This window comes from Phasianus colchicus, chromosome 26, assembly GCF_987193195.1.
Source record: "Phasianus colchicus chromosome 26, bPhaCol1.hap1.1, whole genome shotgun sequence".
In the NCBI taxonomy this organism is placed as follows: Eukaryota; Metazoa; Chordata; class Aves; order Galliformes; family Phasianidae; genus Phasianus; species Phasianus colchicus.
The window spans coordinates 1,167,502-1,237,291 of NC_143461.1; the positions used below are offsets into that span (position 1 = coordinate 1,167,502).

General features: G+C 48.9%; 4 protein-coding genes and 9 pseudogenes across 4 annotated transcripts; 8 read left to right on the plus strand and 5 right to left on the minus strand.

Annotated features, from left to right (window-relative positions):
- Window positions 1-3,109: 3,109 nt before the first annotated feature.
- Window positions 3,110-3,430, plus strand: LOC149914899 (feather keratin Cos1-1/Cos1-3/Cos2-1-like). The gene has a single exon (XM_090124841.1). The coding sequence runs from the start codon at window positions 3,125-3,127 to the stop codon at window positions 3,428-3,430; it is 306 nt and encodes a 101-aa protein (XP_089980967.1). The 5' UTR covers window positions 3,110-3,124.
- Window positions 3,431-4,428: 998 nt separating this feature from the next.
- Window positions 4,429-5,020, minus strand: LOC149914900 (T cell receptor alpha variable 4 pseudogene; annotated as a pseudogene).
- A 3,026-nt stretch (window positions 5,021-8,046) lies between these two features.
- On the plus strand, window positions 8,047-8,911 carry LOC149914901 (feather keratin Cos1-1/Cos1-3/Cos2-1 pseudogene; annotated as a pseudogene).
- Window positions 8,912-16,906: 7,995 nt separating this feature from the next.
- Window positions 16,907-17,227, plus strand: LOC149914902 (feather keratin Cos1-1/Cos1-3/Cos2-1-like). The gene has a single exon (XM_090124806.1). It carries the CDS (start codon window positions 16,922-16,924, stop codon window positions 17,225-17,227), a length of 306 nt encoding a protein of 101 aa, XP_089980932.1. The 5' UTR covers window positions 16,907-16,921.
- Window positions 17,228-18,147: 920 nt separating this feature from the next.
- On the minus strand, window positions 18,148-19,045 carry LOC116241509 (T cell receptor alpha variable 4 pseudogene; annotated as a pseudogene).
- A 2,797-nt stretch (window positions 19,046-21,842) lies between these two features.
- Window positions 21,843-22,707, plus strand: LOC149914903 (feather keratin Cos1-1/Cos1-3/Cos2-1 pseudogene; annotated as a pseudogene).
- Window positions 22,708-30,185: 7,478 nt separating this feature from the next.
- Window positions 30,186-31,023, plus strand: LOC149914904 (feather keratin Cos1-1/Cos1-3/Cos2-1-like). Its single transcript, XM_090124807.1, has 2 exons — window positions 30,186-30,371; window positions 30,697-31,023. The coding sequence occupies exon 2, from the start codon at window positions 30,718-30,720 to the stop codon at window positions 31,021-31,023; it is 306 nt and encodes a 101-aa protein (XP_089980933.1). The 5' UTR covers window positions 30,186-30,371; window positions 30,697-30,717.
- Window positions 31,024-31,943: 920 nt separating this feature from the next.
- LOC149914905 (T cell receptor alpha variable 4 pseudogene) lies at window positions 31,944-32,841 on the minus strand (annotated as a pseudogene).
- Window positions 32,842-35,638: 2,797 nt separating this feature from the next.
- Window positions 35,639-36,503, plus strand: LOC116238946 (feather keratin Cos1-1/Cos1-3/Cos2-1 pseudogene; annotated as a pseudogene).
- A 7,479-nt stretch (window positions 36,504-43,982) lies between these two features.
- LOC149914906 (feather keratin Cos1-1/Cos1-3/Cos2-1-like) lies at window positions 43,983-44,820 on the plus strand. Its single transcript, XM_090125048.1, has 2 exons — window positions 43,983-44,168; window positions 44,494-44,820. The coding sequence occupies exon 2, from the start codon at window positions 44,515-44,517 to the stop codon at window positions 44,818-44,820; it is 306 nt and encodes a 101-aa protein (XP_089981174.1). The 5' UTR covers window positions 43,983-44,168; window positions 44,494-44,514.
- A 915-nt stretch (window positions 44,821-45,735) lies between these two features.
- Window positions 45,736-46,463, minus strand: LOC149914907 (T cell receptor alpha variable 4 pseudogene; annotated as a pseudogene).
- Window positions 46,464-49,474: 3,011 nt separating this feature from the next.
- LOC116241159 (feather keratin Cos1-1/Cos1-3/Cos2-1 pseudogene) lies at window positions 49,475-50,256 on the plus strand (annotated as a pseudogene).
- Window positions 50,257-56,535: 6,279 nt separating this feature from the next.
- Window positions 56,536-57,385, minus strand: LOC116241156 (feather keratin Cos1-2 pseudogene; annotated as a pseudogene).
- Window positions 57,386-69,790: the final 12,405 nt, after the last annotated feature.

A 69,790-nucleotide genomic window follows, 5' to 3' on the forward strand; every position in this document is an offset into this window, starting at 1 on the left:
CCTGGCCACTCCTGGGTCCTTTTATTTGTTAAAAAAATTCACAACGTCCACTGATCATCTGTGGTCATCTGTGAAATGCAGGCAATAATGGAATCATAGCATAGCCTGGGGTAGAACAGAGTCGCAGACAAAAGTCAGTGACTCCGTCACCTTTCTCCGCACAGGCTTGAGGAAATACTTCACCACAAGCCTCTTGTGTCCTTCCTCAATTGCAATACATTGTTTTGTGTCTACTGCAAGAAAGCTCCTGAGAAAGCATGATGAGATGGAAGCACAAGTGGAGAATGCCATCTGCTGAGTGAAAGGAGTGAAAGGAGAGGGGCAGGGAGAACTTTGAAGATGATGCCAGTGTCAGAAACTGTGATGAAAAGCAGAGCATTTTGGAAAATGAGGATCAGAACCATCAAACATTGTTGTGGCCAAAGTGCAGGACTCAGCATTGGCCTTGTTGAAACCCATCCCATTGGCTTCAGCCCAGCTATCCAGCCTGTCCAGATCCCTCTGTAGGGCCTCACTACCCGCAGGCAGATTGACACTTCCAGTCAACTTGGTGTTATCTGCAAACTTACTGAGGGTGCACTCAGTGCCCTCATCCAGGTCATCAATAAAGATACTGAAGAGGACAGGCCCCAGCTTAGATAGAGACTGGGATCCTCAGGTGACTTTCACTTCCTACAGTGACAAAGGAGAGGCCATTCCCATCAAAATTAGCAGTGGCATGGGAAAAATAATGACAAACAGGGTAAGGTACATCCTGGAGTGGTCTGTTTTAGCCCAGAAAGAATGAATTTGGCCATCGATGTCCTGCTATCCTTTTCCATGGCTCTAAGTTTTCCAGGGTCACTGCTGTTTGGTTGAAGCCATTACCCTCAGACGCAGTGTCATCACATCCCGCCTACTGGTCTCTCTAGTTATTCCCTTCTCTCTCAGTTGCTGCATCCTCTGACAAACAGCCCTCTGAAAATGAAGGCTACATAAATGCACTCACAAGAGCACAGACACACATGGAAACAAAAGCTCATGCACCCTTCAGGTACCTGCATGCACTCATCCCTCATGCTCATGCATGGACACAGCTGGAGAGGCAGGGGCTGAGGCCATGTGGAGCTGACTGAGGGGACGCTGAGGGACTTTTCTGGCAGGGCAAGGCTGCAGTGTTCTGTGCAGGAAAAGGCTCCAGATGAGCTGACAGCACAGTTTGCACATGTGCAGATACAGCCTAGTGGCAGGAGCCCAAGGAGGTCATGTAACTTCACCACAAGGCAGTGGGATGAGGAAGAGAACTGAAATCCAGCAGTCCAGCCCACCTGCCTGGACATACGACCACATGAGACCATTGGAGCGAGTTGGGATGGAGAAAAAGAGGAATGTTCATGCAGGGTAGCCCCAGGCCAGCAGCATTTGTCTGAGATGGATCCATCGCAGCACCTGAACTGAGTCCTCTGCCATCACTAAATCATTCCTAGCCCAGAAGTCCTCGGGCCTCTCAATCCCAGCACTCAGCAGAAGCCGGCATTAGGGAATGGGTGTGGCATAAGCCAGGAAATGAACAAGCAGCATGAAGGGAAGCAGCCACACAGCTCATGCCACTGGCTGTTTTCCATTCATCACAAGCACCACAGAAAATTGTCACTTCCATGAAGGCTATGCCTGGGCCTGGGGCAGTGCAGGGTCTCCATTAAAGGCAGCCCAATTCCTTCACCCTCTAATCAACATCTCTCACCTATAACTTCCTGGCAACCATGTGTGTCTGAACCCCTTCTCCCACGTCCTTTTCTGATCATGCCTGAGTGGGGCTTGGCTGAGATGGATTTTCCACTGAGAGAGAGACAGCAGCCTTGTTGCATCTGGCCAGCCTTTTCACATCACACCTGCATAAAGAGAAGACAATCTTTTACCCCCTTCTTCATTTTTGTACGGCCATAACCATCTTCCCTTGGATTAAAGGCTGAGATTCCTGGGGTTGCTTATCTTGGAGGAGTCAAAGAGGGGATCATATCAGTGCTCATAAATATTGAAAGGGAAGGCGTCATGAGGATGGGACCAAGATCTTAGTAGTAGTGCCCAGTGTGGGAACAGGCACCATCTTGTACACAGGAATCTCCATCTGAACATGGCAAAGAACTTCTTTACTTTGAGTGTGAAAGAACAGAGCACTGGAACAGCCAGCCCAGACAGAATTTGGAATCTCCTTCTCAGCAGATACTGAAAACTCACCTGGATGCTTCCCTGCTTAGCCTGATCTAGGGAACGTGCTTAAGCATGGCAGTTGGACTGGGTGATGTCCAGATGTCCCTTTCAATTGCTACAGTTAAGTGATCCTGTGATTCTACCAGCCACCCAAAATGGCTCACTGGAGTGCTCCTGGGAGTTTCATGGACTCCACATACATCCCTGCGCTCTGCTCACTGTCTCTGCCTCCACCTGATCCTTCATTTACTACCTCCAGACTTGATCACCACTCCAGCTGATCCATCGGCCTCAACCATGCAATTCTGCCCTATAAATCTTTGAGCCTTTCATCACAGCACTTCCAAGAATCCTTTATTAATGAATGGGCACATCATAAATCTGGAAATGAACAGGTAGCACTGCAGGAAACAAAAACCAGCCCACAAAATGAGAAGGGATAGCTTGCAATCAAGCGTAGCTAGTCAGAAAATTATGGCCTGTGTCAACGGTGCCTGTGGACCTGCAGCGATGAAGACCAATATAAAAGGAAGCCCAGTTCCCGTCTCTGCCATCAGCTTCTCTTGCCTTCTCCTTGTTGGGAACCAGGTAAGTGTGAAGCCCTCTCTCCTCCTCTTACCTGAATCGAAATGCTATCAGATAGTGGACCTCCATGCTATGGGAGACCATGGATGAGATAATGTCTGCTCAGAGAGTGCTTGGGACACAGCTTACGTGGCTTTAGATTGATGCACTCAAAGAGAGTCTCTCTGAGGCAACTCACAGTAGGGTCCTGGCATTATGAAAGGATCTGACCTCGTTTCTCAGCCTTCACCTCCATCCTTAGTTGTTGCCTTGTCTCCTTTGTGAGAGGCTATCCAGGCTGCCCCTCACATATCCTTGTTCTCTTCTTCATTCTATCCGTCTTTCCCAGGTGTACCTCCATTCCTGAGACATGTCCTGCTACTCCCAGTGTGTGCCATGCCGGCCCTGCGGCCCGACCCCTCTGGCCAGCAGCTGCAATGAGCCCTGTGTCAGGCAGTGCCAGAACTCCAACGTTGTCATCGAGCCCTCTCCCGTGGTGGTGACCCTGCCCGGACCCATCCTCAGCTCCTTCCCGCAGAACACCGTCGTGGGCTCCTCCACCTCCGCTGCTGTTGGCAGCATCCTCAGCTCTGAGGGCGTGCCCATCACGTCGGGGGGCTTGGACTTGTCCGGCTTGGGCAGCCGCTACTGTGGCAGAAGGTACCCGCCCTGCTAAAGCCGCTGGCCGTGGTCCTGCAGAAATTCTTCCAGAAAACATGAACACGTTGCTGGATCAAGAAGGAATCTTTAAGCCACTGCTTTCAGAATTCCTGACCCTACTCAGGTACTCTAGGAAATGCTGAAAGCGAGTGGCAACCCCATGTTTTCTGAAAACATGGCTCATGTCTGTTTTTGTTTCCTCTTCCTAAGCTTTTCTCTCCATTTTCATTTTTTTTCCTTTTATTTTATTTTATTTTATTTTCTTTCCTCCCTCCATCTTCTATGGGCTATGAGGCTCCTCAGAAACATCCTGTTCCCTTCCAAAAACACAGGCACAAGCCTTGCATGAGCTCAGACTTGGGGTTGGATGAATTTTGTACGGTGGAGCATCTGCTCAGTGAGACTTCATTCTCCTCTATAAACATTCATTAAAGATTTTTGCATCTCATTTGAGCTTTTGATTTTTCTTTCTACCTTGTATGGCCTCCAGAAGTGCCCAGGGAGAATGGCTTTGCTCATGGTGGGTAGGAGATGAATGTACGTGGAGACCCTTCTCCATTGCCAGAAGAATGGGAGGTTGGGACACACTGTAGAGGCTGCTCTCTCGGGCACTGTCCCTTGCAGCAGCAGATCTCTCTGCCTATGGCAGAACAGGGGACTATCAGCCTTTGCCTTGCAATGTTTCTGCCCAAAGCTAAGCCCAGTGGTTAACTAAAGGGAGAACACAACCTCTGCTCAGCTTATGGAAGAAGATACAATTGTGTGGGAGGGCATGGGTATAAGCCACCTTGCAGGCTCTTAGGAACAGGGCTCCTCCAGTTCTCATCAGTGTGGCACCGGGGAAGCAAGGGAGGATAGCAGACGTAGTAGAATTGTGAGGAGCTCTCCGTGGTGTACAGTAGAGCTTGTATTGTCTTTTATGCCATTTTTGTCATCTCAGACATAGATGCGTCTGATTGACATTGGCCGCAGTGAATCACCGCTGCGTGTGCCGTGCTCATTTCTGTAGAGAACTCAGGGAGGTGCACCGTGGTCGGGATGGAGTTTGGCGGCCGTACAGGCAGCGCCCCCTGCGGGCCCGGACGGCACTGTGTCCCCGCCCCGCCCAAAGCGGTTCGTGCCCGGCCGCAGCCCCGGCTTCGCTTCCCGTGTGCCCACGGCGCAGTAATAAACCGCCGCGTCGCCGAGCCGGGGCCGGGCGAGCCACAGGGCGCTTGAGCGGCGGTCTGCCGACACCGACAGCCGCCCCTCCGGGTCCGGCACCTCCTTGGAGCCTTTAACGGCGCTGACGAGGAATGCGGGTCCTCGGCCCGGGAGCTGACGGTACCAGTGCATGACTTCGTTGAACTGTGTGTTGGGGTGTGAGCAGGTGATGTTGATGCCGGAGTCCTCGCTGGTCTCTGCCGACGGCTCCTGCTGCACCTGGGCTCTGCTCACAGCCACTGCCGAGAAGAAAAGAAGCAGCAAACTCACAGAATCCATTTTTTCCCACAGAAATTTCATGCAGGAGCAGAGGAAGCTGCACGAGTTGGGAAAGAAGCCAAGAGTCAAGAGGCGGGCGCGGCTCCGGCCCCCCACAGCTCCCGCAGTCCTGGCCCCGCCGGCGGCAGCCCCGCGCACCCAGCGGCCAGCCCCGCCAGCCCCGCGGCCCGGCACTGCCGCATCCCGCCGCTCCGCCGCCCGCGCCGCGCCGCGCCGCGCCGCCCCCGCCAGCCCCGGCTCTGCTCCGCCCGCGGCACCTCCTCCCCGCCGCCGCCGCCAGCTCCGCCCCGGGGCTGCTCCAAACCACCAGGCTCACGTAGTGGCATCTTCATTTATCTGCTCCAAAACACATCGTGGAGGAAGGAGTGAATGGAGTACAGTTGGTCAGTCGTTCCCTGAGTTCCTTCTCTCAGTCCCTCTACATGTTTTTGATGCCTGTTGTTCCTTCAAAGCTACAACCGCAATCTCTCAACTGTCACGATCCCTGAAGGATGTCAGAGAGCTGCATCACAACGACACCACCCGGTCAATCACCCTTGGATGCATCCCACTCCATTTCAAGGGCACAAGTATGTCCAGCCTGATTAAGTTCTCCGATAGGTTTTCTTCCTTTATAGGGACTGCTTCTTCACTCCCATGAATTCTGTGAATGAAGCTCAGGGGCCTTGTAGGTCTGTCTAAAAGAATTATCATGAAAGTGGGTGAAAAAGAAGCATTCATTATATTACACATTCACTTCAACCTATTTCTGACATCTTGTGGTCTAGTGGACATACAATTTCTTTAGCTTCCTTTTTGCTGCCTCAGGAGAGTTAAGGATGCTTTTCTACCTGTTCTTCGCAGCAAGTTTTCATCTCAGGCTGACCTGTGGTGCTTCTGACTGCATCTCTGCATGGGCAGCAATGTCTCTGGGTTGCTCACACTTAGACTGCCTCTTTCTGAATTCAGAAATTTCCAGAATTCCTGATGTCCAGCCATACTGTTCATCCAGCATTTATTGCAATGGCTAAAGTCACCAGTGTCTGGAAGCAGAATTGTGTGGAAGAGTTGTAAAGGAACGCACGTACACTGATATGCAGACAAACGTTTGGAGTCCTTCTGCAGCACTGGAGTTGCCATTCCTTGCCAAGGAAATCAAACAGCCAGGACTTCAGCAAACTGAAGAATCTGCTATCAAAGGGAGGAGTCTCCTTTAAGTCTCTCTCACAGCACTTTTCTCCTGCCTCCACTCCTAAGGCTTGAGTTCCGCCACTTCTGATGAGCCCTCACAATGGATCTGGTCTCCCCAGTGTCCAGAGGGCTGTGCCTCTTCTGAAGCTGCGAGTCTGTGACTAAAGCAAGAGTGTTTTTCTTCTTCCAGGATATCACTATCTTCCAGCCGCAACCTGACCGCCTCGTTCCATGGCCTGTTTGCCATGGCCACCACATGCTGTTCCTTTCTTTCTTTGTACTGTTGAGGCTCTAGTCTTAGAGTGGGGACACCCTTGAAGTACAGTTGAGCACCCGAGAAGCACAGACATCCTGAAGGGATCTGGGTGTGCTGGCTTGCCCTGGCACCCGAGAGGTCCAACTGAAGTGTAGAATGCATTACACACTCCATAAACACCTGGTTGAAAAAGGATTATTCTCCCAGTACAGTTAGCCTTGGTGTATTTTCTCCTGGAATCTATTTGGCTGTTCTGGGTTCAACAAAGTAAGAAGGATGTTCAAGGTGCTTTGAAGCGTGCAGAGGAAGGCAGCAGAGCTGATGGAGGGTCTGGAATGCATATCCTGTGAGGAGAGCGTGAGGACACGTGGGTTGTCCAGCTTGGAGAACACAAAGCTAAGAGGCAGTCTCACTGCTCTCTCCAACTTCCTAGGACGGAAAGCAGAGAGGGAGGTGCTGGTCTTTTCACTCTGGTAACTGATGAGCGGGCATGTGGGGGGATGGCACAAAACTGCACCAGGAGACGTTCAGGCCAGATAGAAGTGATACTGTAAATCAGTCGGTCGTGAAACACTCTAGACTCAACTTGGAGTGTTAGAAAGCAGGCAGTCCTTATTTTCGGTGCTGGATGCATGGGGGATGAACTCCATTTCTCATGCATATGTTAAACTGAGGATCCTCAGCTTATGTTCATTACTAATGTTACATACGCAAACGTTTTCCCGTAGAGAACATAGATATTCCGTACTTCCCCACAAAATCATTAGCATAGGGTTCCGCCTCGTCACACATGTTCAGCATTTTTGTGATGTGGCCCCACAACTATGTGGATGTAGTCAGTACTCTTCCTGACTGTGTTCACTCCATGAACCCCGTCTTCACCAATGCCCAATTAGCTCATTGCCTTGATCACACAGTTTTTGATTCCACAATATTAGCTGAATCAAAGTAGAACTTCCCATCTCTACTCAATTCAAGATTTAGGTATATGATTGTAATCTACTTCGTACAAGGACAGATTCTTCCTATTATCTCAACAAACTCCAGAGTATCCATCAGGGAGCACTGGCAAGCTGAACAATATGGCCACAACTTGTATAACAAGGAAAAAAAATAGATGTAAGTGAAGGTGGTCAAACACTGGATCAGGCTTTGTGAAGATGTGGATGATAACCCACGCCTGTCCGTGTTGACAGACATTTTGATAACGCTTTCATTAATGTGCTTTTCCTTGTGGTTAGAGCTATTGGGGTCAGACAATTGCACCTAATGATATTTGAAGGTGCCTTCCACTTCCTCTCCTCTCCATTAGCTCTGTTAGCAGGAAGAAAGAGACTAACAGAATCTATTGGTATCCTGAAGTGCCCCTGATGTGACCAGAACACGTGTTGTTACGCGGGACACACAAGTCACACAAACATTCACCTGCTCATGCACACATGCATGGAATCATGCAAACCTCTATACCCACAGGCACTTGCATAAATCCAGCACACAGGCTCTAGTTATTTCACACCAATGCCCTACTCAGCATGCTGATATCTTTTGCCTTTGCTGGATTCTTCCAGCACATGAACAGAGTGTTCTGCCCACGCTGATGTGTGTTGACCAGAAACACTTGGGTTTTTCTTCCTGCCGCTCAAAAGATGCCATTCGTGAGCAATGGGAGTGACATAAATCAGGATGTGACAAGTAGCAGCTCAGTAAACCAAAATACAACCCATAACATTAGCTGAGATGTTTTGCATTCAAGAAGTCCTTGTCACAAAGTAATCACTGCTTCTAGGATCGCCTCTAGAAATGAGGCAGCTTGGGTCCATTATAAAAGCCAGCCCAGCCCCTTGCAGCCTCATCCACTTCTCTCACCTCCTTGTTCTTGGGAATCAAGTGAGTGTGGAGCCCCTTCCTCTTCTCTTCCTTCTCCAAACAGAGTTCTGAGCTCAGCAGAACTCTCAGCTGCTATTAGTTTTGTTCCATGTCTGTCTCTGCTTGTCATGAGAGAGGGAAGTGGGGAGAATGATTGTCATGGGAGAAGGCTGGGAATGTAAGGAGGTAACTTTTGGGCTAGGGTCTGGGCAGTACTTGGATAGGTCTCAGGGACTTTCACTGGGCTCTGTCAGGATGAGACCAAGAATCCCTTGGACATCCCTGAACTGTTTTCAACTGCCAGCACTCTATGTGCATTGATTCCCTTGTAGCGTGATGATAGGCTGCTCCTCATGCATCCCCATGTCTTGCTTCCTTCCTGCTCTCCCCAAACAGGTGCACCTCCATTCCTGAGACATGTCCTGCTGTGACCAGTGCGTGCCATGCCAGCCCTGCGGCCCGACCCCTCTGGCCAGCAGCTGCAATGAGCCCTGTGTCAGGCAGTGCCAGAACTCCACCATTGTCATCCAGCCCTCTCCCGTGGTGGTGACCCTGCCCGGACCCATCCTCAGCTCCTTCCCGCAGAACACCGCTGTGGGCTCCTCCACCTCCGCTGCTGTTGGCAGCATCCTCAGCTCTGAGGGCGTGCCCATCACGTCGGGGGGCTTGGACCTCTCCTGCATTTCCAACCGCTACTGTGGCAGAAGGTACCCGCCCTGCTAAGTGTGCTGGATGGTGCCCCAGACAAGGATCCCCGGGAATGCTGAACATGGCATTGGACAGAAGAACAAGTATTTTGTTTCTGTTTTTGCCCTGCAAGACACAGTGGCCAGTATGGCATCTCTGTTAACATGGAGAATGTCAACTGATAATCTCTTTCACTCACTCTTCCTACCTGTTATCATTCTTGCCTTTTCCCTTTAGAGATCTCTATTAGTACCCCCAAAATGCACCCTGAGTGACCTGCTCATCTCCCAAAACCTCTGGGCTGGGAGATAGAGCTCTGTGGCCATGCTTCCATGGAGAACAGATATTTGTTTGCTCCTGTTGCGCACCACACACAGAGCTCATCTTTCAGTGACATTTCTCTCCTCAGATACATTAAACACTTCTGCATCCCTTAGTTTTCCTTCTGTGTTGCTGTATTTTTTTTCCCCGTAAATGTAGAGATTGCCAAAGGAGAAGGGGATGTCTGTCGTGAGAACAAACCCTAGGGAGACTCCATCACTCGTCAAGTTACTGGAGGTCTGTGCACAAGAGGCGAAGGCACTCCTAAGTGTTCCTTCACCACCAGTGACCATCAGTCTCTGCCTCGCTCTGTTTCTCTTTACACAGGTCTCCTTGAACCTTGAGCATGTCAAGTGAATGGAGATCTCCAGAAATGACATCCCCATCCACAGAGGATCTCTGTGCACTGAGGAGGCCCAGCAAAGTCAGTAGAGCCACAAACTCTGGGGAAATCTATTCCTCTGGCTTTGTGAGGAGCAGAGTAGGGGAAGGAGACTCACAAAAAGGTGTCCTCAAAGGCCATCAAGAACTGGGAAGGCATACTCCCCTAGGGGTTGACCCTCTGTCTCTATTCCACTTTCCCATCCCTTCCTCCCACCCATCACTGAGGGTACAGCTTCCCTGCGTGGTCCTAGCAGCCCAGCGGAGCTACTGGCTCTGCCATACTTTTTCCAACCTGCCTGTGTTTGAGGGCATTCACTATGAATTATTACCAGCAGCTACAGAAGGCCACACACTGGAGCCCCCAATCCCCCTGAGCCCAGCATAGCCCAGTGTAACCATAAAGAATGGCTCTGGCCTGGTCCCTGGCCAGGGATCTCTACACAGTAGCACAGTCCTCCCTTTGCTGTGTTGAAGGTGTACGTCTCTACAGCCCAACCTCCTGCTCTCATCCTGCTCTGCCAGGCTCCTTGAAGGTCCAGTGCATTCCAGGGGTGGAGCTTCCTGGTAGGCTGTTGTTGGATCTGAGCTTGGTCTCTGATAGAAAGGAAAGCATGCTGAGATAGGAGGGACAGGTGAAGACTGCCTTCTGGTGAGTGAAATTAGAAGGAATAGAGAGGACTCTGGAGGTGATACAGATGTAGGAAACTATAATGAAAGCACAGCGTGAGGATGATGATGACAATAGGAACCATAATGCCCAGGATAAAGCCTGACGGTATCCCTGCAGGCCAGCCCCAGAAGAGGCCCATCCTCCTGGTAGTAACTGACAGTGATATTCCTGGTACCCAGCCTGTCCCAGGCAACAAAGACCATGTTGAGATCCACAGGTACTGATCACTCCCTGCTGTCAGAAAGGTAGGGCCAGAATTAGGAGAGACGTGGAGTAGATAATGACAAACAGGAGCATGTGACACCTGGGATGGTCTGTTTAGCCCAGGAGAATGCATTCAATCCAAAAAGTCCTGTTCTCCTTTGCCATGGCCCTGTGCTTTCAGACAGAGACGATGTCAGAGTGAGGTTTTATAGCTCAATAAGAGCAGCAGCAGACTTCAAACAGGATGTCTTCTCCTGGCTTACATGGTGTTCTCATGGCCTCTGCTGATCACTGCTGGTATCAATCTCTCTCCATCTCCTCTCTCTCCCATTTCTTCCACAGACACAGATATGCAAAAATGTGTCCGTCCTTCCCCAGGCATCCATTCATCCATTCTTCATGATCCTTCCTGGAAGTGAGTTACAAATTACAGTCTCTGAAGAACAGATTATTTCTTGTTCCCTACGTTTTCTCCCTGTCTCACACCTGGCCTAGAAATCCTAGGGCTTCTCAATCCTAACACTCAACAGAAATTTCTGTGAGGGAATGGGTGTAATAGAGCCCAGATAATGAAAAGGCATTGGGAATGGAAACAGCCACACAGCCCGTATCATTAGCCGGGATGTTTTCCATTCATCGCATGAGCTACAGAGAATGGCCACTCCTGTGAACGCTCACCCCAGGCCAAGAGCAGCGCAGAGCCAACATCTTAACAAAAAAGTGCCCTTTCTGGATGAAGCCAAGAAACCCTCTTACCTCTGAGACATGCCCTGCTAAGAACAATGCCTGTCATACCCATCCTGTGGTACAGCCTCACCAGTCAACAGCTGCAAGTAATCCTGTGTAAGGCATGGTATAAACCATACAGTCACCGTAAAAACCCTGCACGTGACAGTGGCCCTCATCCTCAGCTCTTACCTAGTGGAACAGCAGGTAACCACTGCAGACTGTGACAGCACCAGGAACACCACTGTGGGATCCTCCTCCTCTGCAGCTATTGATATTATCCTCAGCTGTGATGGAGTCCCCATCACCTCTGGGTGCTTTGATCTCTACTGTGGGAATGGAACGTTGTTTCTGCGTTTGATATTAAAAAGTAGCAGTTGGTTTGAAGAAGTAGAACATATTGCATTTGTATTCTGTAAGTTATCCTTAGAAATAGTTGATCTAAGAAGTAAAATACTGTATATGTTAGCGGCATGTTTTAGAAACATTATTACTGAATTATGTGATTAATTCTTTCTTGCAAAACTGTAATAGTTGTTATATGTTACAAACAACGTGAGTATAGTGTGCTAAGGATTAGAAAACATATTTTAGAGCTGTTCTGTTAGGATAAGAAACTTTCAGCAAAAGAAAGACAGATTTAGCAAGCATCAAAGAAGTTAGGGCCTCTACACAGGGCCGGACTGTCTCACTCCATGGAAAGGTTGGGGTGTGAAAGCAGGCACCAGGATACTCCCCTGCCTCTCTCCCAAGCTTATCTGTGTAGAAAGAAGGACAAGCAGATATCTGCAAAATAGTGATCAGATGTGGAATAAGTTAATTAATTAACTACAGATTTACGCTTATGCAGCAAAAGTTTATGTCCAGTGTTGCCATGTTTAGTGAAGCATTTAGTACTCAGCCAATGAGGAACTAGGGGAGTAAGAGATAAGCATCGGGGAATAGGGAATAAAAGATGTAACTCTGTTTTCTGTGGGCTCTGCCATTTGCAGGAGGCCCGCCATTGCAATTGCGAATGAAATCTGCTTTATCAGAGATACCATCCTAGGAAATTATCTGGATATTTTCTACGCTACTGAATTTCCAGACACTACTATGGTAGAAAGTGCCCACCATGCTCAATGCTATGTTCCTCATCTTCTACTCTTTCCTCTCTTTCCTTTGTATTCCCTTCTTTTGAGCGTATAACTCCCCAGAGCCACCCTGGGTAATATGGGAATGACAGATGGATCTCCTTTGGTATCTTCACCATGGGAGATGGACGCAGATTTTTGGCAGCTCGTGTGCAAAGTCCCTGTGGAAGAAAACTCATTTCCCTCTTCAGTCACTAATGTTACTCGCATCCCAGTCTCCATGTGATCCTTTTCTTGGTGGTCTCAAGTTGCTAGGAATGAAGGGCAGCTCTGGACTGCCGATGATAATGTGGGGACTCATGGCAGTCTTTCATCATGTGGAAAGCATTCATGGGGAGGAATTACGACTAGAAAACCATGCATCATCTCCATTGCTGCTCCCAACTCGGAGATTTCCACATGGAGCTTAGGGAAGGAAGTTCTTACTCCAGCAGTGTAACAGCATCATTGCTATCTCCAAAAAGGGGGCTGCTATGAGAAGGTCCACACAGCAGGGTCTTTGGACAAGTGTCAGAGAACAAAGAAGCAATGTGGATGGGACTGCAAAGCTCAGGGGAGTTTCAGACCACCTGCTTAATGCCCTCAGAGCACAGCAGAGCACACAAATTGTCACAACGCAGCATGTGTCCCCTGCACAGCCCATGCAAAAACTGGGTTGTCCAGGAGTGCACATGGAGAGGAGTTCCAGGTCAGGCTCTCCTTCATCACTTTTCATTCCTCCCAAGCCACAGACATCGGTCTCTTCTGGAAGAGGATGCTGACCTGCAGATCTCTGTGCACACAGGGGAAGCAGCGCTGCCAGGGGAGAGCTGAGGGCCCCTTCCCCAGAGCTCCGCCTCCAACAGACACAGCCCCTCCCTCATTGGGGCTGTTGCACGGCCGAGGAAGCTCCCTGCACCAGGGTGTCCCGCACAGCACAGAGGTACAAGGCGCTGTCAGACAGCTGGACTTCTGCCAGCCGCAGGAGGCTGTATTTCCCGGTGCTGTTCAGCCCCGTGGTGAAACGGCCGTTGTGCTTGGAGCCTGCTGCTGCCTGATCTGTGACCAGCTGGGGGGCTTGGCCTTTCTTCTGCTGGTACCAAATCAAGCCATTAAACTTAGCTGCCTGGTATGTGCAGGTGGTCTGGAATCACAAAATCAGAGAATCACAGGAACACCATATACCATGTAACATACCAACACTGGAATTCCCCTGCATTCCTCAGGCTGGGTGCACATGCAGTCAGATCTCCTGCACTTCAGCCAAGCCTGAACATTGCAGAAGGGCTGCTGCTGGGAGGTCTCTAGTGAGGTTGCATTTGGGGGATGATGCACGGCTAAATTTGGACAGTGCGGTAGGTGGGGGTGTTCCAGACACAGCACTCTTCAGCAGAGTGTCTTGCTTGGTCCAGTTGTACCCAAGAGGACAGAATTCACAAGGTCCCTGTACCTTGTATTTCATTTTCTGCTGTTTTCCACCTAGAGACCTGCAGTCACACCTTCAGCCTGGCCACTCCTGGGTCCTTTTATTTGTTAAAAAAATTCACAACGTCCACTGATCATCTGTGGTCATCTGTGAAATGCAGGCAATAATGGAATCATAGCATAGCCTGGGGTAGAACAGAGTCGCAGACAAAAGTCAGTGACTCCGTCACCTTTCTCCGCACAGGCTTGAGGAAATACTTCACCACAAGCCTCTTGTGTCCTTCCTCAATTGCAATACATTGTTTTGTGTCTACTGCAAGAAAGCTCCTGAGAAAGCATGATGAGATGGAAGCACAAGTGGAGAATGCCATCTGCTGAGTGAAAGGAGTGAAAGGAGAGGGGCAGGGAGAACTTTGAAGATGATGCCAGTGTCAGAAACTGTGATGAAAAGCAGAGCATTTTGGAAAATGAGGATCAGAACCATCAAACATTGTTGTGGCCAAAGTGCAGGACTCAGCATTGGCCTTGTTGAAACCCATCCCATTGGCTTCAGCCCAGCTATCCAGCCTGTCCAGATCCCTCTGTAGGGCCTCACTACCCGCAGGCAGATTGACACTTCCAGTCAACTTGGTGTTATCTGCAAACTTACTGAGGGTGCACTCAGTGCCCTCATCCAGGTCATCAATAAAGATACTGAAGAGGACAGGCCCCAGCTTAGATAGAGACTGGGATCCTCAGGTGACTTTCACTTCCTACAGTGACAAAGGAGAGGCCATTCCCATCAAAATTAGCAGTGGCATGGGAAAAATAATGACAAACAGGGTAAGGTACATCCTGGAGTGGTCTGTTTTAGCCCAGAAAGAATGAATTTGGCCATCGATGTCCTGCTATCCTTTTCCATGGCTCTAAGTTTTCCAGGGTCACTGCTGTTTGGTTGAAGCCATTACCCTCAGACGCAGTGTCATCACATCCCGCCTACTGGTCTCTCTAGTTATTCCCTTCTCTCTCAGTTGCTGCATCCTCTGACAAACAGCCCTCTGAAAATGAAGGCTACATAAATGCACTCACAAGAGCACAGACACACATGGAAACAAAAGCTCATGCACCCTTCAGGTACCTGCATGCACTCATCCCTCATGCTCATGCATGGACACAGCTGGAGAGGCAGGGGCTGAGGCCATGTGGAGCTGACTGAGGGGACGCTGAGGGACTTTTCTGGCAGGGCAAGGCTGCAGTGTTCTGTGCAGGAAAAGGCTCCAGATGAGCTGACAGCACAGTTTGCACATGTGCAGATACAGCCTAGTGGCAGGAGCCCAAGGAGGTCATGTAACTTCACCACAAGGCAGTGGGATGAGGAAGAGAACTGAAATCCAGCAGTCCAGCCCACCTGCCTGGACATACGACCACATGAGACCATTGGAGCGAGTTGGGATGGAGAAAAAGAGGAATGTTCATGCAGGGTAGCCCCAGGCCAGCAGCATTTGTCTGAGATGGATCCATCGCAGCACCTGAACTGAGTCCTCTGCCATCACTAAATCATTCCTAGCCCAGAAGTCCTCGGGCCTCTCAATCCCAGCACTCAGCAGAAGCCGGCATTAGGGAATGGGTGTGGCATAAGCCAGGAAATGAACAAGCAGCATGAAGGGAAGCAGCCACACAGCTCATGCCACTGGCTGTTTTCCATTCATCACAAGCACCACAGAAAATTGTCACTTCCATGAAGGCTATGCCTGGGCCTGGGGCAGTGCAGGGTCTCCATTAAAGGCAGCCCAATTCCTTCACCCTCTAATCAACATCTCTCACCTATAACTTCCTGGCAACCATGTGTGTCTGAACCCCTTCTCCCACGTCCTTTTCTGATCATGCCTGAGTGGGGCTTGGCTGAGATGGATTTTCCACTGAGAGAGAGACAGCAGCCTTGTTGCATCTGGCCAGCCTTTTCACATCACACCTGCATAAAGAGAAGACAATCTTTTACCCCCTTCTTCATTTTTGTACGGCCATAACCATCTTCCCTTGGATTAAAGGCTGAGATTCCTGGGGTTGCTTATCTTGGAGGAGTCAAAGAGGGGATCATATCAGTGCTCATAAATATTGAAAGGGAAGGCGTCATGAGGATGGGACCAAGATCTTAGTAGTAGTGCCCAGTGTGGGAACAGGCACCATCTTGTACACAGGAATCTCCATCTGAACATGGCAAAGAACTTCTTTACTTTGAGTGTGAAAGAACAGAGCACTGGAACAGCCAGCCCAGACAGAATTTGGAATCTCCTTCTCAGCAGATACTGAAAACTCACCTGGATGCTTCCCTGCTTAGCCTGATCTAGGGAACGTGCTTAAGCATGGCAGTTGGACTGGGTGATGTCCAGATGTCCCTTTCAATTGCTACAGTTAAGTGATCCTGTGATTCTACCAGCCACCCAAAATGGCTCACTGGAGTGCTCCTGGGAGTTTCATGGACTCCACATACATCCCTGCGCTCTGCTCACTGTCTCTGCCTCCACCTGATCCTTCATTTACTACCTCCAGACTTGATCACCACTCCAGCTGATCCATCGGCCTCAACCATGCAATTCTGCCCTATAAATCTTTGAGCCTTTCATCACAGCACTTCCAAGAATCCTTTATTAATGAATGGGCACATCATAAATCTGGAAATGAACAGGTAGCACTGCAGGAAACAAAAACCAGCCCACAAAATGAGAAGGGATAGCTTGCAATCAAGCGTAGCTAGTCAGAAAATTATGGCCTGTGTCAACGGTGCCTGTGGACCTGCAGCGATGAAGACCAATATAAAAGGAAGCCCAGTTCCCGTCTCTGCCATCAGCTTCTCTTGCCTTCTCCTTGTTGGGAACCAGGTAAGTGTGAAGCCCTCTCTCCTCCTCTTACCTGAATCGAAATGCTATCAGATAGTGGACCTCCATGCTATGGGAGACCATGGATGAGATAATGTCTGCTCAGAGAGTGCTTGGGACACAGCTTACGTGGCTTTAGATTGATGCACTCAAAGAGAGTCTCTCTGAGGCAACTCACAGTAGGGTCCTGGCATTATGAAAGGATCTGACCTCGTTTCTCAGCCTTCACCTCCATCCTTAGTTGTTGCCTTGTCTCCTTTGTGAGAGGCTATCCAGGCTGCCCCTCACATATCCTTGTTCTCTTCTTCATTCTATCCGTCTTTCCCAGGTGTACCTCCATTCCTGAGACATGTCCTGCTACTCCCAGTGTGTGCCATGCCGGCCCTGCGGCCCGACCCCTCTGGCCAGCAGCTGCAATGAGCCCTGTGTCAGGCAGTGCCAGAACTCCAACGTTGTCATCGAGCCCTCTCCCGTGGTGGTGACCCTGCCCGGACCCATCCTCAGCTCCTTCCCGCAGAACACCGTCGTGGGCTCCTCCACCTCCGCTGCTGTTGGCAGCATCCTCAGCTCTGAGGGCGTGCCCATCACGTCGGGGGGCTTGGACTTGTCCGGCTTGGGCAGCCGCTACTGTGGCAGAAGGTGCCCGCCCTGCTAAAGCCGCTGGCCGTGGTCCTGCAGAAATTCTTCCAGAAAACATGAACACGTTGCTGGATCAAGAAGGAATCTTTAAGCCACTGCTTTCAGAATTCCTGACCCTACTCAGGTACTCTAGGAAATGCTGAAAGCGAGTGGCAACCCCATGTTTTCTGAAAACATGGCTCATGTCTGTTTTTGTTTCCTCTTCCTAAGCTTTTCTCTCCATTTTCATTTTTTTTCCTTTCCTTTTATTTTATTTTAATTTCTTTCCTCCCTTCATCTTCTATGGGCTATGAGGCTCCTCAGAAACATCCTGTTCCCTTCCAAAAACACAGGCACAAGCCTTGCATGAGCTCAGACTTGGGGTTGGATGAATCCTGTACGGTGGAGCGTCTGCTCAGTGTGACTTCATTCTCCTCTATAAACATTCATTAAAGATTTTTGCATCTCATTTGAGCTTTTGATTTTTCTTTCTACCTTGTATGGCCTCCAGAAGTGCCCAGGGAGAATGGCTTTGCTCATGGTGGGTAGGAGATGAATGTATGTGGAGACCCTTCTCCATTGCCAGAAGAATGGGAGGTTGGGACACACTGTAGAGGCTGCTCTCTCGGGCACTGTCCCTTGCAGCAGCAGATCTCTCTGCCTATGGCAGAACAGGGGACTATCAGCCTTTGCCTTGCAATGTTTCTGCCCAAAGCTAAGCCCAGTGGTTAACTAAAGGGAGAACACAACCTCTGCTCAGCTTATGGAAGAAGATACAATTGTGTGGGAGGGCATGGGTATAAGCCACCTTGCAGGCTCTTAGGAACAGGGCTCCTCCAGTTCTCATCAGTGTGGCACCGGGGAAGCAAGGGAGGATAGCAGACGTAGTAGAATTGTGAGGAGCTCTCCGTGGTGTACAGTAGAGCTTGTATTGTCATTTACGTCATTTTTATCACCTCAGACATAGATGCGTCTGATTGACATTGGCCGCAGTGAATCACGGCTTTGGTTGCAGTGCTCATTTCTGTGCAGAACTCCGGGAGGTGCACCGTGGTCGGGATGGAGTCTGGCGGCCGTGCAGGCATCGCCCCCTGCGGGCCCGGACGGCACTGTGCCCCCGCCCCGCCCAAAGCGGTTCGTGCCCGGCCGCAGCCCCGGCTTCGCTTCCCGTGTGCCCACGGCGCAGTAATAAACCGCCGCGTCGCCGAGCCGGGGCCGGGCGAGCCACAGGGCGCTTGAGCGGCGGTCTGCCGACACCGACAGCCGCCCCTCCGGGTCCGGCACTTCCTTGGAGCCTTTAACGGCGCTGACGAGGAATGCGGGTCCTCGGCCCGGGAGCTGACGGTACCAGTGCATGACTTCGTTGAACTGTGTGTTGGGGTGTGAGCAGGTGATGTTGATGCCGGAGTCCTCGCTGGTCTCTGCCGACGGCTCCTGCTGCACCTGGGCTCTGCTCACAGCCACTGCCGAGAAGAAAAGAAGCAGCAAACTCACAAAATCCATTTTTTCCCACTGAAATTTCATGCAGGAGCAGAGGAAGCTGCACGAGTTGGGAAAGAAGCCAAGAGTCAAGAGGCGGGCGCGGCTCCGGCGCCCCACAGCTCCCGCAGTCCTGGCCCCGCCGGCGGCAGCCCCGCGCACCCAGCGGCCAGCCCCGCCAGCCCCGCGGCCCGGCACTGCCGCATCCCGCCGCTCCGCCGCCCGCGCCGCGCCGCGCCGCGCTGCCCCCGCCAGCCCCGGCTCTGCTCCGCCCGCGGCACCTCCTCCCCGCCGCCGCCGCCAGCTCCGCCCCGGGGCTGCTCCAAACCACCAGGCTCACGTAGTGGCATCTTCATTTATCTGCTCCAAAACACATCGTGGAGGAAGGAGTGAATGGAGTACAGTTGGTCAGTCGTTCCCTGAGTTCCTTCTCTCAGTCCCTCTACATGTTTTTGATGCCTGTTGTTCCTTCAAAGCTACAACCGCAATCTCTCAACTGTCACGATCCCTGAAGGATGTCAGAGAGCTGCATCACAACGACACCACCCGGTCAATCACCCTTGGATGCATCCCACTCCATTTCAAGGGCACAAGTATGTCCAGCCTGATTAAGTTCTCCGATAGGTTTTCTTCCTTTATAGGGACTGCTTCTTCACTCCCATGAATTCTGTGAATGAAGCTCAGGGGCCTTGTAGGTCCGTCTAAAAGAATTATCATGAAAGTGGGTGAAAAAGAAGCGTTCATTATATTACACATTCACTTCATCCTATTTCTGACATCTTGTGGTCTAGTGGACATGCAATTTCCTTAGCTTCCTTTTTGCTGCCTCAGGAGAGTTAAGGATGCTTTTCTCGCTGTTCTTCGCAGCAAGTTTTCATCTCAGGCTGACCTGTGGTGCTTCTGACTGCATCTCTGCATGGGCAGCAATGTCTCTGGGTTGCTCACACTTAGACTGCCTCTTTCTGAATTCAGAAATTTCCAGAATTCCTGATGTCCAGCCATACTGTTCATCCAGCATTTATTGCAATGGCTAAAGTCACCAGTGTCTGGAAGCAGAATTGTGTGGAAGTGTTGTAAAGGAACGCACGTACACTGATATGCAGACAACGTTTGGAGTCCTTCTGCAGCACTGGAGTTGCCATTCCTTGCCAAGGAAATCAAACAGCCAGGACTTCAGCAAACTGAAGAATCCGCTATCAAAGGGAGGAGTCTCCTTTAAGTCTCTCTCACACCACTTTTCTCCTGCCTCCACTCCTAAGGCTTGAGTTCCGCCACTTCTGATGAGCCCTCACAATGGATCTGGTCTCCCCAGTGTCCAGAGGGCTGTGCCTCTTCTGAAGCTGCGAGTCTGTGACTAAAGCAAGAGTGTTTTTCTTCTTCCAGGATATCACTATCTTCCAGCCGCAACCTGACCGCCTCGTTCCATGGCCTGTTTGCCATGGCCACCACATGCTGTTCCTTTCTTTCTTTGTACTGTTGAGGCTCTAGTCTTAGAGTGGGGACACCCTTGAAGTACAGTTGAGCACCCGAGAAGCACAGACATCCTGAAGGGATCCGGGTGTGCTGGCTTGCCCTGGCACCTGAGAGGTCCAACTGAAGTGTAGAATGCATTACACACTCCATAAACACCTGGTTGAAAAAGGATTATTCTCCCAGTACAGTTAGCCTTGGTGTATTTTCTCCTGGAATCTATTTGGCTGTTCTGGGTTCAACAAAGTAAGAAGGATGTTCAAGGTGCTTTGAAGCGTGCAGAGGAAGGCAGCAGAGCTGATGGAGGGTCTGGAATGCATATCCTGTGAGGAGAGCGTGAGGACACGTGGGTTGTCCAGCTTGGAGAACACAAAGCTAAGAGGCAGTCTCACTGCTCTCTCCAACTTCCTAGGACGGAAAGCAGAGAGGGAGGTGCTGGTCTTTTCACTCTGGTAACTGATGAGCGGGCATGTGGGGGGATGGCACAAAACTGCACCAGGAGACGTTCAGACCAGATAGAAGTGATACTGTAAATCAGTCGGTCGTGAAACACTCTAGACTCAACTTGGAGTGTTAGAAAGCAGGCAGTCCTTATTTTCGGTGCTGGATGCATGGGGGATGAGCTCCATTTCTCATGCATATGTTAAACTGAGGATCCTCAGCTTATGTTCATTACTAATGTTACATACGCAAACGTTTTCCCGTAGAGAACATAGATATTCCGTACTTCCCCACAAAATCATTAGCATAGGGTTCCGCCTTGTCACACATGTTCAGCATTTTTGTGATGTGGCCCCACAACTATGTGGATGTAGTCAGTACTCTTCCTCACTGTGTTCACTCCATGAACCCCGTCTTCACCAATGCCCAATTAGCTCATTGCCTTGATCACACAGTTTTTGATTCCACAATATTAGCTGAATCAAAGTAGAACTTCCCATCTCTACTCAATTCAAGATTTAGGTATATGATTGTAATCTACTTCGTACAAGGACAGATTCTTCCTATTATCTCAACAAACTCCAGAGTATCCATCAGGGAGCACTGGCAAGCTGAACAATATGGCCACAACTTGTATAACAAGGAAAAAAAATAGATGTAAGTGAAGGTGGTCAAACACTGGATCAGGCTTTGTGAAGATGTGGATGATAACCCACGCCTGTCCGTGTTGACAGACATTTTGATAATGCTTTCATTAATGTGCTTTTCCTTGTGGTTACTGCTATTGGGGTCAGACAATTGCACCTAATGATATTTGAAGGTGCCTTCCACTTCCTCTCCTCTCCATTAGCTCTGTTAGCAGGAAGAAAGAGACTAACAGAATCTATTGGTATCCTGAAGTGCCCCTGATGTGACCAGAACACGTGTTGTTACGCGGGACACACAAGTCACACAAACATTCACCTGCTCATGCACACATGCATGGAATCATGCAAACCTCTATACCCACAGGCACTTGCATAAATCCAGCACACAGGCTCTAGTTATTTCACACCAATGCCCTACTCGGCATGCTGATATCTTTTGCCTTTGCTGGATTCTTCCAGCACATGAACAGAGTGTTCTGCCCACGCTGATGTGTGTTGACCAGAAACACTTGGGTTTTTCTTCCTGCCGCTCAAAAGATGCCATTCGTGAGCAATGGGAGTGACATAAATCAGGATGTGACAAGTAGCAGCTCAGTAAACCAAAATACAACCCATAACATTAGCTGAGATGTTTTGCATTCAAGAAGTCCTTGTCACAAAGTAATCACTGCTTCTAGGAACGCCTCTAGAAATGAGGCAGCTTGGGTCCATTATAAAAGCCAGCCCAGCCCCTTGCAGCCTCATCCACTTCTCTCACCTCCTTGTTCTTGGGAATCAAGTGAGTGTGAAGCCCCTTCCTCTTCTCTTCCTTCTCCAAACAGAGTTCTGAGCTCAGCAGAACTCTCAGCTGCTATTAGTTTTGTTCCATGTCTGTCTCTGCTTGTCATGAGAGAGGGAAGTGGGGAGAATGATTGTCATGGGAGAAGGCTGGGAATGTAAGGAGGTAACTTTTGGGCTAGGGTCTGGGCAGTACTTGGATAGGTCTCAGGGACTTTCACTGGGCTCTGTCAGGATGAGACCAAGAATCCCTTGGACATCCCTGAACTGTTTTCAACTGCCAGCACTCTATGTGCATTGATTCCCTTGTAGCGTGATGATAGGCTGCTCCTCATGCATCCCCATGTCTTGCTTCCTTCCTGCTCTCCCCAAACAGGTGCACCTCCATTCCTGAGACATGTCCTGCTGTGACCAGTGCGTGCCATGCCAGCCCTGCGGCCCGACCCCTCTGGCCAGCAGCTGCAATGAGCCCTGTGTCAGGCAGTGCCAGAACTCCACCATTGTCATCCAGCCCTCTCCCGTGGTGGTGACCCTGCCCGGACCCATCCTCAGCTCCTTCCCGCAGAACACCGTCGTGGGCTCCTCCACCTCCGCTGCTGTTGGCAGCATCCTCAGCTCTGAGGGCGTGCCCATCACGTCGGGGGGCTTGGACCTCTCCTGCATTTCCAACCGCTACTGTGGCAGAAGGTACCCGCCCTGCTAAGTGTGCTGGATGGTGCCCCAGACAAGGATCCCCGGGAATGCTGAACATGGCATTGGACAGAAGAACAAGTATTTTGTTTCTGTTTTTGCCCTGCAAGACACAGTGGCCAGTATGGCATCTCTGTTAACATGGAGAATGTCAACTGATAATCTCTTTCACTCACTCTTCCTACCTGTTATCATTCTTGCCTTTTCCCTTTAGAGATCTCTATTAGTACCCCCAAAATGCACCCTGAGTGACCTGCTCATCTCCCAAAACCTCTGGGCTGGGAGATAGAGCTCTGTGGCCATGCTTCCATGGAGAACAGATATTTGTTTGCTCCTGTTGCGCACCACACACAGAGCTCATCTTTCAGTGACATTTCTCTCCTCAGATACATTAAACACTTCTGCATCCCTTAGTTTTCCTTCTGTGTTGCTGTATTTTTTTTCCCCGTAAATGTAGAGATTGCCAAAGGAGAAGGGGATGTCTGTCGTGAGAACAAACCCTAGGGAGACTCCATCACTCGTCAAGTTACTGGAGGTCTGTGCACAAGAGGCGAAGGCACTCCTAAGTGTTCCTTCACCACCAGTGACCATCAGTCTCTGCCTCGCTCTGTTTCTCTTTACACAGGTCTCCTTGAACCTTGAGCATGTCAAGTGAATGGAGATCTCCAGAAATGACATCCCCATCCACAGAGGATCTCTGTGCACTGAGGAGGCCCAGCAAAGTCAGTAGAGCCACAAACTCTGGGGAAATCTATTCCTCTGGCTTTGTGAGGAGCAGAGTAGGGGAAGGAGACTCACAAAAAGGTGTCCTCAAAGGCCATCAAGAACTGGGAAGGCATACTCCCCTAGGGGTTGACCCTCTGTCTCTATTCCACTTTCCCATCCCTTCCTCCCACCCATCACTGAGGGTACAGCTTCCCTGCGTGGTCCTAGCAGCCCAGCGGAGCTACTGGCTCTGCCATACTTTTTCCAACCTGCCTGTGTTTGAGGGCATTCACTATGAATTATTACCAGCAGCTACAGAAGGCCACACACTGGAGCCCCCAATCCCCCTGAGCCCAGCATAGCCCAGTGTAACCATAAAGAATGGCTCTGGCCTGGTCCCTGGCCAGGGATCTCTACACAGTAGCACAGTCCTCCCTTTGCTGTGTTGAAGGTGTACGTCTCTACAGCCCAACCTCCTGCTCTCATCCTGCTCTGCCAGGCTCCTTGAAGGTCCAGTGCATTCCAGGGGTGGAGCTTCCTGGTAGGCTGTTGTTGGATCTGAGCTTGGTCTCTGATAGAAAGGAAAGCATGCTGAGATAGGAGGGACAGGTGAAGACTGCCTTCTGGTGAGTGAAATTAGAAGGAATAGAGAGGACTCTGGAGGTGATACAGATGTAGGAAACTATAATGAAAGCACAGCGTGAGGATGATGATGACAATAGGAACCATAATGCCCAGGATAAAGCCTGACGGTATCCCTGCAGGCCAGCCCCAGAAGAGGCCCATCCTCCTGGTAGTAACTGACAGTGATATTCCTGGTACCCAGCCTGTCCCAGGCAACAAAGACCATGTTGAGATCCACAGGTACTGATCACTCCCTGCTGTCAGAAAGGTAGGGCCAGAATTAGGAGAGACGTGGAGTAGATAATGACAAACAGGAGCATGTGACACCTGGGATGGTCTGTTTAGCCCAGGAGAATGCATTCAATCCAAAAAGTCCTGTTCTCCTTTGCCATGGCCCTGTGCTTTCAGACAGAGACGATGTCAGAGTGAGGTTTTATAGCTCAATAAGAGCAGCAGCAGACTTCAAACAGGATGTCTTCTCCTGGCTTACATGGTGTTCTCATGGCCTCTGCTGATCACTGCTGGTACCAATCTCTCTCCATCTCCTCTCTCTCCCATTTCTTCCACAGACACAGATATGCAAAACTGTGTCCGTCCTTCCCCAGGCATCCATTCATCCATTCTTCATGATCCTTCCTGGAAGTGAGTTACAAATTACAGTCTCTGAAGAACAGATTATTTCTTGTTCCCTACGTTTTCTCCCTGTCTCACACCTGGCCTAGAAATCCTAGGGCTTCTCAATCCTAACACTCAACAGAAATTTCTGTGAGGGAATGGGTGTAATAGAGCCCAGATAATGAAAAGGCATTGGGAATGGAAACAGCCACACAGCCCGTATCATTAGCCGGGATGTTTTCCATTCATCGCATGAGCTACAGAGAATGGCCACTCCTGTGAACGCTCACCCCAGGCCAAGAGCAGCGCAGAGCCAACATCTTAACAAAAAAGTGCCCTTTCTGGATGAAGCCAAGAAACCCTCTTACCTCTGAGACATGCCCTGCTAAGAACAATGCCTGTCATACCCATCCTGTGGTACAGCCTCACCAGTCAACAGCTGCAAGTAATCCTGTGTAAGGCATGGTATAAACCATACAGTCACCGTAAAAACCCTGCACGTGACAGTGGCCCTCATCCTCAGCTCTTACCTAGTGGAACAGCAGGTAACCACTGCAGACTGTGACAGCACCAGGAACACCACTGTGGGATCCTCCTCCTCTGCAGCTATTGATATTATCCTCAGCTGTGATGGAGTCCCCATCACCTCTGGGTGCTTTGATCTCTACTGTGGGAATGGAACGTTGTTTCTGCGTTTGATATTAAAAAGTAGCAGTTGGTTTGAAGAAGTAGAACATATTGCATTTGTATTCTGTAAGTTATCCTTAGAAATAGTTGATCTAAGAAGTAAAATACTGTATATGTTAGCGGCATGTTTTAGAAACATTATTACTGAATTATGTGATTAATTCTTTCTTGCAAAACTGTAATAGTTGTTATATGTTACAAACAACGTGAGTATAGTGTGCTAAGGATTAGAAAACATATTTTAGAGCTGTTCTGTTAGGATAAGAAACTTTCAGCAAAAGAAAGACAGATTTAGCAAGCATCAAAGAAGTTAGGGCCTCTACACAGGGCCGGACTGTCTCACTCCATGGAAAGGTTGGGGTGTGAAAGCAGGCACCAGGATACTCCCCTGCCTCTCTCCCAAGCTTATCTGTGTAGAAAGAAGGACAAGCAGATATCTGCAAAATAGTGATCAGATGTGGAATAAGTTAATTAATTAACTACAGATTTACGCTTATGCAGCAAAAGTTTATGTCCAGTGTTGCCATGTTTAGTGAAGCATTTAGTACTCAGCCAATGAGGAACTAGGGGAGTAAGAGATAAGCATCGGGGAATAGGGAATAAAAGATGTAACTCTGTTTTCTGTGGGCTCTGCCATTTGCAGGAGGCCCGCCATTGCAATTGCGAATGAAATCTGCTTTATCAGAGATACCATCCTAGGAAATTATCTGGATATTTTCTACGCTACTGAATTTCCAGACACTACTATGGTAGAAAGTGCCCACCATGCTCAATGCTATGTTCCTCATCTTCTACTCTTTCCTCTCTTTCCTTTGTATTCCCTTCTTTTGAGCGTATAACTCCCCAGAGCCACCCTGGGTAATATGGGAATGACAGATGGATCTCCTTTGGTATCTTCACCATGGGAGATGGACGCAGATTTTTGGCAGCTCGTGTGCAAAGTCCCTGTGGAAGAAAACTCATTTCCCTCTTCAGTCACTAATGTTACTCGCATCCCAGTCTCCATGTGATCCTTTTCTTGGTGGTCTCAAGTTGCTAGGAATGAAGGGCAGCTCTGGACTGCAGATGATAATGTGAGGACTCATGGCAGTCTTTCATCATGTGGAAAGCATTCATGGGGAGGAATTACGACTAGAAAACCATGCATCATCTCCATTGCTGCTCCCAACTCGGAGATTTCCACATGGAGCTTAGGGAAGGAAGTTCTTACTCCAGCAGTGTAACAGCATCATTGCTATCTCCAAAAAGGGGGCTGCTATGAGAAGGTCCACACAGCAGGGTCTTTGGACAAGTGTCAGAGAACAAAGAAGCAATGTGGATGGGACTGCAAAGCTCAGGGGAGTTTCAGACCACCTGCTTAATGCCCTCAGAGCACAGCAGAGCACACAAATTGTCACAACGCAGCATGTGTCCCCTGCACAGCCCATGCAAAAACTGGGTTGTCCAGGAGTGCACATGGAGAGGAGTTCCAGGTCAGGCTCTCCTTCATCACTTTTCATTCCTCCCAAGCCACAGACATCAGTCTCTTCTGGAAGAGGATGCTGACCTGCAGATCTCTGTGCGCACAGGGGAAGCAGCGCTGCCAGGGGAGAGCTGAGGGCTCCTTCCCCAGAGCTCCGCCTCCAACAGACACAGCCCCTCCCTCATTGGGGCTGTTGCACGGCCAAGGAAGCTCCCTGCACCAGGGTGTCCCGCACAGCACAGAGGTACAAGGCGCTGTCAGACAGCTGGACTTCTGCCAGCCGCAGGAGGCTGTATTTCCCGGTGCTCTTCAGCCTCGTGGTGAAACGGCCGTTGTGCTTGGAGCCTGCTGCTGCCTGATCTGTGACCAGCTGGGGGGCTTGGCCTTTCTTCTGCTGGTACCAAATCAAGCCATTAAACTTAGCTGCCTGGTATGTGCAGGTGGTCTGGAATCACAAAATCAGAGAATCACAGGAACACCATATACCATGTAACATACCAACACTGGAATTCCCCTGCATTCCTCAGGCTGGGTGCACATGCAGTCAGATCTCCTGCACTTCAGCCAAGCCTGAACATTGCAGAAGGGCTGCTGCTGGGAGGTCTCTAGTGAGGTTGCATTTGGGGGATGATGCACGGCTAAATTTGGACAGTGCGGTAGGTGGGGGTGTTCCAGACACAGCACTCTTCAGCAGAGTGTCTTGCTTGGTCCAGTTGTACCCAAGAGGACAGAATTCACAAGGTCCCTGTACCTTGTATTTCATTTTCTGCTGTTTTCCACCTAGAGACCTGCAGTCACACCTTCAGCCTGGCCACTCCTGGGTCCTTTTATTTGTTAAAAAAATTCACAACGTCCACTGATCATCTGTGGTCATCTGTGAAATGCAGGCAATAATGGAATCATAGCATAGCCTGGGGTAGAACAGAGTCGCAGACAAAAGTCAGTGACTCCGTCACCTTTCTCCGCACAGGCTTGAGGAAATACTTCACCACAAGCCTCTTGTGTCCTTCCTCAATTGCAATACATTGTTTTGTGTCTACTGCAAGAAAGCTCCTGAGAAAGCATGATGAGATGGAAGCACAAGTGGAGAATGCCATCTGCTGAGTGAAAGGAGTGAAAGGAGAGGGGCAGGGAGAACTTTGAAGATGATGCCAGTGTCAGAAACTGTGATGAAAAGCAGAGCATTTTGGAAAATGAGGATCAGAACCATCAAACATTGTTGTGGCCAAAGTGCAGGACTCAGCATTGGCCTTGTTGAAACCCATCCCATTGGCTTCAGCCCAGCTATCCAGCCTGTCCAGATCCCTCTGTAGGGCCTCACTGCCCGCAGGCAGATTGACACTTCCAGTCAACTTGGTGTTATCTGCAAACTTACTGAGGGTGCACTCAGTGCCCTCATCCAGGTCATCAATAAAGATACTGAAGAGGACAGGCCCCAGCTTAGATAGAGACTGGGATCCTCAGGTGACTTTCACTTCCTACAGTGACAAAGGAGAGGCCATTCCCATCAAAATTAGCAGTGGCATGGGAAAAATAATGACAAACAGGGTAAGGTACATCCTGGAGTGGTCTGTTTTAGCCCAGAAAGAATGAATTTGGCCATCGATGTCCTGCTATCCTTTTCCATGGCTCTAAGTTTTCCAGGGTCACTGCTGTTTGGTTGAAGCCATTACCCTCAGACGCAGTGTCATCACATCCCGCCTACTGGTCTCTCTAGTTATTCCCTTCTCTCTCAGTTGCTGCATCCTCTGACAAACAGCCCTCTGAAAATGAAGGCTACATAAATGCACTCACAAGAGCACAGACACACATGGAAACAAAAGCTCATGCACCCTTCAGGTACCTGCATGCACTCATCCCTCATGCTCATGCATGGACACAGCTGGAGAGGCAGGGGCTGAGGCCATGTGGAGCTGACTGAGGGGACGCTGAGGGACTTTTCTGGCAGGGCAAGGCTGCAGTGTTCTGTGCAGGAAAAGGCTCCAGATGAGCTGACAGCACAGTTTGCACATGTGCAGATACAGCCTAGTGGCAGGAGCCCAAGGAGGTCATGTAACTTCACCACAAGGCAGTGGGATGAGGAAGAGAACTGAAATCCAGCAGTCCAGCCCACCTGCCTGGACATACGACCACATGAGACCATTGGAGCGAGTTGGGATGGAGAAAAAGAGGAATGTTCATGCAGGGTAGCCCCAGGCCAGCAGCATTTGTCTGAGATGGATCCATCGCAGCACCTGAACTGAGTCCTCTGCCATCACTAAATCATTCCTAGCCCAGAAGTCCTCGGGCCTCTCAATCCCAGCACTCAGCAGAAGCCGGCATTAGGGAATGGGTGTGGCATAAGCCAGGAAATGAACAAGCAGCATGAAGGGAAGCAGCCACACAGCTCATGCCACTGGCTGTTTTCCATTCATCACAAGCACCACAGAAAATTGTCACTTCCATGAAGGCTATGCCTGGGCCTGGGGCAGTGCAGGGTCTCCATTAAAGGCAGCCCAATTCCTTCACCCTCTAATCAACATCTCTCACCTATAACTTCCTGGCAACCATGTGTGTCTGAACCCCTTCTCCCACGTCCTTTTCTGATCATGCCTGAGTGGGGCTTGGCTGAGATGGATTTTCCACTGAGAGAGAGACAGCAGCCTTGTTGCATCTGGCCAGCCTTTTCACATCACACCTGCATAAAGAGAAGACAATCTTTTACCCCCTTCTTCATTTTTGTACGGCCATAACCATCTTCCCTTGGATTAAAGGCTGAGATTCCTGGGGTTGCTTATCTTGGAGGAGTCAAAGAGGGGATCATATCAGTGCTCATAAATATTGAAAGGGAAGGCGTCATGAGGATGGGACCAAGATCTTAGTAGTAGTGCCCAGTGTGGGAACAGGCACCATCTTGTACACAGGAATCTCCATCTGAACATGGCAAAGAACTTCTTTACTTTGAGTGTGAAAGAACAGAGCACTGGAACAGCCAGCCCAGACAGAATTTGGAATCTCCTTCTCAGCAGATACTGAAAACTCACCTGGATGCTTCCCTGCTTAGCCTGATCTAGGGAACGTGCTTAAGCATGGCAGTTGGACTGGGTGATGTCCAGATGTCCCTTTCAATTGCTACAGTTAAGTGATCCTGTGATTCTACCAGCCACCCAAAATGGCTCACTGGAGTGCTCCTGGGAGTTTCATGGACTCCACATACATCCCTGCGCTCTGCTCACTGTCTCTGCCTCCACCTGATCCTTCATTTACTACCTCCAGACTTGATCACCACTCCAGCTGATCCATCGGCCTCAACCATGCAATTCTGCCCTATAAATCTTTGAGCCTTTCATCACAGCACTTCCAAGAATCCTTTATTAATGAATGGGCACATCATAAATCTGGAAATGAACAGGTAGCACTGCAGGAAACAAAAACCAGCCCACAAAATGAGAAGGGATAGCTTGCAATCAAGCGTAGCTAGTCAGAAAATTATGGCCTGTATCAACGGTGCCTGTGGACCTGCAGCGATGAAGACCAATATAAAAGGAAGCCCAGTTCCCGTCTCTGCCATCAGCTTCTCTTGCCTTCTCCTTGTTGGGAACCAGGTAAGTGTGAAGCCCTCTCTCCTCCTCTTACCTGAATCGAAATGCTATCAGATAGTGGACCTCCATGCTATGGGAGACCATGGATGAGATAATGTCTGCTCAGAGAGTGCTTGGGACACAGCTTACGTGGCTTTAGATTGATGCACTCAAAGAGAGTCTCTCTGAGGCAACTCACAGTAGGGTCCTGGCATTATGAAAGGATCTGACCTCGTTTCTCAGCCTTCACCTCCATCCTTAGTTGTTGCCTTGTCTCCTTTGTGAGAGGCTATCCAGGCTGCCCCTCACATATCCTTGTTCTCTTCTTCATTCTATCCGTCTTTCCCAGGTGTACCTCCATTCCTGAGACATGTCCTGCTACTCCCAGTGTGTGCCATGCCGGCCCTGCGGCCCGACCCCTCTGGCCAGCAGCTGCAATGAGCCCTGTGTCAGGCAGTGCCAGAACTCCAACGTTGTCATCGAGCCCTCTCCCGTGGTGGTGACCCTGCCCGGACCCATCCTCAGCTCCTTCCCGCAGAACACCGTCGTGGGCTCCTCCACCTCCGCTGCTGTTGGCAGCATCCTCAGCTCTGAGGGCGTGCCCATCACGTCGGGGGGCTTGGACTTGTCCGGCTTGGGCAGCCGCTACTGTGGCAGAAGGTACCCGCCCTGCTAAAGCCGCTGGCCGTGGTCCTGCAGAAATTCTTCCAGAAAACATGAACACGTTGCTGGATCAAGAAGGAATCTTTAAGCCACTGCTTTCAGAATTCCTGACCCTACTCAGGTACTCTAGGAAATGCTGAAAGCGAGTGGCAACCCCATGTTTTCTGAAAACATGGCTCATGTCTGTTTTTGTTTCCTCTTCCTAAGCTTTTCTCTCCATTTTCATTTTTTTTCCTTTCCTTTTATTTTATTTTAATTTCTTTCCTCCCTTCATCTTCTATGGGCTATGAGGCTCCTCAGAAACATCCTGTTCCCTTCCAAAAACACAGGCACAAGCCTTGCATGAGCTCAGACTTGGGGTTGGATGAATCCTGTACGGTGGAGCGTCTGCTCAGTGTGACTTCATTCTCCTCTATAAACATTCATTAAAGATTTTTGCATCTCATTTGAGCTTTTGATTTTTCTTTCTACCTTGTATGGCCTCCAGAAGTGCCCAGGGAGAATGGCTTTGCTCATGGTGGGTAGGAGATGAATGTATGTGGAGACCCTTCTCCATTGCCAGAAGAATGGGAGGTTGGGACACACTGTAGAGGCTGCTCTCTCGGGCACTGTCCCTTGCAGCAGCAGATCTCTCTGCCTATGGCAGAACAGGGGACTATCAGCCTTTGCCTTGCAATGTTTCTGCCCAAAGCTAAGCCCAGTGGTTAACTAAAGGGAGAACACAACCTCTGCTCAGCTTATGGAAGAAGATACAATTGTGTGGGAGGGCATGGGTATAAGCCACCTTGCAGGCTCTTAGGAACAGGGCTCCTCCAGTTCTCATCAGTGTGGCACCGGGGAAGCAAGGGAGGATAGCAGACGTAGTAGAATTGCGAGGAAGTCTCCGTGGTGTACAGCAGAGCTTGTATTGTCATTTACGTCATTTTTATCACCTCAGACATAGATGCGTCTGATTGACATTGGCCGCAGTGAATCACGGCTTTGGTTGCAGTGCTCATTTCTGTGCAGAACTCCGGGAGGTGCACCGTGGTCGGGATGGAGTCTGGCGGCCGTGCAGGCATCGCCCCCTGCGGGCCCGGACGGCACTGTGCCCCCGCCCCGCCCAAAGCGGTTCGTGCCCGGCCGCAGCCCCGGCTTCGCTTCCCGTGTGCCCACGGCGCAGTAATAAACCGCCGCGTCGCCGAGCCGGGGCCGGGCGAGCCACAGGGCGCTTGAGCGGCGGTCTGCCGACACCGACAGCCGCCCCTCCGGGTCCGGCACTTCCTTGGAGCCTTTAACGGCGCTGACGAGGAATGCGGGTCCTCGGCCCGGGAGCTGACGGTACCAGTGCATGACTTCGTTGAACTGTGTGTTGGGGTGTGAGCAGGTGATGTTGATGCCGGAGTCCTCGCTGGTCTCTGCCGACGGCTCCTGCTGCACCTGGGCTCTGCTCACAGCCACTGCCGAGAAGAAAAGAAGCAGCAAACTCACAAAATCCATTTTTTCCCACTGAAATTTCATGCAGGAGCAGAGGAAGCTGCACGAGTTGGGAAAGAAGCCAAGAGTCAAGAGGCGGGCGCGGCTCCGGCGCCCCACAGCTCCCGCAGTCCTGGCCCCGCCGGCGGCAGCCCCGCGCACCCAGCGGCCAGCCCCGCCAGCCCCGCGGCCCGGCACTGCCGCATCCCGCCGCTCCGCCGCCCGCGCCGCGCCGCGCCGCGCTGCCCCCGCCAGCCCCGGCTCTGCTCCGCCCGCGGCACCTCCTCCCCGCCGCCGCCGCCAGCTCCGCCCCGGGGCTGCTCCAAACCACCAGGCTCACGTAGTGGCATCTTCATTTATCTGCTCCAAAACACATCGTGGAGGAAGGAGTGAATGGAGTACAGTTGGTCAGTCGTTCCCTGAGTTCCTTCTCTCAGTCCCTCTACATGTTTTTGATGCCTGTTGTTCCTTCAAAGCTACAACCGCAATCTCTCAACTGTCACGATCCCTGAAGGATGTCAGAGAGCTGCATCACAACGACACCACCCGGTCAATCACCCTTGGATGCATCCCACTCCATTTCAAGGGCACAAGTATGTCCAGCCTGATTAAGTTCTCCGATAGGTTTTCTTCCTTTATAGGGACTGCTTCTTCACTCCCATGAATTCTGTGAATGAAGCTCAGGGGCCTTGTAGGTCCGTCTAAAAGAATTATCATGAAAGTGGGTGAAAAAGAAGCGTTCATTATATTACACATTCACTTCATCCTATTTCTGACATCTTGTGGTCTAGTGGACATGCAATTTCCTTAGCTTCCTTTTTGCTGCCTCAGGAGAGTTAAGGATGCTTTTCTCGCTGTTCTTCGCAGCAAGTTTTCATCTCAGGCTGACCTGTGGTGCTTCTGACTGCATCTCTGCATGGGCAGCAATGTCTCTGGGTTGCTCACACTTAGACTGCCTCTTTCTGAATTCAGAAATTTCCAGAATTCCTGATGTCCAGCCATACTGTTCATCCAGCATTTATTGCAATGGCTAAAGTCACCAGTGTCTGGAAGCAGAATTGTGTGGAAGTGTTGTAAAGGAACGCACGTACACTGATATGCAGACAACGTTTGGAGTCCTTCTGCAGCACTGGAGTTGCCATTCCTTGCCAAGGAAATCAAACAGCCAGGACTTCAGCAAACTGAAGAATCCGCTATCAAAGGGAGGAGTCTCCTTTAAGTCTCTCTCACACCACTTTTCTCCTGCCTCCACTCCTAAGGCTTGAGTTCCGCCACTTCTGATGAGCCCTCACAATGGATCTGGTCTCCCCAGTGTCCAGAGGGCTGTGCCTCTTCTGAAGCTGCGAGTCTGTGACTAAAGCAAGAGTGTTTTTCTTCTTCCAGGATATCACTATCTTCCAGCCGCAACCTGACCGCCTCGTTCCATGGCCTGTTTGCCATGGCCACCACATGCTGTTCCTTTCTTTCTTTGTACTGTTGAGGCTCTAGTCTTAGAGTGGGGACACCCTTGAAGTACAGTTGAGCACCCGAGAAGCACAGACATCCTGAAGGGATCCGGGTGTGCTGGCTTGCCCTGGCACCTGAGAGGTCCAACTGAAGTGTAGAATGCATTACACACTCCATAAACACCTGGTTGAAAAAGGATTATTCTCCCAGTACAGTTAGCCTTGGTGTATTTTCTCCTGGAATCTATTTGGCTGTTCTGGGTTCAACAAAGTAAGAAGGATGTTCAAGGTGCTTTGAAGCGTGCAGAGGAAGGCAGCAGAGCTGATGGAGGGTCTGGAATGCATATCCTGTGAGGAGAGCGTGAGGACACGTGGGTTGTCCAGCTTGGAGAACACAAAGCTAAGAGGCAGTCTCACTGCTCTCTCCAACTTCCTAGGACGGAAAGCAGAGAGGGAGGTGCTGGTCTTTTCACTCTGGTAACTGATGAGCGGGCATGTGGGGGGATGGCACAAAACTGCACCAGGAGACGTTCAGACCAGATAGAAGTGATACTGTAAATCAGTCGGTCGTGAAACACTCTAGACTCAACTTGGAGTGTTAGAAAGCAGGCAGTCCTTATTTTCGGTGCTGGATGCATGGGGGATGAGCTCCATTTCTCATGCATATGTTAAACTGAGGATCCTCAGCTTATGTTCATTACTAATGTTACATACGCAAACGTTTTCCCGTAGAGAACATAGATATTCCGTACTTCCCCACAAAATCATTAGCATAGGGTTCCGCCTTGTCACACATGTTCAGCATTTTTGTGATGTGGCCCCACAACTATGTGGATGTAGTCAGTACTCTTCCTCACTGTGTTCACTCCATGAACCCCGTCTTCACCAATGCTCAGTTAGCTCATTGCCTTGATCACACAGTTTTTGATTCCACAATATTAGCTGAATCAAAGTAGAACTTCCCATCTCTACTCAATTCAAGATTTAGGTATATGATTGTAATCTACTTCGTACAAGGACAGATTCTTCCTATTATCTCAACAAACTCCAGAGTATCCATCAGGGAGCACTGGCAAGCTGAACAATATGGCCACAACTTGTATAACAAGGAAAAAAAATAGATGTAAGTGAAGGTGGTCAAACACTGGATCAGGCTTTGTGAAGATGTGGATGATAACCCACGCCTGTCCGTGTTGACAGACATTTTGATAATGCTTTCATTAATATGCTTTTCCTTGTGGTTAGAGCTATTGGGGTCAGACAATTGCACCTAATGATATTTGAAGGTGCCTTCCACTTCCTCTCCTCTCCATTAGCTCTGTTAGCAGGAAGAAAGAGACTAACAGAATCTATTGGTATCCTGAAGTGCCCCTGATGTGACCAGAACACGTGTTGTTACGCGGGACACACAAGTCACACAAACATTCACCTGCTCATGCACACATGCATGGAATCATGCAAACCTCTATACCCACAGGCACTTGCATAAATCCAGCACACAGGCTCTAGTTATTTCACACCAATGCCCTACTCGGCATGCTGATATCTTTTGCCTTTGCTGGATTCTTCCAGCACATGAACAGAGTGTTCTGCCCACGCTGATGTGTGTTGACCAGAAACACTTGGGTTTTTCTTCCTGCCGCTCAAAAGATGCCATTCGTGAGCAATGGGAGTGACATAAATCAGGATGTGACAAGTAGCAGCTCAGTAAACCAAAATACAACCCATAACATTAGCTGAGATGTTTTGCATTCAAGAAGTCCTTGTCACAAAGTAATCACTGCTTCTAGGAACGCCTCTAGAAATGAGGCAGCTTGGGTCCATTATAAAAGCCAGCCCAGCCCCTTGCAGCCTCATCCACTTCTCTCACCTCCTTGTTCTTGGGAATCAAGTGAGTGTGAAGCCCCTTCCTCTTCTCTTCCTTCTCCAAACAGAGTTCTGAGCTCAGCAGAACTCTCAGCTGCTATTAGTTTTGTTCCATGTCTGTCTCTGCTTGTCATGAGAGAGGGAAGTGGGGAGAATGATTGTCATGGGAGAAGGCTGGGAATGTAAGGAGGTAACTTTTGGGCTAGGGTCTGGGCAGTACTTGGATAGGTCTCAGGGACTTTCACTGGGCTCTGTCAGGATGAGACCAAGAATCCCTTGGACATCCCTGAACTGTTTTCAACTGCCAGCACTCTATGTGCATTGATTCCCTTGTAGCGTGATGATAGGCTGCTCCTCATGCATCCCCATGTCTTGCTTCCTTCCTGCTCTCCCCAAACAGGTGCACCTCCATTCCTGAGACATGTCCTGCTGTGACCAGTGCGTGCCATGCCAGCCCTGCGGCCCGACCCCTCTGGCCAGCAGCTGCAATGAGCCCTGTGTCAGGCAGTGCCAGAACTCCACCATTGTCATCCAGCCCTCTCCCGTGGTGGTGACCCTGCCCGGACCCATCCTCAGCTCCTTCCCGCAGAACACCGTCGTGGGCTCCTCCACCTCCGCTGCTGTTGGCAGCATCCTCAGCTCTGAGGGCGTGCCCATCACGTCGGGGGGCTTGGACCTCTCCTGCATTTCCAACCGCTACTGTGGCAGAAGGTACCCGCCCTGCTAAGTGTGCTGGATGGTGCCCCAGACAAGGATCCCCGGGAATGCTGAACATGGCATTGGACAGAAGAACAAGTATTTTGTTTCTGTTTTTGCCCTGCAAGACACAGTGGCCAGTATGGCATCTCTGTTAACATGGAGAATGTCAACTGATAATCTCTTTCACTCACTCTTCCTACCTGTTATCATTCTTGCCTTTTCCCTTTAGAGATCTCTATTAGTACCCCCAAAATGCACCCTGAGTGACCTGCTCATCTCCCAAAACCTCTGGGCTGGGAGATAGAGCTCTGTGGCCATGCTTCCATGGAGAACAGATATTTGTTTGCTCCTGTTGCGCACCACACACAGAGCTCATCTTTCAGTGACATTTCTCTCCTCAGATACATTAAACACTTCTGCATCCCTTAGTTTTCCTTCTGTGTTGCTGTATTTTTTTTCCCCGTAAATGTAGAGATTGCCAAAGGAGAAGGGGATGTCTTTCGTGAGAACAAACCCTAGGGAGACTCCATCACTCGTCAAGTTACTGGAGGTCTGTGCACAAGAGGCGAAGGCACTCCTAAGTGTTCCTTCACCACCAGTGACCATCAGTCTCTGCCTCGCTCTGTTTCTCTTTACACAGGTCTCCTTGAACCTTGAGCATGTCAAGTGAATGGAGATCTCCAGAAATGACATCCCCATCCACAGAGGATCTCTGTGCACTGAGGAGGCCCAGCAAAGTCAGTAGAGCCACAAACTCTGGGGAAATCTATTCCTCTGGCTTTGTGAGGAGCAGAGTAGGGGAAGGAGACTCACAAAAAGGTGTCCTCAAAGGCCATCAAGAACTGGGAAGGCATACTCCCCTAGGGGTTGACCCTCTGTCTCTATTCCACTTTCCCATCCCTTCCTCCCACCCATCACTGAGGGTACAGCTTCCCTGCGTGGTCCTAGCAGCCCAGCGGAGCTACTGGCTCTGCCATACTTTTTCCAACCTGCCTGTGTTTGAGGGCATTCACTATGAATTATTACCAGCAGCTACAGAAGGCCACACACTGGAGCCCCCAATCCCCCTGAGCCCAGCATAGCCCAGTGTAACCATAAAGAATGGCTCTGGCCTGGTCCCTGGCCAGGGATCTCTACACAGTAGCACAGTCCTCCCTTTGCTGTGTTGAAGGTGTACGTCTCTACAGCCCAACCTCCTGCTCTCATCCTGCTCTGCCAGGCTCCTTGAAGGTCCAGTGCATTCCAGGGGTGGAGCTTCCTGGTAGGCTGTTGTTGGATCTGAGCTTGGTCTCTGATAGAAAGGAAAGCATGCTGAGATAGGAGGGACAGGTGAAGACTGCCTTCTGGTGAGTGAAATTAGAAGGAATAGAGAGGACTCTGGAGGTGATACAGATGTAGGAAACTATAATGAAAGCACAGCGTGAGGATGATGATGACAATAGGAACCATAATGCCCAGGATAAAGCCTGACGGTATCCCTGCAGGCCAGCCCCAGAAGAGGCCCATCCTCCTGGTAGTAACTGACAGTGATATTCCTGGTACCCAGCCTGTCCCAGGCAACAAAGACCATGTTGAGATCCACAGGTACTGATCACTCCCTGCTGTCAGAAAGGTAGGGCCAGAATTAGGAGAGACGTGGAGTAGATAATGACAAACAGGAGCATGTGACACCTGGGATGGTCTGTTTAGCCCAGGAGAATGCATTCAATCCAAAAAGTCCTGTTCTCCTTTGCCATGGCCCTGTGCTTTCAGGCAGAGACGATGTCAGAGTGAGGTTTTATAGCTCAATAAGAGCAGCAGCAGACTTCAAACAGGATGTCTTCTCCTGGCTTACATGGTGTTCTCATGGCCTCTGCTGATCACTGCTGGTATCAATCTCTCTCCATCTCCTCTCTCTCCCGTTTCTTCCACAGACACAGATATGCAAAAATGTGTCCGTCCTTCCCCAGGCATCCATTCATCCATTCTTCATGATCCTTCCTGGAAGTGAGTTACAAATTACAGTCTCTGAAGAACAGATTATTTCTTGTTCCCTACGTTTTCTCCCTGTCTCACACCTGGCCTAGAAATCCTAGGGCTTCTCAATCCTAACACTCAACAGAAATTTCTGTGAGGGAATGGGTGTAATAGAGCCCAGATAATGAAAAGGCATTGGGAATGGAAACAGCCACACAGCCCGTATCATTAGCCGGGATATTTTCCATTCATCGCATGAGCTACAGAGAATGGCCACTCCTGTGAACGCTCACCCCAGGCCAAGAGCAGCGCAGAGCCAACATCTTAACAAAAAAGTGCCCTTTCTGGATGAAGCCAAGAAACCCTCTTACCTCTGAGACATGCCCTGCTAAGAACAATGCCTGTCATACCCATCCTGTGGTACAGCCTCACCAGTCAACAGCTGCAAGTAATCCTGTGTAAGGCATGGTATAAACCATACAGTCACCGTAAAAACCCTGCACGTGACAGTGGCCCTCATCCTCAGCTCTTACCTAGTGGAACAGCAGGTAACCACTGCAGACTGTGACAGCACCAGGAACACCACTGTGGGATCCTCCTCCTCTGCAGCTATTGATATTATCCTCAGCTGTGATGGAGTCCCCATCACCTCTGGGTGCTTTGATCTCTACTGTGGGAATGGAACGTTGTTTCTGCGTTTGATATTAAAAAGTAGCAGTTGGTTTGAAGAAGTAGAACATATTGCATTTGTATTCTGTAAGTTATCCTTAGAAATAGTTGATCTAAGAAGTAAAATACTGTATATGTTAGCGGCATGTTTTAGAAACATTATTACTGAATTATGTGATTAATTCTTTCTTGCAAAACTGTAATAGTTGTTATATGTTACAAACAACGTGAGTATAGTGTGCTAAGGATTAGAAAACATATTTTAGAGCTGTTCTGTTAGGATAAGAAACTTTCAGCAAAAGAAAGACAGATTTAGCAAGCATCAAAGAAGTTAGGGCCCTCTACACAGGGCCGGACTGTCTCACTCCATGGGAAGGTTGGGGTGTGAAAGCAGGCACCAGGATACTCCCCTGCCTCTCTCCCAAGCTTATCTGTGTAGAAAGAAGGACAAGCAGATATCTGCAAAATAGTGATCAGATGTGGAATAAGTTAATTAATTAACTACAGATTTACGCTTATGCAGCAAAAGTTTATGTCCAGTGTTGCCATGTTTAGTGAAGCATTTAGTACTCAGCCAATGAGGAACTAGGGGAGTAAGAGATAAGCATCGGGGAATAGGGAATAAAAGATGTAACTCTGTTTTCTGTGGGCTCTGCCATTTGCAGGAGGCCGGCCATTGCAATTGCGAATGAAATCTGCTTTATCAGAGATACCATCCTAGGAAATTATCTGGATATTTTCTACGCTACTGAATTTCCAGACACTACTATGGTAGAAAGTGCCCACCATGCTCAATGCTATGTTCCTCATCTTCTACTCTTTCCTCTCTTTCCTTTGTATTCCCTTCTTTTGAGCGTATAACTCCCCAGAGCCACCCTGGGTAATATGGGAATGACAGATGGATCTCCTTTGGTATCTTCACCATGGGAGATGGACGCAGATTTTTGGCAGCTCGTGTGCAAAGTCCCTGTGGAAGAAAACTCATTTCCCTCTTCAGTCACTAATGTTACTCGCATCCCAGTCTCCATGTGATCCTTTTCTTGGTGGTCTCAAGTTGCTAGGAATGAAGGGCAGCTCTGGACTGCAGATGGTAAGGTGAGGACTCATGGCAGTCTTTCATCATGTGGAAAGCATTCATGGGGAGGAATTACGACTAGAAAACCATGCATCATCTCCATTGCTGCTCCCAACTCGGAGATTTCCACATGGAGCTTAGGGAAGGAAGTTCTTACTCCAGCAGTGTAACAGCATCATTGCTATCTCCAAAAAGGGGGCTGCTATGAGAAGGTCCACACAGCAGGGTCTTTGGACAAGTGTCAGAGAACAAAGAAGCAATGTGGATGGGACTGCAAAGCTCAGGGGAGTTTCAGACCACCTGCTTAATGCCCTCAGAGCACAGCAGAGCACACAAATTGTCACAACGCAGCATGTGTCCCCTGCACAGCCCATGCAAAAACTGGGTTGTCCAGGAGTGCACATGGAGAGGAGTTCCAGGTCAGGCTCTCCTTCATCACTTTTCATTCCTCCCAAGCCACAGACATCGGTCTCTTCTGGAAGAGGATGCTGACCTGCAGATCTCTGTGCACACAGGGGAAGCAGCGCTGCCAGGGGAGAGCTGAGGGCTCCTTCCCCAGAGCTCCGCCTCCAACAGACACAGCCCCTCCCTCACTGGGGCTGTTGCACGGCCGAGGAAGCTCCCTGCACCAGGGTGTCCCGCACAGCACAGAGGTACAAGGCGCTGTCAGACAGCTGGACTTCTGCCAGCCGCAGGAGGCTGTATTTCCCGGTGCTGTTCAGCCCCGTGGTGAAACGGCCGTTGTGCTTGGAGCCTGCTGCTGCCTGATCTGTGACCAGCTGGGGGGCTTGGCCTTTCTTCTGCTGGTACCAAATCAAGCCATTAAACTTAGCTGCCTGGTATGTGCAGGTGGTCTGGAATCACAAAATCAGAGAATCACAGGAACACCATATACCATGTAACATACCAACACTGGAATTCCCCTGCATTCCTCAGGCTCGGTGCACATGCAGTCAGATCTCCTGCACTTCAGCCAAGCCTGAACATTGCAGAAGGGCTGCTGCTGGGAGGTCTCTAGTGAGGTTGCATTTGGGGGATGATGCACGGCTAAATTTGGACAGTGCGGTAGGTGGGGGTGTTCCAGACACAGCACTCTTCAGCAGAGTGTCTTGCTTGGCCCAGTTGTACCCAAGAGGACAGAATTCACAAGGTCCCTGTACCTTGTATTTCATTTTCTGCTGTTTTCCACCTAGAGACCTGCAGTCACACCTTCAGCCTGGCCACTCCTGGGTCCTTTTATTTGTTAAAAAAATTCACAACGTCCACTGATCATCTGTGGTCATCTGTGAAATGCAGGCAATAATGGAATCATAGCATAGCCTGGGGTAGAACAGAGTCGCAGACAAAAGTCAGTGACTCCGTCACCTTTCTCCGCACAGGCTTGAGGAAATACTTCACCACAAGCCTCTTGTGTCCTTCCTCAATTGCAATACATTGTTTTGTGTCTACTGCAAGAAAGCTCCTGAGAAAGCATGATGAGATGGAAGCACAAGTGGAGAATGCCATCTGCTGAGTGAAAGGAGTGAAAGGAGAGGGGCAGGGAGAACTTTGAAGATGATGCCAGTGTCAGAAACTGTGATGAAAAGCAGAGCATTTTGGAAAATGAGGATCAGAACCATCAAACATTGTTGTGGCCAAAGTGCAGGACTCAGCATTGGCCTTGTTGAAACCCATCCCATTGGCTTCAGCCCAGCTATCCAGCCTGTCCAGATCCCTCTGTAGGGCCTCACTACCTGCAGGCAGATTGACACTTCCAGTCAACTTGGTGTTATCTGCAAACTTACTGAGGGTGCACTCAGTGCCCTCATCCAGGTCATCAATAAAGATACTGAAGAGGACAGGCCCCAGCTTAGATGGAGACTGGGATCCTCAGGTGACTTTCACTTCCTACAGTGACAAAGGAGAGGCCATTCCCATCAAAATTAGCAGTGGCATGGGAAAAATAATGACAAACAGGGTAAGGTACATCCTGGAGTGGTCTGTTTTAGCCCAGAAAGAATGAATTTGGCCATCGATGTCCTGCTATCCTTTTCCATGGCTCTAAGTTTTCCAGGGTCACTGCTGTTTGGTTGAAGCCATTACCCTCAGACGCAGTGTCATCACATCCCGCCTACTGGTCTCTCTAGTTATTCCCTTCTCTCTCAGTTGCTGCATCCTCTGACAAACAGCCCTCTGAAAATGAAGGCTACATAAATGCACTCACAAGAGCACAGACACACATGGAAACAAAAGCTCATGCACCCTTCAGGTACCTGCATGCACTCATCCCTCATGCTCATGCATGGACACAGCTGGAGAGGCAGGGGCTGAGGCCATGTGGAGCTGACTGAGGGGACGCTGAGGGACTTTTCTGGCAGGGCAAGGCTGCAGTGTTCTGTGCAGGAAAAGGCTCCAGATGAGCTGACAGCACAGTTTGCACATGTGCAGATACAGCCTAGTGGCAGGAGCCCAAGGAGGTCATGTAACTTCACCACAAGGCAGTGGGATGAGGAAGAGAACTGAAATCCAGCAGTCCAGCCCACCTGCCTGGACATACGACCACATGAGACCATTGGAGCGAGTTGGGATGGAGAAAAAGAGGAATGTTCATGCAGGGTAGCCCCAGGCCAGCAGCATTTGTCTGAGATGGATCCATCGCAGCACCTGAACTGAGTCCTCTGCCATCACTAAATCATTCCTAGCCCAGAAGTCCTCGGGCCTCTCAATCCCAGCACTCAGCAGAAGCCGGCATTAGGGAATGGGTGTGGCATAAGCCAGGAAATGAACAAGCAGCATGAAGGGAAGCAGCCACACAGCTCATGCCACTGGCTGTTTTCCATTCATCACAAGCACCACAGAAAATTGTCACTTCCATGAAGGCTATGCCTGGGCCTGGGGCAGTGCAGGGTCTCCATTAAAGGCAGCCCAATTCCTTCACCCTCTAATCAACATCTCTCACCTATAACTTCCTGGCAACCATGTGTGTCTGAACCCCTTCTCCCACGTCCTTTTCTGATCATGCCTGAGTGGGGCTTGGCTGAGATGGATTTTCCACTGAGAGAGAGACAGCAGCCTTGTTGCATCTGGCCAGCCTTTTCACATCACACCTGCATAAAGAGAAGACAATCTTTTACCCCCTTCTTCATTTTTGTACGGCCATAACCATCTTCCCTTGGATTAAAGGCTGAGATTCCTGGGGTTGCTTATCTTGGAGGAGTCAAAGAGGGGATCATATCAGTGCTCATAAATATTGAAAGGGAAGGCGTCATGAGGATGGGACCAAGATCTTAGTAGTAGTGCCCAGTGTGGGAACAGGCACCATCTTGTACACAGGAATCTCCATCTGAACATGGCAAAGAACTTCTTTACTTTGAGTGTGAAAGAACAGAGCACTGGAACAGCCAGCCCAGACAGAATTTGGAATCTCCTTCTCAGCAGATACTGAAAACTCACCTGGATGCTTCCCTGCTTAGCCTGATCTAGGGAACGTGCTTAAGCATGGCAGTTGGACTGGGTGATGTCCAGATGTCCCTTTCAATTGCTACAGTTAAGTGATCCTGTGATTCTACCAGCCACCCAAAATGGCTCACTGGAGTGCTCCTGGGAGTTTCATGGACTCCACATACATCCCTGCGCTCTGCTCACTGTCTCTGCCTCCACCTGATCCTTCATTTACTACCTCCAGACTTGATCACCACTCCAGCTGATCCATCGGCCTCAACCATGCAATTCTGCCCTATAAATCTTTGAGCCTTTCATCACAGCACTTCCAAGAATCCTTTATTAATGAATGGGCACATCATAAATCTGGAAATGAACAGGTAGCACTGCAGGAAACAAAAACCAGCCCACAAAATGAGAAGGGATAGCTTGCAATCAAGCGTAGCTAGTCAGAAAATTATGGCCTGTATCAACGGTGCCTGTGGACCTGCAGCGATGAAGACCAATATAAAAGGAAGCCCAGTTCCCGTCTCTGCCATCAGCTTCTCTTGCCTTCTCCTTGTTGGGAACCAGGTAAGTGTGAAGCCCTCTCTCCTCCTCTTACCTGAATCGAAATGCTATCAGATAGTGGACCTCCATGCTATGGGAGACCATGGATGAGATAATGTCTGCTCAGAGAGTGCTTGGGACACAGCTTACGTGGCTTTAGATTGATGCACTCAAAGAGAGTCTCTCTGAGGCAACTCACAGTAGGGTCCTGGCATTATGAAAGGATCTGACCTCGTTTCTCAGCCTTCACCTCCATCCTTAGTTGTTGCCTTGTCTCCTTTGTGAGAGGCTATCCAGGCTGCCCCTCACATATCCTTGTTCTCTTCTTCATTCTATCCGTCTTTCCCAGGTGTACCTCCATTCCTGAGACATGTCCTGCTACTCCCAGTGTGTGCCATGCCGGCCCTGCGGCCCGACCCCTCTGGCCAGCAGCTGCAATGAGCCCTGTGTCAGGCAGTGCCAGAACTCCAACGTTGTCATCGAGCCCTCTCCCGTGGTGGTGACCCTGCCCGGACCCATCCTCAGCTCCTTCCCGCAGAACACCGTCGTGGGCTCCTCCACCTCCGCTGCTGTTGGCAGCATCCTCAGCTCTGAGGGCGTGCCCATCACCTCGGGGGGCTTGGACTTGTCCGGCTTGGGCAGCCGCTACTGTGGCAGAAGGTACCCGCCCTGCTAAAGCCGCTGGCCGTGGTCCTGCAGAAATTCTTCCAGAAAACATGAACACGTTGCTGGATCAAGAAGGAATCTTTAAGCCACTGCTTTCAGAATTCCTGACCCTACTCAGGTACTCTAGGAAATGCTGAAAGCGAGTGGCAACCCCATGTTTTCTGAAAACATGGCTCATGTCTGTTTTTGTTTCCTCTTCCTAAGCTTTTCTCTCCATTTTCATTTTTTTTCCTTTTATTTTATTTTATTTTCTTTCCTCCCTCCATCTTCTATGGGCTATGAGGCTCCTCAGAAACATCCTGTTCCCTTCCAAAAACACAGGCACAAGCCTTGCATGAGCTCAGACTTGGGGTTGGATGAATCCTGTACGGTGGAGCGTCTGCTCAGTGTGACTTCATTCTCCTCTATAAACATTCATTAAAGATTTTTGCATCTCATTTGAGCTTTTGATTTTTCTTTCTACCTTGTATGGCCTCCAGAAGTGCCCAGGGAGAATGGCTTTGCTCATGGTGGGTAGGAGATGAATGTATGTGGAGACCCTTCTCCATTGCCAGAAGAATGGGAGGTTGGGACACACTGTAGAGGCTGCTCTCTCGGGCACTGTCCCTTGCAGCAGCAGATCTCTCTGCCTATGGCAGAACAGGGGACTATCAGCCTTTGCCTTGCAATGTTTCTGCCCAAAGCTAAGCCCAGTGGTTAACTAAAGGGAGAACACAACCTCTGCTCAGCTTATGGAAGAAGATACAATTGTGTGGGAGGGCATGGGTATAAGCCACCTTGCAGGCTCTTAGGAACAGGGCTCCTCCAGTTCTCATCAGTGTGGCACCGGGGAAGCAAGGGAGGATAGCAGACGTAGTAGAATTGCGAGGAGGTCTCCGTGGTGTACAGTAGAGCTTGTATTGTCTTTTACGTCATTTTTATCACCTCAGACATAGATGTGTCTGATTGACATTGGCCGCAGTGAATCACGGCTTTGGTTGCAGTGCTCATTTCTGTGCAGAACTCCGGGAGGTGCACCGTGGTCGGGATGGAGTCTGGCGGCCGTGCAGGCATCGCCCCCTGCGGGCCCGGACGGCACTGTGCCCCCGCCCCGCCCAAAGCGGTTCGTGCCCGGCCGCAGCCCCGGCTTCGCTTCCCGTGTGCCCACGGCGCAGTAATAAACCGCCGCGTCGCCGAGCCGGGGCCGGGCGAGCCACAGGGCGCTGGAGCGGCGGTCTGCCGACACCGACAGCCGCCCCTCCGGGTCCGGCACCTCCTTGGAGCCTTTAACGGCGCTGACGAGGAATGCGGGTCCTCGGCCCGGGAGCTGACGGTACCAGTGGATGACTTCGTTGAACTGTGTGTTGGGGTGTGAGCAGGTGATGTTGATGCCGGAGTCCTCGCTGGTCTCTGCCGACGGCTTCTGCTGCACCTGGGCTCTGCTCACAGCCACTGCCGAGAAGAAAAGAAGCAGCAAACTCACAAAATCCATTTTTTCCCACTGAAATTTCATGCAGGAGCAGAGGAAGCTGCACGAGTTGGGAAAGAAGCCAAGAGTCAAGAGGCGGGCGCGGCTCCGGCCCCCCACAGCTCCCGCAGTCCTGGCCCCGCCGGCGGCAGCCCCGCGCACCCAGCGGCCAGCCCCGCCAGCCCCGCGGCCCGGCACTGCCGCATCCCGCCGCTCCGCCGCCCGCGCCGCGCCGCGCCGCGCTGCCCCCGCCAGCCCCGGCTCTGCTCCGCCCGCGGCACCTCCTCCCCGCCGCCGCCGCCAGCTCCGCCCCGGGGCTGCTCCAAACCACCAGGCTCACGTAGTGGCATCTTCATTTATCTGCTCCAAAACACATCGTGGAGGAAGGAGTGAATGGAGTACAGTTGGTCAGTCGTTCCCTGAGTTCCTTCTCTCAGTCCCTCTACATGTTTTTGATGCCTGTTGTTCCTTCAAAGCTACAACCGCAATCTCTCAACTGTCACGATCCCTGAAGGATGTCAGAGAGCTGCATCACAACGACACCACCCGGTCAATCACCCTTGGATGCATCCCACTCCATTTCAAGGGCACAAGTATGTCCAGCCTGATTAAGTTCTCCGATAGGTTTTCTTCCTTTATAGGGACTGCTTCTTCACTCCCATGAATTCTGTGAATGAAGCTCAGGGGCCTTGTAGGTCCGTCTAAAAGAATTATCATGAAAGTGGGTGAAAAAGAAGCGTTCATTATATTACACATTCACTTCATCCTATTTCTGACATCTTGTGGTCTAGTGGACATGCAATTTCCTTAGCTTCCTTTTTGCTGCCTCAGGAGAGTTAAGGATGCTTTTCTCGCTGTTCTTCGCAGCAAGTTTTCATCTCAGGCTGACCTGTGGTGCTTCTGACTGCATCTCTGCATGGGCAGCAATGTCTCTGGGTTGCTCACACTTAGACTGCCTCTTTCTGAATTCAGAAATTTCCAGAATTCCTGATGTCCAGCCATACTGTTCATCCAGCATTTATTGCAATGGCTAAAGTCACCAGTGTCTGGAAGCAGAATTGTGTGGAAGTGTTGTAAAGGAACGCACGTACACTGATATGCAGACAAACGTTTGGAGTCCTTCTGCAGCACTGGAGTTGCCATTCCTTGCCAAGGAAATCAAACAGCCAGGACTTCAGCAAACTGAAGAATCCGCTATCAAAGGGAGGAGTCTCCTTTAAGTCTCTCTCACACCACTTTTCTCCTGCCTCCACTCCTAAGGCTTGAGTTCCGCCACTTCTGATGAGCCCTCACAATGGATCTGGTCTCCCCAGTGTCCAGAGGGCTGTGCCTCTTCTGAAGCTGCGAGTCTGTGACTAAAGCAAGAGTGTTTTTCTTCTTCCAGGATATCACTATCTTCCAGCCGCAACCTGACTGCCTCGTTCCATGGCCTGTTTGCCATGGCCACCACATGCTGTTCCTTTCTTTCTTTGTACTGTTGAGGCTCTAGTCTTAGAGTGGGGACACCCTTGAAGTACAGTTGAGCACCCGAGAAGCACAGACATCCTGAAGGGATCCGGGTGTGCTGGCTTGCCCTGGCACCTGAGAGGTCCAACTGAAGTGTAGAATGCATTACACACTCCATAAACACCTGGTTGAAAAAGGATTATTCTCCCAGTACAGTTAGCCTTGGTGTATTTTCTCCTGGAATCTATTTGGCTGTTCTGGGTTCAACAAAGTAAGAAGGATGTTCAAGGTGCTTTGAAGCGTGCAGAGGAAGGCAGCAGAGCTGATGGAGGGTCTGGAATGCATATCCTGTGAGGAGAGCGTGAGGACACGTGGGTTGTCCAGCTTGGAGAACACAAAGCTAAGAGGCAGTCTCACTGCTCTCTCCAACTTCCTAGGACGGAAAGCAGAGAGGGAGGTGCTGGTCTTTTCACTCTGGTAACTGATGAGCGGGCATGTGGGGGGATGGCACAAAACTGCACCAGGAGACGTTCAGGCCAGATAGAAGTGATACTGTAAATCAGTCGGTCGTGAAACACTCTAGACTCAACTTGGAGTGTTAGAAAGCAGGCAGTCCTTATTTTCGGTGCTGGATGCATGGGGGATGAGCTCCATTTCTCATGCATATGTTAAACTGAGGATCCTCAGCTTATGTTCATTACTAATGTTACATACGCAAACGTTTTCCCGTAGAGAACATAGATATTCCGTACTTCCCCACAAAATCATTAGCATAGGGTTCCGCCTTGTCACACATGTTCAGCATTTTTGTGATGTGGCCCCACAACTATGTGGATGTAGTCAGTACTCTTCCTCACTGTGTTCACTCCATGAACCCCGTCTTCACCAATGCTCAGTTAGCTCATTGCCTTGATCACACAGTTTTTGATTCCACAATATTAGCTGAATCAAAGTAGAACTTCCCATCTCTACTCAATTCAAGATTTAGGTATATGATTGTAATCTACTTCGTACAAGGACAGATTCTTCCTATTATCTCAACAAACTCCAGAGTATCCATCAGGGAGCACTGGCAAGCTGAACAATATGGCCACAACTTGTATAACAAGGAAAAAAAATAGATGTAAGTGAAGGTGGTCAAACACTGGATCAGGCTTTGTGAAGATGTGGATGATAACCCACGCCTGTCCGTGTTGACAGACATTTTGATAATGCTTTCATTAATGTGCTTTTCCTTGTGGTTACTGCTATTGGGGTCAGACAATTGCACCTAATGATATTTGAAGGTGCCTTCCACTTCCTCTCCTCTCCATTAGCTCTGTTAGCAGGAAGAAAGAGACTAACAGAATCTATTGGTATCCTGAAGTGCCCCTGATGTGACCAGAACACGTGTTGTTACGCAGGACACACAAGTCACACAAACATTCACCTGCTCATGCACATATGCATGGAATCATGCAAACCTCTATACCCACAGGCACTTGCATAAATCCAGCACACAGGTGGCGTACTAAGCATGCTGATATCATTTGTTTTACTGGATTCTTCCAACACGTGAACTGAGTGTTCTGCCCACTCTGATTTGCGCTGCCTGAAAATGCCTCTTCCTGCCACTCAAAGATGCCTTCTGTGTAGAATAGGAGTGAAATAGATCAGGATGTGACAAATAGCAGCATGGGGAACCAACACACAACCCACAACATTAGCTGGGATATTTTGCATTCAAAAGGATCTTGTCACAAAATAATCACTGCTTCAAGGGACGCCTCTGGAAATAGGGCAGCTTGGGTCCATTATAAAAGCCAGCCCAGCCCCTTGCTGCCTCATCCACTTCTCCCACCTCCATCTTCTTGGGAACCAGGTGAGTGTGTTTCCCCTTCTCTTCTCTTCATTCTCCAGAGTCCTAAGCTCAGCAGAACTCTCAGCTGCTATTAGCCCTGTTCCATGCCTGGCTCTGCTTGTCAAGAGAGGGAAGTGGGGAGAATGATTGTCATGGGACGAGTTTGGGCCTGTAAGGAGGTGGCTTTTGTGTTAGTTCAAGGCATTAGCTGAATATATCTCAGTGGCTCTCATTGGCTCTGTCAGGATGAGACCAAGATTTCTTTGGACATCCCTGATCTGTCTTCAGCACCGAGGACTGCATGTGCATTGATTCCCTCAAAGTGTGATGATAGGCTGCTCCTCATTCATTCCCACGTTCTACTTCTTCCCTGTCCCCTCTCCCAGGTGCACCTCCATTCCTGAGACATGTCCTGCTGTGACCAGTGCGTGCCATGCCAACCTTGTGGTCCAACCCCTCTGGCCAGCAGCTGCAATGAGCCCTGCGTCAGGCAGTGCCAGAACTCCACCATCGTCATCGAGCCCTCTCCCGTGGTGGTGACCCTGCCCGGACCCATCCTCAGCTCCTTCCCACAGAACACCGTCGTGGGCTCCTCCACCTCCGCTGCTGTTGGCAGCATCCTCAGCTCTGAGGGCGTGCCCATCACGTCGGGGGGCTTGGACTTGTCCGGCTTGGGCAGCCGCTACTGTGGCAGAAGGTACCCGCCCTGCTAAAGCCGCTGGCCGTGGTCCTGGAGAAATTCTTCCATAAGCCACTGTATCAAGAAGGAATCTTCAAGCTGCCGCTTTTCGAATACCTGACAACCCTCAGCTACTCTAGAAAATACTTAGGGGATGGAGCAAGCCTGGACTTTCTAAATATCTCGCTCACATCTTTTCTTCTACTTCTCTACCTACTTACATACCTGTCTCTTTCACTGCTTTTTCTTTTTCTTTTTTCCTGTGCTTCTCTTAGCTGAGACGCTTCTCAAAATCAGCTGATCCTCTGTCAGAAAAGAAGGCACATGCCTTGCATGAACTGAAATACAGGATCAGGCAAATCCTGCACTGTGAAGCCTCTTCTTGGAATGACCTCATTTTTCTTTTTAAATATTCATTAAAGATTTCTCCATCTCAGTTTGAGCTTTTGATATTACTTTCTACAGTGTACGGCCTCCAGAGCTGCCCAAAGAGAATGGCTCTGCTCCTGGTGGGTATGGGTGTTTAAAGAGAACTTTTTCCATTCCCAGAAAAATAGGAGATTGCAATGCATTGCAGAGGCTCCTCATTTGTGCACTTTACCTTGCAGCTGAAGAAGATATCCCTGGTTATTGCAGAGCAAAAGGATATTGGCTTTTGCCCTCAGGTGTTTCTGCCCTCAACTGCCTCCACAGGTTCTGGAAATGGAGAACACAACCTCTGCTGTGCTCGCAGGAAAAGCCACGACTGTGTGAAAGGCCATGGGGGATGCCACTCTGTAGAGACTTAGGAACAGGGCTCCTGCTGCTCTCATCAGTGCATCACTGGGAAATGAGGAAAGGATAGAAGATGGAGTAGAACTGTGTAGAGGTCTCTCTGGTGTCCAACACAGCTTGTGTTGTCATTTATGCCATCTTGCTCATCTCAAACATAGGTGTGTCTGACTCACATTGGCCTCAGTGAATCACTGCTGCGTGTGCAGTGCTCATTTCTGTCAAGAACTCAGGGAACTGCACCGTGGCCAGGATTCAGTTTTGCGGCCGTGCAGGCAGCGCCCCCTGAGGGCACGGACGGCACTGTGCCCCCGCCCCGCCCAAAGCGGTTCGTGCCCGGCCGCAGCCCCGGCTTCGCTTCCCGTGTGCCCACGGCGCAGTAATACACGGCCGCGTCGCCGAGCTGGGGCCAGGCGAGCCACAGGGCGCTGGAGCGGCGGTCTGCCAACACCGACAGCCGCCCCTCCGGGTCCGGCACCTCCTTGGAGCCTTTCAAGGCGCTCGTAATGAATGCGGGTCCTCGGCCCGGGAGCTGACGGTACCAATGGATGTAATCTCCGGCTTGTATGTTGGGGAGTGAGCAGGTGATGTTGATGCTCGCTGGTCTCTGCTGACGGCTCCTGCTGCACCTGGGCTCTGCTCACAGTCACTACCGAGCAGAAAAGAAGAAACAAACTCAAAAAATCCCTTTCCTCCCAACAGAAAATGTCACAGGGATCCAATCCAGAAGGTGAATGGAATGAGAGGAAAAGGCCGTACAGGAGGCAGCAGCGAGGGGAGTGATTTTTAAAGGAATGGAGTAGCGCAGGGAGAAAGGCCGGTCGGAAAAGATCGGTAGGTTGGGCTCGCAGGAATCAGTCGGGCTGAATGCAGCGGGTACTAGAGAGTGGCACGAGATTTGAAAGAAGCCGAAAGGACAGAGGCGAGAGCAGCCCCGGCCTCCCGCAGTTCCCGGCCCCGCCGGCAGCAGCCCCGCGCACCCAGAAGTACCGCGGCCAGCCCCGCGGCCCGGCACTGCCGCATTCCGCCGCTCCGCCGCCCGCGCCGCGCCGCCCCCGCCAGCCCCGGCTCTGTTCCGCCCGCGGCGCCTCCTCCCCGCCGCCGCCGCCAGCTCCGCCCCGGGACTGCGCCCTGCGCCGGCGTCACTCGGGCTTACTTGGGGCTGCGAGTGCTGGGGGTTTGTGCGCGGGTTGCAGGGCTCGATTTGCTGAGAGCTAGGCTTTGCGCATCTTTTTCTTGGGATCCTACAGGGACAGAGACTCCATCACTTGCTTTGGCAGCCTTTTCCAATAACTCACTACCTTTCCTGAGAATAATTTTTTCCTAGTTCCAACCTGAACCTTCCCTGTGAAGGAAAAACAAAGTTAAAGAGTCCTTGTAAATAAAATTCAGAAAGAACGAAGTAAGGATTGGGGTTCCTGCAAAACAAGATAAAGGCCAGAAGATATGTTTTGGTCAGAAGGATCTGGTTAAAACAACTTATCTTGCAAGCATATGACAGGGCATGCTATCTTAGCACCTGCAAGTAAATCTTGTTTACTGGAGAGAAGAAAGATTGATAGAATTTACAGGATACAAATATAGTCCTAGTTGGGTGAAACAACAAAATCTGAATCCAGATTATAATGTATGTATAAACAAAGGAAACAAAGAGGAGCAGCTGCTGGGGGTGGATGAGCACTGAAGTACTTCAGCAAATGGGAAAGGGCCTTCCAGCATCAGGGTACAGGGATAAAAGAGGGGCTGTGCACCCCAGTGCTTTGAGAGATTCCACAGGGCCACAGCAGACTCTCCCTTTATTTGAATGAAGAGAGCTGAAGTCTCTCCTCTCTCTTTTTTTAATAAAGATGATTGAGCAAGCTGATTGTAGCAGAAAATTTCCTAACACCTTAAACAACTTAAAACCAATGTGTTACTGCTAGTTACCTAGGAGGAGAGGCCAATCCTCACCTCACTTCAACCTTTTTTAAGGTAGCTGTAGAGAGCAGTAAGGTCTCTTCTGAGCCTCCTTTTCTCCAGACTAAACAGTTCCAGTTCCTACAGCTGCTCCTCGTAAGACTTGTGCTCCAGATACTTTACCAGTTTTGTTGCCCTTCTTTGAGCACATTTGCAGGGCCTCAATGTTTTTTCTTGTAGTGAGGGGCCCAAAATGGAGCACTGTACTCTAGGTGCAGCCTCATCATTGCTGAATACATAGGAACAATCACCTCCCGCATCCTGCTGGCTACACTCTTTCTGAAATAAGCCAGGATGCCATTGACCTTCTTGGCCAGCTGAGCACTCTTCTGGCTTGCGTTCAGCCATGTGTCAAGCAACACTAACAGATCTTTTTTGTCCACTCAGTTTTCCAACCACTCTGTCCCCAGCCTGTAGTGACGCAGGGGGTTTTTGTAGCCAAAGTGCAGGACTCAGCACTTGGTCTTGTTAGAATTCATACAAATAGCCTCAGCCTATAGATCCATCCTGATACATTCCCGTTGTAGGACTCTAGAGGCAGTTGAACACTTCCCCCAACATGGTTTCATTTGAAAACTTACTGTGGGTGCATTCCATCCCCTCATCCATATAATAAATTTATTTAACAGAGCAGGCCCCAGTACTGACCCCTTGGGAACACTACTTGTGACCAATCATCAGCTGGATTTAACTCCATTTACCACTCTTTTCTGGGCCCCACCCTCCAGCCAGTTTTTTTATCCAGGGAAGAGTACACTTCTCCAAGCTATTGGCTGCCTTCTTCTGTGGGAAAATACTGTGGGAGAATATTTGTCAAAGGCCTTTCTAGGTAGACTGTATCTCATCTACTAGGCTGGTCAGCTGGTCATAGAAAGAGATCAGGTTGGTCAAGCAGGACCTGCCTTTCTTGAGCCCTTGTTGGCACATGCAACATGGTCACAGTCAAAATAATCTTTTCCATGACCTTCCCTGACCATACCAAGGTCAGGCTGAAAGATCTGTAGTTACCCAGATCTTTTTTTCCAACCTTTCTTACAGAAGGTTGTCACATGGACAAGCTTCCAGTCATTTGAGACCTCTTCATTTGACCAGGACTAACTGCCAGCAAATAATGGAATGCTGCATGGTAGGCACCCCTGCCAGCTCCATCAGTACCCTTGGGTGGATCCCACCTAGCTCCATGGACTTGTGACAGTCAGATGGAGTAGTCACTGACAGTCACTGACTGTTTTGTGGGTGAATCTGAATCATGGGTGTTTCATTCTGTTCCCCACCCCTGTCTTCCAGCTCAGGGGGCTGAATACTCTGAGGATAACTAGCCTGACTGTTACAGACATAGCTAAAGATGGCATTGAGAACCTCAATTTTTCCTCATCCTCGCTGATAATGTTCTCCACAGCATCCAGTAAAGGCAGGAGATTCTCTTTGACCCTCCTCTTTTTGTTACTATATTTGTAAAACATTTTCTATTTTGTTGAACAGTGGTGGCCAGATTTAGCTCACACTTGTAGTGTTGAAACAGAGGCACTGGGCTTTTGCCATTCTAATTTTCCCTTTTTAACAAGCTAGCAACAGCCTTGTACTCTTCCCAAGTTGCCTTATCCTTCTTCAGAAAATGATAAACTCTCTTTTATTTCCAGAGTCTCAGCACAAGCTCCCTGTTCTGCCTAGCAGGTCTTCTTCCTCACTGGCTCATCTTACAGCACTATGGAACAGTCTGTTCCTGCACCTTTAAGATTTTCTGCTTGAGAAATATCCGGCCTTTCTGGACCTTTCATGACATGGACATCCAGTGCTTGGCAGTGGAGGAGGGGGAAGAAGAATCAAAGATGAGGATTTATAGATCACATTCCTGAGAAATATCAGTAATGCCACTATTTGCCCACAGAATACCAGCAAAGACTTTCCTGTACAGATGTCAAGGCTGCTGAAACTCCCCAGGACATGGGACTTTGTGCTTAGGCTGCAGGGCAAGTCATGACAGAACACTTTGCTGTAAGGATGTTATCTGTCTTTCTCTGTGTTGATGGAACAAGTGAACATGAGCTCCCCGTGGAGCAGGAGAGAAGGCCAAGAGAATGGTATGAGGCTTTTGCACAGGGGAACTCCTGCAGCTCTGCACAGATCTGTACTTCCCAGAGAAACTGGGATTCTTTCAAGTATCCTTTGGGAAATAGGATGTACTATATCGTGGGTAGGGATGTAAGCCCATGGACAGTTCTTGACCTACCTCATCATGACCAGAGCACCCAGGCAGCAGGGCTGAGGGATTCTAAACAGAAGCACAGCAGAAGCTAGAGGAATCTGAAGTGAAATGTGAGTGTTGGGCACCTCTTCACAGACTTTGTCTGCTGAAAGCTGTTCTCTTCCCATCCTACTTCTCAGGATAGGCATGTGTACAGAGAGCTGGGGGAGAGCTGTGAAAGCTTCTTTGGTGGAGAAGAAAGCAGCTGCCTGCATGCAGCATCCCAACCCACTATGCTGCAAGAAGGGTAGGAATGAGGGCAGCAGAACAGAACAGGATGGGTTGGGGTATACAATGTTGCTGTGCCCTGGTACAATGGTTGTGCCCAACATAGGTCAGAGCAGGATGAGCCACCACACAGATCAGCCAGCACTGCCACAGCTCCAGGAAGCTGGCCACAGGAAAAGGTCATGGACTGCAGCCTGAGCACCAGTTCATGAACATATGAATGGAATTCTGCAAAAATCTGCACCTACAGACATTTCCACAAATCCAGCGCGCAGACAAAAGCATATCCTAATGTTCCTGTATATGTTATTGACATTGTATGGTACTCAGAGAGACTGCACAGAGAAGAAAGATGTACTGAGAAACTTGAAGACACTGGAGATACTGATGCTGACAACATATGTCTGCTCTGTTAGGTCTTCCATTTAAGACTTAGAAAGCATGTATCTTATCTTGAAGAGCTATAAAAAGGCCTGCAGCAGCTACCTGCATGCATCAGGTGCAAGACAGATTTAGACATGGCCTTGACTGAAGGATGAATGTCTACAGTGTGCCCCACTTTCCAGTGCCCAGGGGAGTGATGAATCTATGCTAATTCCTTTGAAGTAGTTGTTTTCTCACCTGATCATATTAAAAAGAAGAAGGAATTAACCACAGAAGGACACAATGAGAGTTGCACCAAATGTTTAATGAATCTAAAGAGAGAAATAATGTCAGTCAGTAAGTGGAGACTTTGAGTGCAGGGAGCAGCAGGAGCAGACAAGAATCTGTTGCCTTTTCCCCATGGCAGAGCTGCCACAGGGCATCCATCTAACTGCTCATCAAACCAGAGAGGCTACTACGTCACTCAGTTGGTTTCTGGGGCCTTCACAGAGAGTTCTGGGGATAAGGAGAAAATAACAAAGGAAAGAGATAGAAAGAATGAGTGGAAGAAAGTATCGGTAGACTTTGGCCATGTTGTCAGAGAAGCCAGGCTGGCACTTCTGTCTGTCCTGACAGGGTAAGCCACAGATGGTCATCTACTCTGAAAACAGCAGCACAAAGTCTGTTCTTCTGTCCAGCACCATGTCCTGAGATCGTGGGGGTCCTTGTCTGGGGCAATGTCCAGCATCTTTAGCAAGGGGTGCACCTTCTGCCACAGTAGCGGTTGGAAATGCAGGAGAGGTCCAAGCCCCCCGAGGTGATGGGTACACCCTCAGAGCTGAGGATGCTGCCAACAGCAGCAGAGGTGGAGGATCCGACGGCGGTGTTCTGCGGGAAGGAGCTGAGGATGGGTCCGGGCAGGGTCACCACCACAGGAGAGGGCTGGATGACGATGGTGGAGGGCTGGCACTGCCTGACACAGGGCTCATTGCAGCTGCTGGCCAGAGGAGTTGGGCCGCAGGGCTGGCATGGCACGCACTGGTCACAGCAGGACATGTCTTGAGGCCAGATGTGTACCTGTTGAGAGAGAGGGCCAGGCAAACAAAGTGGAGAGTGAGGGAGAATCTGCCATTCCATCACCAGGGAACCATGCACATGAAGTGCCAGGAGGTGGAGGCTGTGCAGGGATGGTCGAGGGTTTCTTGGCCTGTTCCTTCCAGGACCCAGAAAGAGCGACCCAGTGCCTATCCAACTACTTCTTAGATCCTAGTCCAGAAGCCCCCGCAGTACAGACTCAATCTCCCTCCATGCCAAACCTCTTGCATGAGAAACAGCCCTGAGATTTTGCACAGAATCATGCTGATAGCAAATAAGAGGTACACTGATCTCAGACCTTCTGATGGAGATTGAGAGAGACAAGAAGGAGCCTCACACTCACCTGGTTCCCAAGAAGGAGTCAAAAGTAGTGGATGAGGGAGCAAAGAGTTGGACTCCTTTTTATAGTGGACCCAAGCTGACCAGAGGTATCACTTCTAGCAGTAATTATTTTCTGACAAACTCCCCTTGAATGCAAAACATCCCAGATGATGATATGGGACATGTGCTGGCTTCCTGTGTTGCTTTGTTTAATTTCCAGCTTTAGGTCATGCTCATTCCCCACTGAAGACATCTTTTGAGTGACAAGAAGGGAGGCCCAGGCATTTCTGCACAACAAACATTGGTGTAGGCAACACACTCAGCTCACATGGTAGTAGAGTCCAGTAAACGCAGATGATGTCAGCCTGAGTCACTCCTTTGTGGTTTTTAGGGGCCCTTCTGGCAAGAAGTGTACCAGCTCCTGGGTGTGACCCTTTCTACACTGCTCTCTAGAAAGTTCTTCTGCCCTGTTTTGTCTCACCCTGTTTTGTCTCATCCTGTTTTGCCTCAGTGACCTTGGTATGGGGCAGGAAGTTGTGCAGTGTCTTTTCCAGACCACATAAAAAGGGCCCAACATCGAAAGATGTAACAGAAGTGCTGTTTTAATAAGAAAGAAGATCTGAGATGGAAAGCAAGAGTCATCTATCTAGACTTATGCAAAGTCTTTGACATCATCCCTCAGCACATCTTTATCTCAAAATCAGAGAGATCTGGGTTCAAATGTTGGAATATTTGATGGATGAGGAATTGGTTTTGTGGTCATAGCCAGAGTGTTGTTGTTGATGACTGTGTCCAGGTTGAGGTTCATATTTGGACTGGTAGTCTGAAACATCTTAATCAAGGACATATATGATGGGATCTAATACATTCTCAGCAAGTTTGTGGACACTTCAAAGCTGAGTGATGCAGTTCATATGTCAGAAGAAAGGAATGCCATCCAAAGGCATCCTGTCAAATTCAAAAGGTGGGCATACCATAAATGACTTGGATGTAGGACTAGAAGTTGCTTTGAACAATTTGGTTGATGATACTAAATTGGGAGGAACTGCTGACTTCATCAATAGAGTGGCCTTGCAGAGAGGTCTAGACAAATTAGAGATCTGGCCAATCACCAACCACATGAAGTTTATCAAGAGCAAGTGCCAGATTCTGCACCTAGGAAGGGGCAACAACCCTGCTTGTACATACAGTCTGGGGAATGAGACACTTGAGATCAGCTACACAGAAAGAAATTTAGGGATTTAAGTTAACAGCAAGTTGAACACAAGACAACATTGTGCTCAGACAGCAAGGAAGACCAACTATATCCTAGGGTGCATTATGCACAGCATTGCTAGACAGTCAAGAGAAGTGATTGTCCCACTGGCCACTGCACTGATGCTGCCTCACCTTGAGTACTGCATGCAGTTTTGAGAGCCACAATACAAACAGGACATAAACTATTATATGATGTCCAAAGTGGGACTACAAAGATATTGAAGGATTTAGAGGGGATGTTGTATGAGGACACACCAAAGACACAAGCAGAAAAATAAGGGTCAATCTCATGACTCCCAAGCAGTTTTTCCTTTCCCTCTGAATGGAAAATGGAAATGGAACAGTAAAGTCTTCTGGGAGATGCAGTTCTTCTCTTCTGTGAAAGGTACCCAGAACTATCAACAATCCATGGAACTGCAGCATTAACTCTTTGACTACCAGTGCACTACATGATATTATGATATGGAATACTGATAACAAAAATCATAAAACTATGACACAGTTCCCTGTTGCCTTTGGAAAGCGTACCAGGAAACTCATGGGATCAGAATATGTTTCGTGAATTCATCCAAAAGGCATTTCAGATTGTTAATAAGAGCAATTAATGGGCTTGTTCTCATTTTCTGGAACATGTTGAGCACAGAATTTGGCATCAGAAGAAGGAGGTTTTGAAGCAGTTAACACTAATTATTGCTTCTATGTAGATTGAAGGGGTAGGATTTCTATAGATTTGGAAGAAATATGGAAATAGACAAAAATATTGCATGGGGTTCAAAAAGGCAATACTTCTTCTGGGTTTGAAGAAGGCTGACTTCTTGGTCACTTGATTTAAGATTATGGATTAAGAAAGTCATAACTGCATTTCTAGTAATGTTAGCTTTTGTCTGTTGGTGTGTAATATTGCAGTGTGTATCTAAGTATTACCTCATATTGATCACCAAAACCTCAGGGAAAATGAAACTCATCAAACCTTTATTGTTAGAGAAGTCTGAAGCAGGGGAATTGTCAAGTAACCTCTGCACAAGTCTCTGTGTGTGTATCTTTGGATATACTAAATATGTGCTTTTATCTAGGTCTGGATGACCATTCTTGAAATTGCCGATGTGATCACAGAATCATAGAATGTTTTGTGTTGGAAGGACCCTGAAGATCATCCTGCACTAAACCATGTTTCTCAGCTTGCCCTGAACCTTGCTAGGAATGTGGTTTTCACAGTTTCTCTAGGTGACCTATTCCAGTGCCTCCCCATTCTTGTAAGTTCTTCCTAATATCTGATACAACCTATACTCTTCCAGATAAAAGCTCTTACCCCATGTCCCATTGTTATGCTTCCTGATATGGAGTCCCTCTTCTGTTTTCTTGTACACTTTAGGTACTGGAATATTGCAGTGATGTCTCCCTGGAACCTTCTCTTCTCTAGACTGTATAACTTCAGCTGTCTCAGCTTCTCTTCACAGTAGAGGTCCTCCAGCCATGTCAAATCATACTTATGGCCTTCCTCTGGGCTTGCTCCCACAGGTCCATGTTGTTCTTATGTTGACTATCACAGAGCTTAACACAGTATTCCTAGTAGGGTCTCCTGTGAGAGTAGACAGGGAGAATCACTTCCCTTGAACTGTTGATCGTGCTTGTTTTAATGCAGCCCAGGACACTGCTGTCTTTCTGGGATGAAAGAACACACTGCTGGCTCATGCGAAGTTTTTCAACAACCAATACCTTTAAGCTCTTCTATGGAGCTATGGGCTGCCCTCTATCCATTTGTCTATATTTGTTCTTAGGACGGCCACCAGCCACATTGCATATGGCCTTCTTGATTTTCATGAGGCTTGCATGGGCCTGTCAAGTTTCTTCTAGATAGCATCCCTTACCTCCATCATGTCATCTGCACAACACAACTTGGTGCTGACTGAAAACATGCTGAGAGTTGGCACTCATCCCCAATAGCATGTAATAAAAAAGGCTACTAGTGGTCTCAGTATGGACAACTGGTGTACACTACTTGTCACTCAAACTGGATATCAACCATTGACTGCAATTCTCTCAGTGTGACCATCTTGGCAATTCTTTATTCACTCAGGGGGCCATCTGTCAAATCCATGTCTCTTCAATTTAGAGACAAGGATGTCTTGAGAACAGTGTCAAATGCTTTCCACTTGATGAAAGACTCCCATGAGTCCTCACCTTATCATGTGCAGTCCAGGGCTGCCCTTCATTCCCAGCAACTTGAGACCACCATGAAAAAGGATCACATGGAGGCAGAAGCTGGGATGCAGGAAACATTAGTGACTCTGAAAAAGGAAAAGAGTTTTCTTCCAAAGGGAGCTGTTATGTGGACATCACCAGAGCTGCCAAAAATCGGTGTCCATTACCCATGGTGAAGATCATATAGGACATCCATCTGTCAGTCCCATTGAGTAAGAGAGGACAGCATATCACTCAGTTTGGCTTTAGGAAATTGTACACCCAGAAGAAGGGAATATAAGGAAAAGAGCAGAAGATTGGGAACATAGCATTAGCATGGGGAGCACTTTCTGCCATAGTAATGTCTGAAAATGCAGGAGATATTGAAGCACCCAGGGGTGATAGGGATTCCATCACAGCTGTGGATGCTGCCAATTGCAGCAGAGGTAAAGTATACCACAATTGTGTTCTGCAGGTAAGAGGATGGGGCCAAGCAGGGCCACTGTCATGGGAAAGGGATTAATGATGACAGTATAGTTTTTACCCTGCCTGACACAGAGTTACTTGCAGCTGTTGGCGGGTGAGGTCGTACCATAGAATGGGCATGGCAGGCACTGGTCATAGTAGAGCATGTCACAGAGAGGCAAGAGTGTTTCTTGGCTTCACTATGACACTTCAGATACTTTTTAAGAATATGTTGGCTCTGAACAGCCTTCAGCCTGGGGGTATCATACACAGAAGTGATTATTCCCTCCAGTATTCACAATGAATTGAAAACATCCCAGCTAATGACATAGGCTGCATGTCTGTTTCCACTTACTCTGCCTTTTCATTTTCTGGCTTTTGCTACACCCATTCCCTGCTGAATTCTTTTTCTGAGTGCTGGAATTGAAAAGCCCCAGAATTTCTGTTCCAGGAATGAGACAGTGATTGCAGAAGACTCATCTGCTGTTGTCCAGTGTGTCTAGTACAGGCAACTGATGCTGGCCCACAGCCCCTAAGTCATTTCTTAGTTCCTTCTGGCTGCTTTTAGCGGCTCATCCCTTTTCATGATGTCATTCTGGCTCCTGAAAAAGGTAAAAGAACAATTCTATGAGACTCTGCTAGCTTCTTGGGATGAAGTAGCTGTTAGATTCACAGAGCTCTTTCTCAGCAACTGGGAGAGAAGGGAATGCCTAGAGAGATTGGTAGGAGGGATTTGATGACACTCTCTGGGGCCAATGGCTTCAACAAAACACAAGTGACACTGGAAATGTCCTGGGGCAACCCCAGCTGCATCACCACCCAAAATCATCCGGGAAGTCATTTCCGAAATGCCACATCACAGGAGAGATGTCCCAAGAACAGCCCTTCCTCTTCATTCAGGCTTGGATGAAGTGCAGATTTTTTTTGCAGTACCCCAGAGCCCAAGGGAAATCAGGGGAACTCCAGACTCATTTTCTAGTTGGGGGGAAAAACACAAACACTCTTTTCTTTGAAAAGCTTTCCCTTAAAAAACATGCCTAGACAAAATGATTTGGCATTTACTAGAAGAAAATTTTCCTTTGGAGGCATTACAGATCATATTTCTGAGTTCCACAGAGTGATCTTCTGCTACTGTTGCCAAACTGCCTAAAATTCCTGCTTCCTCAAATGCATGTATTGCTCCAGGAAATATGATCACCCACACATTTTGTGCTGTGCTTTTCTTTGGACTTCCTCAGCCCTGCTGCCTTGATGCTTTGAACCTGAAGAGATGTAGCCAGGACCAGTCATGGCCCCAATTACACTTTCCACTCATCATACAACAGCTCTTATTTTCCTCAAAGGATGCTGGAAAAACCTCAGAAGCATTAGGAAGGCTTGGAAGAAGCCAAAATTCTCTGGGAAGGGCAGTTCTGTGCAGAGGTGGAAGATCTCCCTCCTACACAAGCTTCATCTCTCACATCCGTACCTTGGTCTTTTTTCCTGTCCCACCTGAAATCTGTGTATGCTTGCATGTGTGTGTGTGTTCATCTATTCAATCAACATGGAGAAAGACACTAACAGAAAGTATTCCTATGTCTTACACTACAGGACAGATTTCTGCCACAGAAAATTAATCAGACTTTCTTCATTACTGGAAACTGATACAAAAGAAAAAATCAGGAACAAGAAAATATACTTGTACTTTGGAGACTGTAATTTGTAGCTCACTTCCAGAACAGTCATGAAGTAAAGAATAGCTGAATGAATGCCTGGAGAAGGATGGTCAAATCTTTCTATATCTGTGTCTGTGGAAGAAGTGAGGGAGACAGAGAATGGAGAGATCGATGCCAGCAGTGATCAGCAGAGGCCATGGAAAGAGCCACATAAGCCAGGAAAAGATAACCTGTTTGAAGCTTGTTGCTGCTCTTATTCAACTATAAAACCTCATTCTGACATCATCTCCTGAAACTGTAGAGCCATGGCAAAAGAGAACAGGATATTTGTGACTGAATTCATTCTCCTGGGCTAAACAAAACATCCCAGGTGGCACTTGTGATTATCTGCTCCATGTTTTTCTTAATCCTGATGGCCTCATTTTTGTCAAAGGGGTAAGTGACCAGCACCTGAAGATCTCAATGTTTTTCTTGTTGTACTGGTACAGACTGGGTAGCAGGAACATCACTGTCTCTACTATGATTTTATTCCTCTTCTGAGGTTGGCATGTGGGGCTAAACCCTTGAATTTATGGTTCCTATCCTCATCATTCAAAGCACTCAGCTTTTCATGTTAATTTCTGACATCAGCATCATCTTTGCAGTTCTCTCGGCTACCTCTCCTTTTACTCAGCATAAGGTATTCTCCACTTGTGCCTCATGTGTCACTGTCATTCTCATTTTATGAATAGCTTTTTTGCAATATTTGCTAAAATTTGCTTTGCATTTGACACTAGCATTGTTTAGGTACTGGAACAGGCTCTCCTGTGAAATAGGCACAGCGCCAAGCCTTCTAGAGTTCAAGAAGTATTTGGACTATGCCCTCAGACACATGGTTTAATTTTGCATTAGCCATGTGCTGAGGCTTCAGGTGAAATCACTGACCTTTGTGGTTAGGTTCTGTCTCAGGATATCCTATGATTCTGTGATTCTATGCTTTTCAGAGAAAATAAGATGTGTTTTTCTCATCAATTAACATACCCTGCAGGCATGGAAATAAGAAAGATGATATCAGTAATCTAATTTATTCTCTAGGATGATTTTGTCATTCTCAAGAGAAGGGTGAACGACAAAAATTTGAGTTTGTTAGTCTATCACAGACCTCACTTTTAAATGACAGGTAATTTCAACCCAGAAGCACCTACTGATATTATAGAATCACAGAATGGCAGAATCATAGAATCATAGAATCACAGAATCATAGAATCATAGAAGGGCCTGGGTTGAAAAGGACCACAATGATCATCCAGTTTCAACCCCCCTGCTATGTACAGGCTCGCCAACCACCAGACCAGGCTGCTCAGAGCCACATCCAGCCTGGCCTTGAATGCCTCCAGGGATGGGGCATCCACAACCTCCTTGGGCAACCTGTTCCAGTGCGTCATCACCCTCTGAGTAAAGAACTTCTCCTAATATCTAACCTAAACCTCCCCTGTCTCAGTTTAAAACCATTCCCCCTTGTCCTGTCACTATTCACCCTCATAAACAACCATTCCCCCTCCTGTTTATATGCTCCCTCCAAGTATTGGGAGGCCACAATGAGGTCTCCCCAGAGCCTTCTCTTCTCTAAGCTAAACGATCCCAGTTCCCTCAACCTTTCTTCATAGGAGAGGTGCTCCAGCCCCCTGATCATCTTAGTGGTCCTTCTCTGGACTCATTCCAAGAGCTCTGTGTCTTTCCTGTACTGGGGGCCCCAGGTGTGGATGCATTACTCCAGATGGGGCCCCACAAGAGCCAAGTAGAGGGGGACAATCACCTCCATTTCCCCGCTGGCCACTCTTCTTTTAACACAACCCAGGATATAGTTGGACTTCTGGTCTGCAAGTGCACACTGCTGGCACATGTTCAGCTTCTTGTGCACTGGGATCCTCAAGTCCTTCTCCTCAGGGCTGCTCTCAAGGGATTCTTTGCCCAGTCTGTGTAAGTACTTGGGATTGCCCTGGCCCAAGTGCAACACCTTGCACTTAACCCTATTGAACCTCATTGTGTTCATACGGGCCCATTTCTCCAGCTTCTCTAGGTCCATCTGAATGGCTTCCCTTCCCTCCAATATATCAACCAAATGTATCAACCGATACTAGTAATTGCCCTAAGGCAGACACAGTGTGTGTTATGTGAAGAAAATCTCTCAGCTAGAGTGAGAGCTGGCATCCAGAACAAGTCCAGACCCAGGAGTGACCTGACTGAAGGCTCCACCCAGTCACTGCAGTGAACCAGCAGGGAGCCTGGCCAAGCCAGGAAGTCAACAGAAGGCCAAGCCAGATACAGGATGCCATTGGTGAAGATTCCCATTCACATGATGTGCTCCAGGCTCTAGGGGACATGTCTAAGCAGAGACACATCAAGGGAAGGACTGAGAGCCACTGGTTACAGACTAACCAGGGATGGTTTCCTCTGCTTCGAAAGAGGGAGTCTGAAAGATGAAATCTCAGCAGTGCGCACTGGCCTCCAATATCTAGAACAGTGATGGAGTTTTTACCTAGCTAACTCCTTCTAAATCCAGGTTTTTTCCTTTGGTCACCTCTAGGCAGATGGAAACAAACAAACAAACAAACAAAGAAAAACACATCAGGACACACTAAAGAATGCAGTAAGTTTTTAATGAGTCTGAAGAGAGAAAATTATGTCACTGCAAGTGCATACACCAAGTGTGGGGAGCAGGCAAGAATCTGTTCCCCTTTCCTATGGAAGTGTTGCCACAGGGCTCACACTTACTGGACAGGAGATGAAGAGAGGCGAGCAGGTCACTAAAGTCTGGTTTTGAGGAGTACTAACAGAGATCTCAGAGGAGAAAAAAAAAAACATATTAGATAGGAAGAGAGACTGAAAGAGAGTATCAGTAGACTTTCTTCATCCTGTCTGTGAAGACAGGCTGGCCTCTCCTCTCTGTCTTGCAGGGCAAAAACAGCAGCACATTTCTTCTTATATCCAGTGCCATGATCTGATATCCTGGGGGACCTTGTGTGGGGCAAGATCCAGCATCTTTAGCAAGGGGTGCACCTGCCGTAGCGGTTGGAAATGCAGGAGAGGTCCAAGCCCCCCGAGCTGATGGGTACACCCTCAGAGCTGAGGATGCTGCCAACAGCAGCAGAGGTGGAGGATCCCACGGCGGTGTTCTGTGGGAAGGAGCTGAGGATGGGTCCGGGCAGGGTCACCACCACGGGAGAGGGCTGGATGACGATGGTGGAGGGCTGGCACTGCCTGACACAGGGCTCATTGCAGCTGCTGGCCAGAGGAGTCGGGCCGCAGGGCCGGCATGGCACGCACTGGTCACAGCAGGACATGTCTTGAAGCTTGAGTTGTACCTTAGTGAGAGAGCAGAGAGGAAGCAGAACATAGGGATATATGAGGAGATGACTGTCAATACACTATGAAGGAGCCATGAACTGCTGGAAGCTGGAGGCTGTGCATGGATAGTTAAGGCTGTACTGTTATCATGCTGCCCAAGCTCAGAAAGTATCAAAGTAGCTAAAAGTACCTATCCAGCTCATTTCTGTACTCTAGTTTGCAAGCTATCTTCTTACAGACCCATATTCCTTCTACGACAAACCTCCTTATTTCCCTTCCCTATGAGAAGCAGTCCTACGATTTGTCATGGAACATAGCTGATATCAGCTGTGTCATCCACTACTGTGTAACCTTCCTTGGCAGAATGAGGGGAACAAGAAGAAGCTTCACACTCACCTGATTCCAAAGAAAAGGCAATGGTGGATGAGAGAGTGATGAGCTGGGCTGTCTTTTATAGTGTATGTAAGCTTCCTAAGCTCTGAAGGCATCATTTATAGCAGTGATTATTTTCTGACAAGCTCCTCTTGAATGAAAAACATTCCAGTTAATGATATAGACTGTTCATTCACTTACTATGCTGTTTAATTTCATTTCCAGTTTTTGCTATGTCCATTCTTCAATTTTGAGTGGCAGGAAGAGAGGTAATAAATATTAATTTAGGCAAAAGATTCAGCTTCCGTGATGGAAGAGTCCAGCAAAGTCAAATGGTGATCCCAGATAATGATATAGAATGTACATTGTCTTCCTTTGCAGTTGTGTTTCATTTCCAGTTATGTTTCATACCCATTCCACAGTGAAGGCATCTTTTGAGTGGCATGAAGGGAGTTCCAAGCATTTCCATACAACAAACACCACTGTGGTCAACAAATTCAGCTCATGTGCTAGAAGAGTCCAGCAAAGGCAAGTGATGTCAGCCCGAGTCATTCCATAAGGGTTTTTAGGAGATCTTCTGGCAAGAGAGGTACCATCTCCTGAGTGAGACCCTATCCCACTTGACACTTTTCTCTGGAAAATTCTGCTTCCCTGCTTTGTTTCCTCCTGTTTTGTCTCAAGGATCTTGATATGGGGCAAATGGTTGTGCAGTGTCCTTTCCAGATCTCAAAAGAAAGGCCTAACAGTAAATGGTGGAATGAAAGGGCTGTTTCATAAGAAAGAATAAGAAGAGCTATATAGACAGCAAGTTAATCTTATATCCCTTCATGTGATAGGAATGCCAATTTTGTGCAGAATAATACAAAATCAGGTGAATTTTTCCAAGGTTTTACTGTATAGGTCCTTTCCACATAGAGCTCCTTCTTCCTTTCCATATTGTGGTGGTGTTTATTTTCTGAATGAACAACTGAAAAAATCTTACATATTTTCCTTTCAGTAATGGAAGCTCATTTCTATTATTATACCCACTAATTCACAGCACAGGTGACTACAGCACCCTGCAGAAGATTCCCTCTCTGAAGCTCCTCAGGATAAATAACAGGCTTCTCAAGTCTTAAACAGAAGGCCCAATAAAGCAGACATGTCTTGTCAGCATCAGTGGCTCCAGTGTCCTCTTCAAATCTCTCAGTACATGTTCCCTCCAAGTAGTATCTCTGAGTACTACACAGTGTCATTAACACATACAAGACCATTAGCATCTGCTTGTGTCTTCTGTGTGATGGATTTGCACAAATGCCTGTGGGTGCTGATTTGTCTTTCCATCAGCCCTTTCCAGAGCACTGTAGAGCCTCCAGCCAGCCCCTAGCAGCACCCAGAAGATCCTTTACCACCTTTGTCCCCACTTCCCCACACTTTTAACCACAATACAAGGAATTGCCTCCATCAATGTCAGAGTGCCCTTCCCAGCCACATTTTTGTACCTCATTATCTCATGGCGCTAGGCAGGCTTGCATAAGGCCAGTTACTCTATCTGTACAAGTCAAGGCATACTTTCATTGGATCATAGAATCGTTTGAGTTGGAATGGACCTTTAAAAGTCATCTAGTCCAACTCTGCTGCAATAAACAGGGACATCTACAGTTATATCATGTTGTCCTTCTCTCAAGTGTGTTAAAAAGGAATAGCAGAGGAGAAAGTAAAATTTAAGAATAGAATGTGAGCTGCTCTGGATGCAGTGATTACAGCTGCCCCCAGTTCCTCCATCAGGGACATAAAACAGAGAAGCAGTGTGGCCCTGAAGGAGGAGTTTCACAGGAGAGCAGAGAAAAAAAGAATCTGAGAAAACAATAATTTTTTGAAAAGATGCAAAATCTTGAAACTTATTTTATTGCCTCTAGGAGGATAAATCAAAAGTCAGATATACTACAATGTTACTGTTTTCCCTGCCCATACCCAGACCAGCCAGCACCGGCATTTGAGAGCAGGGAAAGCCCTAGGGGAGGAGAACAGTGAGCCCTCCATTAAGAGGGAAGCTTGTGGGTCCAGGAAAGCCAAAGGGACTGTCACAGCTCCTGCATCACACCGTCAGAGGGCTAGCATGGTCCCAGCACCATTTTTGTGCACACAGTAGGAGGCCTGGCATACATAGCGTAGACTTAGTGTTTTCTTCTGAGCTGCTTCTGAGGAAGACAGCCTACAGCTGTTATGCTTTCCTGTCATTATTCCTCCCCAGATGCAAGGCCTTTCTCCTGCTCCTGTTGAAAGACCTGTGATTCCAGTCTGGGTGTTTCTCCAGCTTGTCCTGGTCCCTGTGACTAGCAGCCCTGCCTTATAGCATCCTGACTGCTCTTCCCAGCTGTGGGTCCTCCACACGCATGCCACACTTACACACTATCCCATCATCAGGCCATTACTGGAATCATTAAATACTATTAAGTACTGATCTCTGAGATACACTTTCATAGATACCAAATCCCAGCTGTACTCTGAATAGCTGGTCATGGAAGTTAAAGCCCAGCGGATCATCATCTTTTTCAGCTATCTTATTGTTCTTCCTCCTTCTGAAGATAAGTGTGATGCCTGTTTTGTTGTTGTTGTTGTTGTTTCCTAGCTAGGAAGGCCATCCCTCAACCATCATGACCTTTGAGAGATGACAGAGAGCAGTCTTAAAATGGCATCACCCGATCAAATCCCCTTGGATGCATCCCACCCATCTCATGGACACAAGTCTGACCAAGTGGAACAAATGTTCCATAAGGTTTTCTTCCTTTACGGGCAGTATTTTTTCACTCCCTAAATTCTGTGAAGAACTTCAGGGACCCAGTAGGCCTGAGGACAAGACTTACCCATAAAAACTGAGGAAAAACCTATAGTATTTCAGCCATTTCCATTTTCCTTCTCATCATTTCCTCTGTCTCATGTCAATGGGCATACACTCTCCACAGCCAGAGAATTCTATCCCTGCCAGACACAGTACAGACAAGTGCACAAAAGTGGGGGACACATTCAGAAACATGTCACATGGTATACTTAGACAAGAAATCATTTCAGCAGGGATTCTGGGGAAATTTCATTTGAAGACAATGCCCTAAATGAGCTCATGAGAGCCTTCAGAATAGAAGTACACTAAGAGCCTTGCAGAAGACATAGAAGTCATTGATCTTGTCAAGATGATTCTGCTCTGTTGGGCCTTGTATTAAAGTCTTGAGAAGCCATGTTATCCTGAGGAGCTGAAGAAAGGGAAACAGCTGGAGTGCACGATGCCCAGCAGTACTGTGGGCTGGTAGGAGTAATGACAGAAAGAATTCCATCATATAAGACAGGTATGTCCA

Coding starts and splice junctions, on each gene's coding strand:
- LOC149914899 (XM_090124841.1), top strand. CDS start 3,125: ATGTCCTGCTACTCCCAGTGTGTGCCATGCCGGCCCTGCGGCCCGACC.
- LOC149914902 (XM_090124806.1), top strand. CDS start 16,922: ATGTCCTGCTACTCCCAGTGTGTGCCATGCCGGCCCTGCGGCCCGACC.
- LOC149914904 (XM_090124807.1), top strand. CDS start 30,718: ATGTCCTGCTACTCCCAGTGTGTGCCATGCCGGCCCTGCGGCCCGACC.
- LOC149914906 (XM_090125048.1), top strand. CDS start 44,515: ATGTCCTGCTACTCCCAGTGTGTGCCATGCCGGCCCTGCGGCCCGACC.